Genomic DNA, 51,698 nt, shown 5'->3' on the forward strand with positions numbered 1-51,698 from the left:
AATAAGTTAATTCACAATGGGGCTCGTAATATCAATTCTAGTTATATGGATAACGAATGTAAGACAATTACTTGTACATCAATGGAAAAGACAAATTCAAGACAATTTATAATAGTAATTAAAGTAATATTAACAATATCCGTGGTTCACTTCCCAAATGAACTAAATCAAAACGCTCACAGTATCCCAACTGGTCTTGCAATTACAAATCTTTCAAAGTTTAGTCTCAGTCTAAATCTCTTCCCTGCTTTTCAAACTATCTCTAAAAGTTTAGTCCCCCTAAACCAACTACTTTCTCTCGCTTGTGCGAATCCAAACTTCTGAAGTTCTCCCAGAATCTCCAAAGTCTGCCTCTCTCTCTGTGCCAAAATTTCTCTGTGTCACTTCAATTTATACTCAACCAATACGCTCTTATCTTAAGCAAACAAACTTTAATCTCTTAAGTAAACAATGCAACTTACACTTAAATTTGTCACATTCTGTGGGAGGGCTTTGTTTGCTATGCAAACAACCAATATCAAACTATGCTCTGTCATTCAACTGCTACCAACCATTGTTGAACATTCTCCTTATCTTAAGTACACGACCTTTGGACTCTTATGTAAACAAATCCACTCCACTTTATCTCATCTTAATTAAATACACTCTTGGAACTTAAGTAAACACCAAAAGTCATTCTGACAGATTGATACATCCGCAGGAGGAGTTCCCTTTACTGAACAAACAGATTAACGTCAAAGTCCGCGGTCCTTATCGCTCTTATTTGCGCACACAAATTTGGCGCCAAGTCAATTTTGTCGCTTTTGTGATTCAGAGACTATTGGTCTCCATGGGTAAATATATCGCTAATTCATGCTTGCTAAAGCTAAGATAATGGATTGGTATGCTTTTCCCAGCATTCCGTGCAATTCCCCGTACAAAAAATAGTCAGAAACCAAAATTTCCGAAAAACCCAAAAATTTGAACTCCAGAGGTCAATTAGAGGTCAATAGTCGAAGATGAAGGGTCAACTTGGTAAAAATAACTATTGGCGCGGAAAGTCCTTCCATAGTTACACCTACCCACCAATTTTTATGACCTAACTCCTAATAGAACACGAGCAGTGACCGCGCACACTTTTCATCGACCTCCCGGATGACCACAAATTTCCAAACTTAATAACTTGCGAAGTAGTGGTCAAAACGTCTTCGGGTAAAGTTTTATAGTAACTATAGGGTGCCACCAACTTGCCTGCCAAGTTTCATGACCAACGGATCAGCCGTTGCGAGTCGTTTGCAATTTAAAAATTTTTAACGAGTCGTGGGTGCCGAAACCCGAAAAATCCGAGTTCGTCAAAATTGACCGGGGTGGTTATTTTTTGTCACTAACTGTCTCAGTTTATCATATTAAAACTATTTCAAAGTCATTCGGCCGCTCAAAAAGGCCAATTTCCGGTTTTCGGCACTCGGGTCGTCCCGAAGCACCGACTTCCGGTCGGAATCTGGGATTGAAAATATCACCAATCGAAAGCCCTTGAAAAGTTACACTAACCCTCCAAAAATCATAGGGCTACTACCAATACTCCACGAGCAATTCAAATTTTACGTTCCGCAGCACGGGCGTGCGCTAGTTCCGTGCAGGTTGGTGTAGGGTCAAAGCTGACCTCAAAATCGGATTCCCCGTACCCAAATTAGTCTATCCCCCAATTTTCAGGTCAATACGACTTCAACTTTTCGAGAAAATACTATTTCAGTTTAGGTGCTAACTACATTCCTGTGATAATTACCAATATACTTGAAAATCGCCATTTTATATCCTAAACCCTTCCCAAGATCATGCAAAAACATTAATTCATACGTGCAGGACATTAAAACTGATTAATCGCCTTATTTCTGACTGAAACATTCATATTTCACAGTAAAATACCTAAAAACCTTCAAATCACACTACTTCTGGTGTTAATAGCTGGAGGGTGGGTCGTCGGATTCGCCTGAAAATTATTCTCGCAATATAGGACCACTAGGGGTACCTTCCCATCATTGACCGTTTATTACCCCATAACTCCTTCCCATCCTTGGAGGGGTCGGACAACTTTTTATCGGTGGGTATTTGGAAAACTGATAAATTGCCTTTTTATTTACTTTAAGTCAACAAAACTCTAATAAATTTCTTCCACAACTTTCTAAGCCATTCCCATGATTATCCAATATCTTACTGCACCAGTACATGTTAGTACGCCTGGTTTCTACCGTTATTTCATCCATAAACAATCGAAATTTCTACTTAAAATATCAAAAGAAACTTCGAATAACAACTATTCCCGTGCTAATAACTTAGATCAAAAAAAGTATAACCGGCCGCGCATCCCTATTATATATGCACAATCATTAGGGGAACATCCCCACAAAATTTCAGATTCCAATGACGATTATAATTTAAGGAGTTGAGTGTACCAAGTTTGGAGTTGCCAATTATTTTGTAAATTTGAAATCACACTTTAATTTGGTTCAAATTGAAACTCCAATTCTGTTCAAAGTATCTAGTTCACTTTTAATCTTCGCTCTCTAGTTCTTTTCTAAATTCAAGTCACTCATTTCGACTTTGGCCTGATGCAAAAATTCAACTTTGCTAATTAATCAAAATAGATTGACAACTCAATATGCTTTTGTTCATCAATTTGTTTGTTTAAGATATATCACTCAACTCCCCTCTCTGGCGCCTTCGAAACAATAACCCTTCAAGAAAGAACGCTTATTTCAAACACCTTAACTTGTCAAAGTTGACCTAAATTATTTAACTTAATTAGCGCTATCTGGTTATGAAATTTCTATTCTTATTCTTATGCTTTCTACATTGGTGATCTCAAATATTGACCACAGCAGAAACAAAAAACGCAGTATTTCAAAAGCTTTCTCTGGTCTCTTAAGCTTATCAATTATGTTAATTATGGCTACACTAAGGAGATTGTCAATACCTAAACCAGGATAGTTTTTCTGTGCAGATCATCAATATTAGGACTCCATAAAATAAAGATGTGACAACACTCACTGACTACTATATTGTTCAAATTGTTTTGAGACATATCACACAGTTATCTGAAAACTGAAAAAAAAACTTCATAGAACTTTATCGGTACTTAAAAACATCTACTGCGACATCTACTGCGATATTAAAATTGCGACATCAATTGAAATACAATATGTCGCAGATTGAGTCTAAGGACTGTGAGCTGGCCGCTGAAAGATTCCAGACAAAAATAACCGAATAAACACCAAAATATGTTGATAAACACGATGAAAAAAATAAATAAAATATGGCTAGATAACAACTTATTAACTAAACAGTGAGAATTATATGCTGTATCAAAACAACATTCAATAATTAAATCTCAGGAATTACTGGGGAAGCAATTGAAAGGAGACAAATGCACTGTTCATAGATCTAAAGAAAACGCTTTGACGCCGTCAAAGAGATCATAATATTAAGGAAACTGCAGTTTGAAATGTCACAAGAAATTGTTAAAAAATATTTCTGACTGGTCATCGACCATTTCTTAGTTCTGACTGTCCATATTGCAGTTTTGATCAGTAGAGTACAGTGTGCAACATGGGTCAGTGCTAGCTTTACTTCTTTTTCTACATACTTAAAATTATCAGAGACTTACGTACCATGGCAACATTGATTGCCTATGACACCAATACTGAATCGGAATGCAGATACAAACAATGGCGACTTGACTTTTTCCTTAGAGTCAACAAAAAAATACCCTGTTGACAGTAGATTTATAATACCCTGTAGACAAAAAAATGCATTTCCTGAACCCAAAGGCTTGCGATTGAAGCTCGCAGCATCAATTGTAAACATTAAATTTTGCAATGTCAATAAAAGAAATTTCATAACTCAAAAAAAAATGTAAACTATCTTTGCACTAAAATAGAGAGAAGAGTTAACTTTAGCGGTCACATTACAGTTCATTAAAAGAAAATTAAGTGAAAACCTTTGCTGGATCAATTCTGTTTCGCCCCCCCCCCCAGTGATTTTTATGACATCCAGTTGCAAATAATATGTTGTTATATAGCACGTTACTATGTCAGAAAATAGCACGTGCGTATAGGGGATAATAAAAGATTTACACCCACTAAACTGGGGGTGCCGAAACAGAGTATATCCACTTTGTGGTATCATTTATTGACTCAAATCAGGCGAACAACCAAGATTCTAACAATGCACGAAACTTACATGCAACCCAATTTTAAATAGAGTTTCTTAGAAAGAGGTACCAGCATCAACATAACGCTAAAACTTCTTTGAGTGCTTTACTTATGACTAAAACAATCCGAGTGAAGTTTTATTTCTTTAAGCAATTGTACTCAATCTCAGTACAACGAGAATAACAAAATTGTACTCAAGTTGACAAAAACTCTTAGTTAATTTAAAAAAACTCAAATGAAAATACTTAGAAGAAATAAGAAGTCAAATTTTATGACGGTTAACAAATTAAAAAAAAAGTGGAAACATTGCGATCACAAGGAACAAAACTACCTCATCTGAAAATAACCAACAGAATTTTTTATTATATTTTTACGCGGACTAGATCTTCTATGTTCCTTAGTACTGCTAACTGGTATTATTCGACTCGGACCGTACAGACCTTTTGATGACCTAGGAAGTGTCTTTTTTTTCTGCCGTATTTATATCTTGGTTAATTACAGTTTCGCTCACAATCTATTTGGAAACAATTCATTTTAGAGTGAGCTTATGACTTTGACAACCCCAAGCACATGTGCTCTTTTTCTATAGTAAATTGCTATATAACAACAAAAGTATTCTAATTGAATTTCATAAAGAGTACTGAAAGACAAGCAGAATAGAAACAATTAATGTTTTGATTGAGGTTTTGCAAAGTTTCACGGCAATTGCAGGTTTTGCGAAGTTACGCCCATATATGACTTCTACAAATTTGATAATAAGGAATACATATTAGGCAGTTTGTCCAATTTACCGTAAAACTAATTGTACAGACACCACTTGTCCAAGAACACAAACCGCAAACAGGGACAGCGTTTTTGTATCAAAATTTGGATCTTTTCCGTTTGTGCCACACGTAATTTGCCCCCCTCCAGTTACAAAGCACGTATCATTGCATGGTCAATTCTTATGTTAAAATATGGTACGTGCGTCTGGGGGTGCAAATAATATGTACTAACTTAGCTGGGGGTAACATACGGAAAAGGTTTGAACGCTGGGGTGCAACTTGACGCATTTCAAACATATGGTTCTCGGAGTAAAAACCGAACAGAAAAACCAGATCTATCGCGACTATCACGCATCAGGGCACTGAGAATCGACCTCATCAAACGTTTATATGCCAACGAAAAAGGTACAATTGATAACTGAATTGATTTGGGATCTATTCCATTTGTGCCTCCCCCCAGCACGTTTTACTCCCCCTAGTAACCGGGCACGCGTCATTACAAAGTAAATCCTTATAAAAAATCATGGCACGGGCGTTTTTGGGGGTGCAAAAAATATGCGCCCACTAAGCTGGGGGGGGGGGGTGCACAAACGGAAAAGATCCCTTTTCCGTTTGTCCCCCCTCCCAGCTTAGTTGGCTCATATTATCTGCAAACCCTAGACGCACGTGCCATATTTTTACATAATGATTTACTGTGAAATTGCACGTGCTCTGTAACTGGGGGAGCATAACGTACTGGGGGCACAAACGGAAAAGATCCTTTGTCTCAAACAGAAATCTCTTCTGTTTCTCGCTCATTGGTTTTTTCAGGTCTTTCCCATTATAGCCTCCCCAACATGAAATTATATCCCCCTTTATGGTATATTTACCATGATTGGGGGGCTATAGGTTATCTGTCAACTAAGCTGGGGGGGGGGGCTATAATGGGAAAGACCCGTTTTTTCTTTACCATCACTAACAGATTATTAATTGTGATGTTGGTCATTACTGTTTAGACAAACTAGCACGTGCGACTGGGGAATTAAAAATGTATTTTATTTTGTCCCTCAGTGTTTTATTACAATTTTTAATTACACTTTTTGTGTTGTTATATGGCAAATTAGAGATTAAAAAAGAGCAAATACACCCAGGGGCTTAAAAGTTATATGCTTACTAAGCGGGGGGGGGGGGGGGCAGGGAGGTGACATTTTTTAAAAATATAGGGTCTTTCCCATTATAGCCCCCCCCCCCAGAAAATTATAGCCCCCCAAAAATCAAGTGAAAGCATACAATTAAATTCATCATTTATGCTTACAATTGTTGGTTACAAGTTTTTGTTTTGTTCCAGTATCGAATGCTGGAATTTTCCAATCGCCGTCATTATTTCATGGAACGGGTCCAGGTTTTTTCGAGAAACATGCTTTCTGAACAGGAACTCCGCAAGATACGAATCAACCAGATACGAAGTCAACTAAAATCAATTATAATGGGCAAGCCCATGTCATCATCCGGCGGCTCGCCTACAATGATTTCTGATTTGTGTTAAAGAAGTGGTTATAAATTTCAGTGGCTCGCCTACATCGATTTCCGATTTTGTGTTAAAGAGGTGGTTATAAATTTTCATCTGGGGGGGGCTATAGGTTACATGCCCACTAAGCTGGGGGGGGGGGCTATAATGGGAAAGACCCAAAATATATTAACGTGCTATAAAACAGCAATAATTTGTAACTGGGGAGCATAAAAACACTGGGGATTTTCGAAAAAGATCTTTTCCGTTTGTGCCCCCCCAGCTTGGTGGGCGCATATTATTTGCCCCCCCCAGCGCATGTGCCATATTTTTACATGAAGCTTTACTATGTAATGGCCGTGCTCTGTAACTGGGGGGCGCATAACGTACTGAAAGGGGGGGGGGGGGGAGGGGGGAGGGGGAGGGGGAGGGAGGGGGAACAAACGGAAAAGATCCCGAAAAAGAATAAATCTAAAGTATTTAACCTGGAACGCAGTGGGCAGCAGTTAGGACGTGATTCTGCGAAATGATTGCTCCCCCACAGTAACCAATATTGTTAAGGGATACATAGAAAGGCCTATGGGGTGCCGCGTAGCCATTTACGATTGCTCTTTCTGTCAAAAACGTCAAATTATCGGTTAAATTTTTGTCAAACGCTGTGACGTATTTCAAACTATACGTCTGTATCAAAATCAAAAGTCCGTACATTTTTTCTAGTCTAGTTTGTTTTGCCGGCTGTATTTTAATCAACACCTGTTGCGATAACAGCAGTTAAATAAATTGTCAGTGTGATAAATTTTAATGCCCGATCGACATTGGAAAAACACTTCAGCATTAGACTACGAGTTTACCACACTCTTTTACCGCCATTGTTACTAAGTAAACAGTGGAGATGAAAGAGTGGTGATAAAATTGTAGTCTAATGATGGAAAAGGTTTGATACTTGTAGTCTAAAAAAAACTTGTGCGTGGTGTGTTGTGTGTGGTGTCTGTGTTGTGTGTGTGTACGTGCGTGTATGTGTGTGTGCGTGCCTGTGCATGTGTGTGTGTGTTTGTGGTTGTGTGTGTGTGTGTGTGTTTGTGTGTGTGTGTGTGCGTGCGTGTGTGTTTGTGGTTGTGTGTGTTTGTAAGTGTGCGTGTGAACGTGTGTGTGCGTGTGTGTTTGTGGTTGTGTGTGTGTAAGTGTGTGTGTGTGTGTGTTTGTAAGTGTGTGCGTGTGTGTGCCTGCGTGTGTGTTTGTGTGCGTGCGAGTGTGCGTGGGTACGTGTGTGCGTGCGTGTTTGTTCGTCTGTGTTTGTGTTTGTGTGTGTGTGCGTGCCTGCATTTGCGTTTGTGTGTGTGTGAGCGCGTGTGTGCGTGCGTGCGTGTGTGATGTGTGGGTGGTGTGTGTGGTGTATGTGTGGTGTGTGTGAGTGTCTGTGGCGTGGGTGTAAATGGTGTGTGTTGAGTGTGGTGTTTGTGTGTGTGTGTGTGTTTATGTGTGTGTTTGTAAGTTTGTAAGTAAGCGTGTGTGTGTGTTTGTGTGCGTGTGTATGTCTGTTTTTGTGTTTGTGTTTGTGCGCTTATGTGAGTGTGTGTGCGTGTGTGCTTGGGTGCGTGTGTACTTGTTTGTGTGTGTGTGAGTGTGCATTTGTGTGTGTGTGTGTGTGTGTGTGTGGGTCTCTCTGTCTGTGTGTTTATCTGTGTGTGGGAGGGGGGGGGGGGCTTGAGGACAAAACGAAGAACATATCCGAAGAAATATCACTTGTCTTTGAAAAAGTAATTGTAAACAAAAAATCAAAATGAAGAACCAATAAGAATGTGTTCAAATTTGAAGTGATCACAACAGGTGTTGATTAAAAAAATTTCAATACGGTTGTTATCGCCCTCGAAGTTATCATAACACCTCGGCTTCACCTCGGAGATTGATAACTTCTCGGTTGCGATAAAAACCGTGTGGGATTATTCATTAATCAACACCTGTTGCGATAATAGCAATTAAATAAACTGTCAGTGTAATAAATTTTAGTGCCTAATCGACACTGGAAAATCACCTCAGCATTAAACTACGAGACTATCACACTCTTTTATTGCCACTGTTACTAAATAAACAATGGCGACAAAAGAGTGGAGATAAACTCGTACTCTAATGATGGAAACTTTTTGATAAACGTGTCTTAAAAATCTTGTGTGGCGTGTGTGTTGTGTGCGTGCGGTGTGTGTGTTGTGTGTGTGCGGTGTGTGTGGTGTGTGCGTGTGTGTGTTGTGTAAGTGGGGTTTTTGTGCGGTGTGTTTGTGCTGTGTGTGTTGTGTGCGTGTGTGTGCGCGTGTGGTTGTGTTTGTGTGCCTGTGTGTGTGCGTGTGTGTGTACGTTTGAGCGTATGTGTGTGCGTGCGTGTACGTGTGTGCATCCATTTGCGTGTGTGTTTGTGTAGGTGTGTGTAAGTGTGTTTGTGTGTGTGTGTGTGTGTGTGTGTGTGTGTGTGTGTGTGTGTGTGTGTGTGTAAGTGTGTGTGAGGGGGGGGGGGGGGCGCATTAGGACAAAACGAAGAACAGATCCGAAGAAATATTATTTACCTTTAAAAACGTAATTGTCCACAAAAAATGAAAATGAAAAACCAATAAAACTGTGTTCAATTTTGAAATGATCGCAACAGGTGTTGATTAAAAAAAATTACCACACGGTTGTTATCGCCCTCAAAGTTATCATAACACCTCGGCTTCGCCTCGGAGTTTGATAACTTCTCGGTTGCGATAACAACCGTGTGGTAATATTCATTATTTATTTGTTGCTTTGTTTATTTTTGTTTATTTGATTTAGTTTTTGTTTATTTGGTTCTAATGTGTATTATAGAGCCTGCAAGCTTGACCAAATTTTGACTTCAGTTGATTTCGACCAGATTTAGAGGCTGAAGTCAAAAGTCATCTGTAAATTCTGGTCCCACCTTGTACCTCGAGATGAAGATGTAAAATAATCTCCCCTCACTTTAGTTAAATCTTTGGATCTTTTCCGTTTGTGCCCCGCCCCCACCCCCAGTACGTTATGCGCCTCCCAGTTACAGAGCACGTATCATTACATAATTCATTATGTAAAAATATGGCACGTGCGTCTGGGGGTTGCAAATAATATGCACCCACTAAGCTGGGGGGGGGGGGCACAAACGGAAAAGATGCAACTTTTTTCCATAACAACACACTCTCCTCCAGCCTAGTGGCAACATAACGGAGTAACGGGTGCACCCTCCTCCTCCTATAATGGGGCTGGCCAGTAGACCACCTAAGTAGACGGATCTTGTCTGTTTTGCCCTGTTTTGAGCAGTGTATAATGTGAGAAATCCCACAAATCTTAGAAGTCAGAGGAAATAAGTCCCTTGGCGCGATGGCGCATGCGCCCTAGTGCAATAAGGTACGGGGGTTGAGGTTTGTGTTCTTTACCTTATTTTGAAAAACAAAGTTTACCAAAAACAGTATCTTTTCCGTTTGTGCCCCCCCCCCCCCAGTACGTTTTGCCCCCCCCCCCCCCCCCCCCCCCCCCTCGTTACAGAGCACGTGCCATTACATAGTAAATCATTATGTAAAAATATGGCACGTGCGTCTGGGGGTTTCAAATAATATGTGCCCACTAAGCTGGGGGGTGGGGCACAAAAGATCCCAAAAACAACAAGTTCTATCCTTAATTCATGTTCTGTGAGAATCCGTTGCTTTTCAACAAAGCTCTTGTCAAGTGATGACATCCCGGGTCGAGGTTTCATCGGAAAAATATGATCTATTCTGTTCCGGCCCTCAGTGTTTTTACGCCCCCAGTTACAAATTATATGTTGTTATATAGCACGTTACTATGTAAAAAATTAGCACATGTGCCTGGGGGGCGTAAAAATATAAACCCACTAAGCTGGGGGGGGGGGCAAAACAGAATAGATCCGAAAAATATTGCATGAATTGCGATGAATAGCGGCTCAAAAAGCGGTCGCATTGTTAGCCAATGAATGCGGTGAAAACGATGAACTTTTGTTAGATTTGCGTTTTCTAACTGAGAGTTTTGTAAGATCCGTACGGGGGTTCGAACATCTGACCTTCATATCAACAACCACTTTTTCCAATGCCACTTTTCACTTTCTTCTAGTATAACTCCTCTGAATTTAAATCAGATTAACTCCACTTCATGGAAAAAAACGGATCTTTTCCGTTTGTGTCCCCCCCCCCCCCGAGTACGTTATGCACCCCCAGTTACAGAGCACGTGCCATTAAATGGTAAATCACCATTTTAAAATATGGCGCGTGCGTCTGGGGAGGGGGTGCAAATAATATGCACCCACTGAGATGGGGGGGGGCACAACAGAAAAGATCCTGGAAAATTTATGCGTTCACATTTTGTTAAAATTGCATTTTTAGGGGCGAGCGACGTTTTTATTTTAATTGCTTTTACCGCTTTCATTGCTGAAAAACGCAATTTTTACAACCTTTTACCGTATTTTTGCAATTCTGGCATTTTTTAGCAATTTTTTGCGTTGACACCTCGACCCAGTACATCTAGCAAAGGCCACTAAGTTAGGGCAGCTAAGTTAAGCTTTATCCGTTACTTTAATCCACTTGATTTCGCAGAAAAATTCTGATGTTTATCAAGAATCGCGTATGGTTCGAGATGTTGAGCTATAGTTTCGAAGAAATGACTTCTACAGTGTCTTCCCCGGTTGAAGTTTCCTTGATTTCATACAAGGATCATATATGATTTCATACTGTCCATACTTGATTTCTTAGTACGATCCTTGTATGAAACCAAAGAAATCATATATGATCCTTGTATTATTACCAAGAAATCATATATGATCCTAGTACGAATACCAAGAATCATACATCTATTTTTTGAAAATCTTTAACCATTATCTTTACCCATTTATGTTTTTTGGTTTTTGTTCGGTAGGGAATCACATATATGATACCCCGGCATCACATTGTGATCCGCCAAAAGACCCTACGTACAATATCAATTGCAAGTTGGGCACAAAATAAAAATAGTAAACCCAAACAAATAACAAAATTTTGGACATACTCTGAAGCCTGTTTATACATTTAAATGCTCATTCATAAAAAAAATTAATCAAGAAAAATGCATATCACGTCAAATTTGTTTTCTGAATACGTATAAACCACAAAGTTATTCTTTTAGCGCACACAAGGAATCAAATGTGGATTGCAAATGCGGTATAATAAATTAATAAGTCCTCTGACTACATTATACGAGAATTTGTGGCACGAGTCAATGTATTATGTGTCATATATGACCTTGTATGAAATCCAAGAAATTTTTTCAACTTCAATGGAAAATCAAAATTATACAGTTTTGAGTCTTTGAATTTTTTTTGTATGATCCCTGTATGATTTCTAGGAAATCATATATGGTCCTTGTATGACTACCAAGAATTCATACAAATCATATATGACCTAGTTTGATTACTAAGAATCATATATGACCTAGTACGAAATCAAAGAAAGTTGTATGATCGTTGACCCGTTTACCTTGCTCTGAATTGAATTGCAATACAGGGATAATTTTTTTTTTTCGTATTGCTCTTGCATATCAACGTGAAAAAAATTTCTCATATTTGAGTACTGAAAGCCGTCTCAAAAATTGGTTTTCGACAGTACGTTTCATAGCATTGAAACGACTATGCGTACTATATAAGACTAAATCTAACTCGAAGTTCAAAATAATTCAAAATTCGAAATACAAGTAATTGTAACTTTTTATAAAACAACTAATTTGAATATTTGAAAATGCCGAAAGCTCAAGGAAGGAAACTTCTGGCTACGTATATCTGAACTTCTGGCATTTTAACTTCTGGCTTTCAGCACTGCACGCGAGTGTTTTGACGCTAAAGAACGACATGTAACTTGCAACGAAGGGTCACAAAACATTTAATGTACACAAGGTATCAAATAAAGCGTGCCACTTAAATGTGATTTTTAACGAAACCGCACAAATATAAATTGCTAAGTTTATGTTTAAACATAAACCTTTGCAGCCAAGAAGATACTTGAGCCCAAATGCTTGGTAAAATCCCCAAAGGGCTAAAAAGTATGTCAAAAGCAGTTTTGCACGTGAATGCATATAGGTACCAAAAATTTCAAAACTTTGATTCGATGACAGGGATCTTGAAAGTTTCATCATGCAAGCAGCATTAATACGTGCCAAGTTTATCTTGCTCTGAAATGAAATGCAATACAGGGATATTTTATTTCTTTTTGGTATTGCTCTTGCATATCAACGTGAAAAAAATTCCTCATATTTGAGTACTGAAAGCCGTCTCAAAAATTGGTTTTTGACAGTACGTTTATAGCATCAAAACGATTATGCGTACTATATAAGACCAAGTCTAACCCAAAACTCAAGATAATTCAAAATTCGAAATACAAGTAAATACAGGTAACATCAATGCTTACGCATCTAAAAGTCAGTAAAAAGGACTATATTTCTCAATTACCCAAAATCTTTCAAAAATATGATCAGTTTCTTTCCTCATATATGACTAACGGGAATAATATGACTCTTTTTAACAAATTCATCTGAAAAAGAATAAATAATTTATTTTTTTTAAAACAAATATGCTGTGAACTGCTGAGAATCTCATCTAACAGTATTTTGACAAAAAAGAAGAAAGGAAACCAATTAAGACACGGATTTCATATACGAAAATGTTAGATACGCACAACTTTTGTGTCGCTGTCAAACCTGCACTTACCAGGACTTAAGTCTCAGAGCATTTCAGCGCTGAACCAACGCATTTTAAGCGTAAGAACTTATTTTAGTTCTGAAAAATTGGATCTCCAGAATATTTAAAGTTTTTTGATGTGCAGTTTTTCTTCATTAAGATTGTTTTGATGTCATAGTGTTCTCCCACACTAAAATTTTTCTTGTATATTCTGAAAATTACTCGTATCCCAAAATTAAGTCTGAGCAGAATAATGCCATACATTTGTAGCTTATAACTGTACTATAGTAATATACATGCTATTTGTGCATAAGCTAGTTTGTAGGCAATTACCACAAAGCCCAGGTAGCTTAGTGGTTACGACTTGCTACGCATTATAAATGTTATAAGTGCCCACGCTGGAGTTCGAGTCACATATAAAGCAAACTTTGTTGGCGGGAGATAAGCTGAACATATTATTTCTCATGCAGCAAATTTTACTCAAATATCAAGACCGGATAGTTCAAAGTGACATGAAAAGAGTACTGGCCATCCTAAAAACAGAATGTCTCTAGGCTGTTTCAGCCCTGATTTGCTCTGCCACCAACTTCCGTGTAAAAACTTACGGCCTCATGCTGTAGAGCCGGTTTATGACAACAAAAAATGTCCTTTACAAACGCAAATAGATGCAGTAAGGTGAAAGAATTTTTTGTTTGTTTTCATCAACAACAATGAGAGTTACCCAAAGAGACATCACTGGGCATGTATGGCGATTCCATTGATCTTCGCATGCAAGTCTTTGAAGTTTCAGTTTCAAAAATTTAGAGCAAAGCGTGTTCCAGGCGAAAACCTAGTCTTTTAGAGAGTCAAACTTCAGAAATAATCCGTAAATTTTAACATAAACTCCGCTTAAAAAAAACTTCATAGCAAAGTCAAGATAGCGTCAGATAAAACTAAAACTAAACAAATAATTTTTACTTATTTGATAAGATAAGAGACCAGTCAATATTAAGGTTCGGTAACAATTAGACAAAAGATCAAAATCAGCGAAGTTAATAAAAATTTGCTTATATATATTTAAAAAATTTAATTTAAAAAAAATGAAAACCATTAGATATCAACTGAAAACATCCAAATGAATTACAAAACGCAGTGCCTCTGATGTTTCTCTAGGAGAGCATTAGGAACTGTCACTATTCATTTTCTATTGCGGTTACAAAAGAACAACAAATACAGACAAAAAATTCAATTAAAGCTCGTGAGAAAAAGCTGTCGAAGCCGTCAAAAGAACAACAAAAAATTCAATTAAAGCTCGTGAGAAAAAGCTGTCGAAGCCGTCAACCCATTTTTTGCCCCTCAAAAAATAATTCATTGTGTCTTCATCGATAAACGCAAAAAGGTGGTATGTGATCTTCCATTAATCAGACTAGGTGAAAACTAGACAAAAAAAAGATAAAAGGATGAAAAATTAAGAAATGCTTTTGTTTTTTTTCGAAAACATTTATTTTCAAACTCATGAAAGCCATTAGCTACAAATTGAAACAATTATATATGTATGTTTATTCGTAAAAAGGAAACGCTTGAGAATTTATATTTTCAGAAAATGTCATTACGTCTACATAAAGAACGTCAAATACAGACAAAAATCAAAAAAATAGTTTACTTTTTCTGATAAATACCCGTGTCGAAGCCAGTAAATTCATAGCGAAATTTTTGAAAACGACAGTAATTGTACACTTACCCCTTTCTCCTGACAACAATATTGACATATTTGATATGTAAATAATGAGATTAGTTAGCAAATAGACAAAAAGTACAAAATGCGAAGTTGAATTTCTTTGTTTAATTTTTGAAAACAATTGTTTTCAAAACAATGAAAGTCATCAGCAACCATTTCAAATAACAAAATAGGCTCATCAATTCCTCCATAGAAATCAATGAGACCTGTCATTTTTCAGAACATTTCATACGGCTAAACAGACAAAGTGAAAACGACAGCTGAAGACAAAAGAAACAATATATATTCTTCGAGAAAGGGGTACCGAAGCCGTTAAGATCATAATCTACGCCTATAAAACTTTTATATAATATATTGTCCCCTAATTTGAACGCCAAAATTGTAATACGGGAGCTGTCATATGTAAGATAATGTGATAAAACGAGAAAAAAAAAGTGAAAAATGGGCCAAGGCCTAAAAATAAAAAGAAATTGAAATCCAGTAGCATCAAAGCCAGAAAACATAACTTAGCGCGTTTAACAGCAAAAACGAAGAGCAGGAAAAGGTATTGTTTTTTTTGCTGACACTAAGCTACAGGATGAACAAATAAAGAGACTAATATTGGCAAAGTTCAATAAGCCATTGTTTAGTCGAAAATCAAACATTTATAAAAGTCAAAACGACCATAATTGTTCTGGTAGAGAAACTAGATAGATTAAATTGGAACTGCTTAGGAAGCCATTTGGAGCTACTAACAGTGAGTGTTGATTTGGATTGTTCTGTTCGTCAATTAACAAAGAGAAGATCGAATTTTTCTTTAAAAGAAAAAGACCCACTGACTACAATTCGAATAATTGTTTTTGGACTGTAACAATGCAATACTGGGACAAAATCAACATTATTTTTGCTCTTTGTCCATTAAAGACACTCATTTGTTTCGAATGTTGTATATCTAGATAATTTGTTGGATAAAAGATTACAATTAAATGGTGCGTTTTGGATAATCGTAAATTATAATTAGCAAAAAACGTGAAAATTTTAAATGCAGACTACTCTCAACGAACGTGGAAGTAGCCTTCGCTCTTCTTGCAGTTTAAAAAGATGGTGTTAGTTGTTAGTGGTTTTGTACTTCCGGTAAAGTTTATCAAGATGGGCTAAAATAGACTATATCGTGCAATTTTTGATGAAATATCTGAATTTTGAAAGATTTTGCCAAATTTTTAGGCAAAAAGTTAAATCAAAGTAGTCAACAATACTTTGCTGTTTTTACAATAAAATCAACAGTACTATTGTTTGCAATTTTTACATATTTTAGAAAAATTAACGAAATTTTAGGCAAAAATTCCGGAAAACGTGAATAAAATTAAGGCAAATTGGTCTAATATTCACAAAAATTTAAACCACGATAACTAACTCTGGAAAACGAAAATCAAAAATTTGAATTCCATGTTCTACGCTGGACGGGCTTTTTAATGATACCACTCATAACTATGTGCGATGAATAGATGGATCGGTCAAAATTGTCTGAACAAAAAAACCCATTTGAGTATATAAATCCTCCCCCTCAAGAGGGTCGGAACAAATATCTCAATAGAAATTAGATTTTGGTTATAGTTTACTTCAGTTGAGTTGGGCATAATGAGCAGCAATATTTTGTTCAAATACTCTCCCTCCAATCACTTGCCCAAATTATTTCATAAATTAGACTTTCTCCCCTCTCATTAGCACAAGTTTCACCTACAATATTTTTTTCGAACATACCAAAATCTGTTTTAGAGGAAAACCATGTCATGAAAACTGTCAGCAGTCTTTGTTATAAGTGACAGGCGTTTCTGTCTGCTTCGCTTTACAAAATCATGTGGACCATTATAGAGTGCTCCCTACCGGAGAACCTTTGCAACCTAAATTTTCCAAGCAAAATAAATCCTATCTTATTGCCGGAATTTTTTTGGATCAATAATCGCTTTAATAATTCAGTTTATCAATTCTCTAGCTGCACAGATGTTTTCACACACTTAATTTTCAGCTGATTAAATGCCAAGATTACTTTGATAGTTATGATTGTTTGTCAACAAAATTTAGAAGCAGTTTCAATTACTTTTAACAATTTTAACTTTTCTGACTCCAGAGAATGGCAAAACATTTTGTTATAAAATACCAATTACACAGCTGAAATTAAACAATTTAATTGTCGCAAGGATTAAAAAATTTCAAAAATCTGTTATTTTCATAATTGGATAGTGGCAAAACACGAAGTTTTAAAAATTAGGCGTGATTTACCTTAACTAGAGTAGAGACAAAAAGTTTTTATTAGTCTGCTATAATTTGATGATAATATTATTAAAAAATGTTTCGAAAAATTAATCTCTCAATTGACTCACATTCGTCTCTTTTTTGCGCCCAAACAACAATACCATATTTCCCGTATGTTTTTGTTTTTAATACATAAAAAATTAGAAATACTATTTGAAATCTTTGCTGTGACGCAGGTGAAATGTTCCTTTATCTTGTTCAGAAAAGTCAATATAGCATTAAAAATGTATCTCAGATCAGCTCAGCTTTTCGACTCCAAATTTGTGCCTAAACCACCAATATTGTTAGGATTCTTAAGGGAGAGAAAAATTATTTCAAAACATTTGTTTCTTGTGAAGTCTAAGAGTCAGTTAATAATTTAGTTTTGTCAAATTTTTTAGCCTGACAGATGTTTTCTCAATTTATACTCTATATTTGATCTTTTTTTTATCAAGATTACCGTCTTAATAATTTTCCCATTTTCGATGCAAGAATGTTCCAGAATTAAAAAGTTGCGACCCTGGAAAATAGAATTATCAACACAAAACCGGCAACTTAATTCCTATCAGTTTCGAGTCAAGAATTTATTAATTTCCTGCCAAGGAGTCAAAAAAATTTATTTTGTTTTGTCATAACTTGCTAAATGGAATTTTACACGTTTATTGTATTGTTTATAACTTCGACAACAGTTATGAAGGGCAAAAAACTTCATAAAACCAAATACAATCTTTTAAAAACAAACAGCGAGATTATACAATATTTATGCACTGTTCCAGCATCTTATGCGTCTGAGTGTCAGTCAAATTGTGCCAAAAAGTTTTCAGGGATCATTTTAACAATCTCTACTCCTCTTCAAATCCCCACCCCCTACACTGGGAATCCCTGATTCCTTCATAACTCGACTAATCTAGACCTGGAATTATGAAAAAAACCTTTTAATTCTAGGTGGTGGTGGGGTGGGGGGGGGGGGGGGGCTGGTTACATTACAAAATTCCGGCCACGCTTTTTGTCCAGCCAAATTCCAGGACGGTTTTAGTTCCAGCCAAATTTGATTACATCACTTAAAGTCCAGAAAAATTCTTTTCATACCAAGACACTCTTTTCATGCCTTATATCGGCCGAGGACGGCCTTTTAATAATTTCAGGTCTAGACTAGGGAAGTATTTATTTCGCTAATCGCTGGAATAATGACCGACATAACGGTATTTAGTCGACAAGGACAATACGCGGATATCAATTCTCTTGTATCTGTCTTGGAGGGGGCTGGGGGGGGGGGGGACGGGGGGGGGGGGGTAAGACTTTTGGCCAACTGAACTGAGAGGCCGAGAGATGAGAGTGAGCGATTAATTTATTCAAACGGAACTCAACTTTTTTTAAAGGGTTGGGAGGGAGAAAGAGGGGTAGCATTGTTAAAATAACCTGCTTTCAGATTCCCAAATTAGTTTACAGAAATTTAAATTTTATCCCAACTTTGTTTGCGATTGTTACAAAGCTGACAGGCGGTTGGAGAATTTCGAAAGCACAGATGAAATGAACAATGCTGTTTTCATTTACGCACGTAAGTTTTTGTCGATTTTCTTCGCAGAATAGATCCAATTTAATTGCAACCGTCTTGGGAGAAATCTTTCAAGTGCACTCATATTGTACCAAAATGCTAGATTGATTTTGAAAGATTTTAGATCTACTTGAAAGAATCCTGCAAGATTTTATGTTAATCTCGGAATCATTAATTCATTCCTCATGACGTTTTATTGCATTGGAGAGATACAGTATTAGTTGGCTTGGTTCAAATCGTAATGGATCTTTGCAACATACTCGAAAGCTTTGAATGAGCTTGCAACTTGTTTTGCACAATTTCAATTTGCTGGCCACCACTGGAATTGTTTCAATTTCTGAATATAGGGTCTCGTCTTGGAGCTATTGTTGATAGATTGAGAAGCAGTCATTTTTGTATTTTTCCAAGCCTCAAACAACGTCCAGAATTGTCTCCATTTACAGATTTTTTTGATGCTGTTATTGCGTTGTTGATTTTTTCTAGCTGCAGTTAATTGCTCTCGCATTTTACACGAGTGGAAAACATAAAAAAAACACTGTTAAACCATGTTAAAATTCCTTCAAGGTTCGTAACAAATCTTACATAATCTTTAATTTTACTTGAAGGATTTTTGGTAAATCACATCTATGCTGCAATATCTCACGGGATCAGCTCAATTCAAATAATTATACCAGATATTGCAGAATGCAGTATGTTCCTGTAGTTAAAACATTGAGAAATCTTTCAAAATTTCGCTTACTGTCCAAAAATATTGGTTCACGATTAAAAAAATACTTCAAACTCAAATCCTTTTACTATAAATTATATGAGACAAGTCCTTAATGAGAATATGTAATAAGTTATAAGAAACAAAAAAAAACTTCTATATTTGGAAACAATAAATTTCTGACTCATGAAAACCATCCATCATCAATGGTAATCTTTAAAAAGATTAAACATCTCCTTAAAAAGCCATTGAGGGACAATATGTCGTATAACTAAGGATGGACTCAAAGCTACCAGCGATTATCTAAATCTGATTTTAAATTTGAATGAAAATTGGGTCAAAACCTTCAAAATCAAAAACAATTCAAAAAGCATTCTTTATGTACAAAAAGTTTTTCTTTCGATTTCAACAGAACCTTTTATTTTACTGATAATGTGTCAACTTGACTAAAAAGAACCTTAATAGAAGGCTATCCACAAATTGTAAAAACTTATGCAATTCCGTAGTATCAGAGCCGCAAAACAGTTAGATAAATCAGAAAGCCGCTCCAAAAATCAAGTTTGAATTCATTAGAACTAAGATGTGACCTCGTTTTTTTTATAAAACCAACAAGCTCACATGAGTAAGATAAAAGTGTGGCACAGACAGAAAATTGATATTTTAGGAAGCAAATGTTTTCATAAGTCATAGCAACAGTGATGCCAATTGGTCCCGCAATAAATGTAAATAAACTTCAATTTTTTCAACTTCTTCGATTGAACACCAATGGCCTCGGTTTTAAAAGGACTATGTAAACGAATACAACGAAACACAAAACAAATATTGACCAGAATCCAAAACCCACCAAATTATGTTGAAAACATATTTTCAAAGCCATGAACCCTTGGCCTGGGACCTTAAAAAATCTATAAACAGACTAAGGTCGGATTCTTCAAAAAGCCGATACAACTGTTAAGTAGTGAAACTAAGTTACAAGTTCGTAAAATAAGGAACAAAAAGAGCATTCTGTTTTTGAAAACTATTAATTTCTCAATTACTAAAAACATTGGCTATAAATTTATAAATTGAAGTAATGTTATAGTTTCATTTTGAACGTCAAAAAATCGATAGAAACTTTTCATCGGTCAAAACCTCAAATACGGCTCCAAAAAGAGCAACAAATACCGGAAAAATCATTAGTTTAATTTAATTTAGCGAGAAAGCGGTGTTAAATCGTTAAAGGCTTTGTGAAAACGTTTCAATTAATACCTTATGCATAATCAGCCGCTCTTTATTTTAACGCCAGCGGGAGCTATAAGAAATATGATAATCTCAAGCGATTAAAAAACCTCGAGAAACTCGTAAATAAGGAAAAAAGAAATAAAATTTTTCATGAGAACTCGTAACATCAAAGCCATAAGACCTTTAGATATAGCCACTAACAGCTATTTTTTTGCGACAGCTATGGTAACTTGTTTCAACTGAGGTTCAGTTATAAGTGTAAAGCAAAAAATGAAAACGTTTCTTTCATGTTCAAAAATCACAGAAACTTTCTCTAAACAAATTATTTTAAAGTGAAAAAAGCAATTACGCAAACAGAGCCAATTGAATGTATTATATAGGGTCACCTATATCACATAAAAAATCCAATTGGATCTTTGATTAGAGACTAAATCATGAGGCCGTAAAATGAACAAAAAATGCGGTAAAATTAAAGATATTGCAGCTTTTGTTCAAAATTATCTTGTAGAGAATAATTTTTAATATAACGAATCAATCCATCGTTTTGACAAAACAAGACTGAATTTTTCTGTCTGTTCAACGAAAAAAGCAAATTTTCAAAATTTAAGTACATTGGAAATATTGACCGTGAAAAATTTTAACACATCAAAAATTATCCCTTTGGGGTAATTATTAGAGTTAAATTAACCAAAAGGCAGCCAAATTATTGAAATACAGAACACTCTCATGGACACTGTATGTAAAATTAGCTTTTTTGCAGTTATAATAGCAGGTTGTCTCAGCAGTTTATAGAGCTGTTATGCCGGCATATTTAAACAGATTAAGTAAAGACTTTTTTTTGTTGCCAGATTTGATAAAAAATCGCAGAACTTAGAAATAGAAATAAAGATAATGTTTTAGCTAGACAAGTCGAGTAAAACAGTTAGGCAATGACCTCTATCTTTTATGATAAAAAACAACATTACTATGGTTGCATATTTTTGGAAAAGTGACGAAAACTTAAGCAAAAGTTACGGAAAATGTGAGCAACAACAGCAGAAATAAGTCGAACATTTTCATGTTTTTAATTGCCGGTAACTATCCGGAAAACTCTGTTTCCTTTTTTATATAAGCTAGGCGAGCTTTCTAATGATACTACCCACAACTCTCTACCATGGCTATATCGATTGGACTGAACAATTTGACTGAACAGAAAGAAATGAAGTTGAGCATATGGTTCCTCACCCTTGCTAAGTTGAGGTCGAGACCACAATCAAAAGAGTGCATACCTTTTGAGATTTAAAGTTGCATAAATCATGCGCCAAGAAATCAGGGATCACTATTTTGAATATAATTTGGCTTCCACAGACCTTTCTCTTACAACAAAAACTATCGATCTTAATTTTTCTTGCACAAACTCCTTTTAAATGACTTAATTTTAATTTATATGGAAGTTTATTTCAGAGCATTCCTTAAATAAGAAAACTTAGACAATTTGGAGTCTCTTTAAAACATTTTATTTGACATATTAACTTGTTTTTAAGGTGTGTTTGAACAGTAAATATTTTAAAACTGTATTTTGGTTACAAAAATTCAAAATATTCAATAGCTTTCGTGCACACGGAAAAACTGTAACCATTTGTTCTGAAATCTGAATTTGAAGTAAACAATTGATCCTTACTTTCAACAAAGCTGTCAATAGTTGATCTGAAAAAAAATTAGAGACACAAAATGCATTGGAAATTTTTTCAAAAAAATGAATTTGAAAAAAAATCTCTTTTAATTGTTTTATAAAATGATTTTTTCTGCGGAAACAATTCAAAAAGTTTGCATTGTTGAACCTATTTGTAGAAAAAATTAGTTTTTTTACATAGAATTAAATAAATAAAAATTTTTTATATAGTGGATTCCGCAAATTTTCCGTTGGTTTTCAATTTTCTTAAAAATGTTGACTGAATAAAAATGTTAGATGTTTTTATTGACAAGAAACAATGTATTTTTTATGAGTAGGCGATGATCTTGTCTTCAAATTCATCTGGAGTCAACTATTCCAATAACACTCATCATTCATAAGTATTTATCACCTAGAAAATGTTCTAATTTAATTAAATTTATGACGTTAAGTAAAAAAAAATTGTTCGAAAAATGTACTTTGATGTACTAAATATCATTTTGTAAGGTTTATTAAGCAAAAGATTTATTAATGTTGCTGTTCTAGCTTTGCTGTATATTTGATTTATGTAAAAAGAACTTTTAATCAACTTGCCCTAGAAGATTTCAAAACAGGTTAGAAATTACCTGGCCGGTTAAGTGTTAAAACCATTCAGACCCTAGCAATATTTTGTACGACTTAGAACTTTTCTTGTATCATCAGTATTAAGAAAAATTTTAATGTGAGTTTTTTTAACATAAGTTCTGTTGCCCTACAAAATTGTACGAATAAAAATGATATCCGTCCTATTCCTGTTTGCTCACCATTTTCGGCGTAGTCTTGCTAATTCTGGCAAGAGTTTTGACAAAATCTTTAATCGAAATTGAAACAATATTAGGATAATATGAGGAAAATTTAGCTAGCATTTTTAGAACCTCAGAAATTTAGCAATAGAGAGATTTATGTTTTTAGGCAGCAAGCTCTAGCAAAAAATTTGGGTCCTATGGGCCAAGTGAAAATACTCGAATTTCTTATGAATGGAATTCCGCTCTGCTGTACTATGAAGCTATGCTACGCGACTCTGCATGAACTCATTTAGCACTTATGGCATTTATCGAAAACCGCAAAGTGGTTCCAGATATAAAGTTAGAAGTGACCTCTGTAGAGTCACGTAATAATGCTTAAAACACAAAAAGCGCATGTTTTCAAATGATGAAAGTCAACGGAAATCAACTTTGGGCCACGCAGTAGTTCTCGCATTTTTACATTTGGCGCTGTAGACTTTCGGCAATTTAAAAGGTACACGTGAGTGTTTTAACTGAGAGACAAGCATTTCATTTCATATCCAAATTTGAGGTGTCCAGAGCGGTTAGATCTCTGATCAGACCATCATCGAGCGCACAACTGTGCCTGGTGCGCTTGAATTACATGGTCTGGACAAAACCTTTGTCGAACTTTAGTCTGACCAATGGTCTTAAATATGTCTAATTATAGGCGGATTCGAGTGCACACTAGTCTGATCCAAAATGATTCCGAGCTCAATTCGTTCTGACCAGAAATTACTTCGAGCGTATGTTTTTCCTCAAAAGTTCTCATTTTTGTTTTAACCAAGAGATGTTGCCTCTTTCTAGAAGCAACAATACAGCAGCATTATGATCAGAGAGAGTCATCTAAAATTTTTAGATGCTAATCAGAACCAAGGGATCCAGTTGATAGCAAGTCTCTCTGTCCTTTCGACAAAGTTTTGATTGGCAATTACACAATTTATTTACAACCATTCGTTAAAAGAAGTTTAATACATATTAAGAAAGAGTTTCAGTTTAAAAAGAAGTATTGAAGCAGAAAGTTCTCGTTAAAACTGAGTTTCTGTTCCTGTTGTATTAAAGACTTCTTTTGCATCCGGCGCACTCAGCCATTTCAAGCACCATGGAGGGCTTCGACTGACTGAACTTGGCATTTCAAAAAGATAATGGATCGGATACATGGCTAGCCTCGTAGGAGATGGTGTGATCGGCAACTTTCATTATCACAAGGTAAGTAACAAGTACTGTTAATTAATTAAAACAAAAAAAAATAAATTTTCAGGATATTAAATGTTTGATGACGATGGTGGGACTCGAACCTCATTGTGTGGATGTCAGAATTATAACCGATATTAGTGCATTGCACTAAGTTTTGTTCTGTTTTTGGAGGTGTTTGGCGTCATAGTTTCATTGTTCTCAGTTTGGAATTGTCTGAAAAATTGAGACGGATGAAATTGGCTCATCCTGAGTCTCGAACCCACGCTCGCATTGTTAATATTGAGTAAGCTGTCAGCGCTAAGTTCCATGTTTGATGGCACATATTTTCAATACTTTTTCGATCGCAATACGAATTAACTTCCAACCAATTAAAGCAGATAGGTAGTATAAAACAAATGATCTTAATTCGTATAATATAATAGTCGTCAGTCTAAGGAGAACAAATGCAAAAATTTTCTGTTCGAAAAGTAAGGACTGAAAAAGTTAAAATGAACTTTGTTTTAATTTCATAAAGGAAAGTGAATAAAAAAAATCAAAACTGACGAAAAATAAGAAGTGCTTGATTAAAAGTGCTACGCTGACCTAACAATAAAACCACTGAAACCAAACCGCGCGCAGCACAAAGCTAGATGATGAAGTGTTTCTCTTGTTTAATTTAATTCAGTGGAGTATGAAATAGATGGTAAAAAGACTGAAATAAAGATTTCAAAAGGAAACGAAGCTTGATTAAATTTTTAATTGCCGTAATTAGCTTTTGTTTTGTTGTTTTTGGTGATCTGTTCAGCCCGAATTTACTAAGAGAGCGGCTGGCTGAATAGAATGAAAAGAATGAAGTGGATTAAAATTAAGTTGTGTCTGGCCCCGAATTGACTAAGCGAGCGGCTGGCCATACACTCATAATATTTCTGATCGGATAAAAAGACGCCTATGTGCAAAATAAAAAGTAAGAGAAGGAAATAAAAGGAAGGTGACACTTCTCGGCTTCGAACTCTTATCGGTTCAATTTGTTAGTTACGTGTATACGTAATTCTCCGCTGAGCCAATCGGCTTGGCTTCACCAATTATACTAAATCGTTTTGAGTTGGCTTTAGTTAGTAAACGCTTTGACTGATATATGAAAAAAAAACAAAATCGCATAGTGATAAATAAACAAAGTTGGAGTCGAACCGTAGCTGTAGGTATAGAGATATTCGTGTTCGTTGCTCCTCACAACTGCGCTGCTGGCTAATCATTTGTTTTATTTCGTTTGCTAGTCATTAAAATCGTGTGATGTTTTTCGCTGAGATTTCAATATAAAGTTGCACTTCCTTGTTTTCCCGTTCTTGTCTTCGTATTCCTATTTATTCAATTCCCAAGTTTTCCACTGATGTCAGTCCGGCTGCCAATTTTTCTTGGAAAACAATTTATGGCCTTGAAGTTGGGGATGCACTGGGGCTCGATCCTCATTCTGTCATTCATCAGTGTTTTGAGCTGCTACCTACGCCGGATGGCTAGTGTGCACCAGTTTGTCATTTCTTTTTTTTTAGTATTGAAGGTGATCGAGAGTACTTTTGCAATTATTAAGCGGGCACTGCCTTTTTTGTGAATTAGTTCCACTACAGACTGTGTTTTGTGTTTAATTGCCCGACTAATATACCCGTTTGCTAGTTTAATCTGAACTTCTCTAATTGTTTGCATGTTTGCGTCTTCGTGAAGTTTTTGGACCTTGTAAAATCTAGGTTTTCGTAGGCAGATCCTCAAGGCTCTATTCTGGACACATTGTATTTTATTAATGAGTGCTTGGTATTTGTCAATCCAACAGGCATTTGAGCACAAAAAAAGAGGCCGGATCCAAGATTTGTATACCAATAAAAAACTCTCTTCGTTGATGTTTACATTGCTAAGTCTTCACAGTTGAAATAACCTACTGTTTGCTCTCTTTATTAGGCTTTGGCAGTGATCGTTCCATCTGAGATGAGGAGTGAGAGTAATACCCAGAAACTTTAGCGTTTGTGTTTTTCCGACGGGTACGCCTTTTATTTTTTAAATTGAGCTCAGACTTTTCCTTAGATGGGTTTTTAAAAATCATGTACTGAGTTTTGTTAGGATTTATTTTAATTTTCAAGTGGTCACACCAGCCTATAAGGCTATTCAGTGATGATTGCAGATTGTTTTGAATTAGTTGTGTTGAGCGAGATCTGTAGTACAGGGCAAAATCGTCAGCGAACTGGGAAATCTGTGCTTTCATTTTTGGCAATCGGCTAACGTATATAAGGAAGAGAATGGGAGCAATCACGCTGCCTTGGGGCACACCGGCCGTCGGGCAGAAACTGGCGCTAACACCAGTATTTATCTTCACTTAAACGTTCCTTTGTGACAAGAATGAATATATCCACTTAATGATTGGGATCTTCAGCTCAATTGAATTCAATTTGTGGATTAACCCTAGACGCCATACGGCATCAAATGCTTTTTCAACATCCAAGCAAACTAAACCAACCATTTCAGACCATTGGAAAGCTTCACTAACGTGCTGAGTGAGTTCGATAAGATTGTCTGTGGTACAGCGATGTTTCCTGTAAGCGCTCTGAGTTTCGCCAAATATATTTAGACTTTCGCAATGTTCTAAGACAATGTTTTTCACAACAATTTCGCAAACCTTGGCCAGGCAGTTTGTAAGACTAATAGGTCGATAGTTTTCAGCCTTTGATCTGTCTTTATCTGGCTTTGGTATCATTGTTATCTGTGATTCTTTCCAATTTACTGGAACATACGAGTTGTTAATTTAACTAGAAATGAGGAGGCAGGCTAGGGCTTTTATACTCCGTGGTAACTCACTGAGCTTTTTGTAGCTGATTTTATCTGGTCCTGGGCATGACTTTCTCGATACTCTCAATATTTCATCGAATTCCTTTGTTTTAATCACAACACAAAGTTCCTCGGTGTCGACGTTTGTACTTAGAAATGCTTTGGTTTCTTTTTCGATTTTCTCGTGGTGTTCGGCAAATTCTGTTGGTACTGTTGTGTGGTCTTTCATTGTGTCTTTTAGGAGTTGTTTGAAAAGCTCGCTTTTCTCATGATCTGTGACTGCCTTCGACTCTTTATATGTTAAATCGGGATAGTCGCAAGTTTTTTGTTTTGACCCGTGGTCATTTGTTAGTTCCTTTATTGCTCTCCAAAAACCTCTGCTGCCCTTGTCTCTTGCACGTGCCAAAATTTTAGCACTTTTTTGTTCTTCTGATTGCCTGATTGATCGTTTGATTTCTTTCTGCAGATAATTTATCTCGGTTTTTAGAGACCTAAATTCATCGTTAACTGCACCTTTGAGTTCTCTTCGCTTTTTCCTTTTCAGTTTTATCAATTTTTGTGTCTCAATACTGTAAGGAAGCTTGTTTTTGTTGACATAGGAGTCTTCCAACGATTTGTGTATTATTTCAACCAGATTGCTGCTAAACTTATTTAGTTCATCCTTTCCCGGATACTGCGCAGGCCAAAGGTCCGATGATCTATACGATTTTCTAGCGTTTTCTCTGAATTGTCTGAAGTCAATTTCCAATTTCAATTCAAATTTTTTGCTTATTTTGAGGTTAAACGTTGTGATTGTGGTTCTATGGTCACTTCCCAGATCTTCTGAGACTTCGAAAATACCAAAATTCCTAAAAACTGTACTATCGCAAAAGTGTAAATCGAGCATGTTTTTACTTTTTCCGTCGAACGACTGATATATGTGGTGACCGTTGTTTAGCAGTTTAAAATGACCGTTGTCTATTAGATTCAGGAGTTTCTCACCGTTTTCAGAATCATAGGAGCAGTTTAATTCTTGGTGGGGAGAGTTGAAGTCACCACAAACAAAAACATTTGTCATACTTTCTGAGAATACTTTTTCTAGTGAGAGTGGTTTTCCAGGTGAATTGTAAACAGATATTTTCCAAAAGTCTCCAAAATACGGTAGCGTGATGTATAATTTTATTTTTTCCAGTGTTTTTCCGCTGCAATCGTTCTCTTTTTCAGCTGGTTTTGTTTGGTTTATGACGATGTTGTTCTTCATTAAAATAAGAGAGCCATGATGACTGTTGGTATAAGTTTCTGTTGCAACAACATAATTACGAAGAGGGTTGGTTTTTTGCCATTTTTTCACTTCATTCACGCAAATTATGTTTATGTCATTTTCGGCTAAGAATAAAATGAGATCGTTTATTTTGTTGTTTAGACCTCGACAGTTCCATTGCAAAATTTTGAGCTTATCCATTTTGGTTAAAGTTTTGGCTGTTTGATATGTTGTTAGGCGGCATTGAATTAACAGGGATCGCCTTTGCACTCTTAATGCTCTCATGTATTTTTTGCCATCAATTTTTTCATTGAAGATGCGTGAGGCGCTGTTAGAGACAATGTTTATTATATCACTATAGGACATGGTATTTAGAACTGTTCGTTTTTTGCTCAAGACTTCGGCTACAAGAACAGCTATTTTTTCAGTTTGTGGCGGCATTTCAACGTTGGTTTGCGTTTTCAAGTTTTTCGCTGCAGTAGAGTATTTATTCTCATTTATCTTTCTTGAAGCCTCAGCTAGCTTCTGCTGATAGGCCGGACAACCGCGATAAACTGTCGCATGAATACCGCCACAGTTAGAACACTTAGCGTTTTCTTTTTGAACAGTACATTCTTTAACACTGTGCTCCTGCGAGCAGCGAAGACATCGAGTAGCATTACTGCCTTCTTTTGCTGAGTGAGCAAATTGTTGGCATTTGAAACATTGCATTACATGGGGTGGTTCACGGCTTGCTTCACATCGGTATAGCTGCCAACCTATTTTGACACCATGTTTCTGAGCTGCACTAACATGGTTATTGGAATCCGTTAAGACTCGAATCAATTTTGTTGGTTGGCCAGTTGCTCGACTTGTTATTCGTGTAACTTTGTTGACATTCATTGCATTGTTGTTTAGGAGTTCAACTTTTAACTCATCAACACTAATGCTGTGATGGACATTTACAATTACGAAACTGGGTTTGGTTTTTGGCTTAGGAAGCGTGTTTCTGGCATTCACAGTGGCATTTGGAAAGGCTTGAGTTAGGTTTACGGTTAGCATTAGGCATTCTCTAGAAGCGAGGTCCTCAGGTTGAATTAAAAGTTGAATTAAAAAGGTATTGTTCTTCATCTCTTATGTGCTTTATTTTGACTACTGGAAAGTTCGATCTGATTGCTCTTGCAAATTGTATTTGTGATGGCCTTGGATCAATAGAAACAACAATTGGTCTAACGTTGGTGATTGGAATTTGTGCTTGTTTTCTGAACCTTTTTCTTTTACTTCGCACTTCATTGAAATCGCTTTCATCTTGTGTTGTTTCGTCAGCTGTCATTCTGGCTTCAGACAAAAGCCTTTCAGTTTGGCTCATTTTAAAACTCAGCCTCAGAGAGGCTGTGACTTCTCGAAAAATTCTCTAATAAGACTTAATTTGGCCGAGTTGTTTTCCGTTAAAATGGTTGATTAAAATAAAGTGCTAAGTTTGGTAGTGCTATGCAAGTAAAACTTCAAGAATCGGGATTTAGGTGCTTTAAGATTGAGGGCTATTGCTTAGCAGAACGACGAAGGTAAAATTTGAAACAACTTTTAAAGCGCAGAGAATAAGTGAAAATAAGCCGATTGAAAATCAGGATTTAAAAAGCAACTTTTAGTGAAAAATCTTTTTTTATAAAAGACTCACTCCCAAAGGACGTTCCTACACAAAGTGGAGTACTTGCTTGTGGCTTTCTTATCACACTTTGAGGTACTGATCCGAAAGTGACATTAATAGCGGTTTAATCATCATGGACCTTAGGCTAATTATGGAAGGTGTCCAAGTTCATCTATTGAGTCAAAAACATGCATCAATTGCATAACGAATTAGTTAAGTTTTCAGCATTTGGCTTTGTTTTCCATTTGCAATCCACTGAGGATTGGCTTTTACTTAGCTTAAAATATTTCTGAATAAATTAATTTCATTGAAATGAATATATTATAGTGATATTAAGCGATTTCTCAATATTTAAAACGTTTCTCTGGTCACACGATATTGATCGCACTTGAGTCTGGTCAGATTTGAATTCGAACACACTTGAGTCTGATCAGAAATAATTTTGAGTGCACTTGAGTCTGATGAGAGGTGGTATCGAGCGCACTTTAGATTGATCTGCAGTCTTTCGACCGCGCGATAGTCAGATAAGAGAACACTTCCGAGCTCAGTTTGAGCAATCACGGAGTTTCGAGCGCATCATATAGCCTGATCAGAGATCACTTCGGTCTGGCTCGCTCTGATCGCAGATGATTTCGGCCCGGACGTCAACCTTGGATTGCTACTTCTTGTCAAAGTATGAGCAGTTTTAGCCTTGGAAAACTAAGGTCTCTTGTATCGTCCAGGGTATATGAAAATCAAGAAATATTGACCCGGACAACTAAAAAAAAATGAAATACAGCATTTGGGATCTTATGTGCCCCCATATAGTGTTTTTATGACCCACTGGGTGAACAATTATAAGTTGTGATATAGCACGGATCTTTTCAGTTGGTGCCGCCACTACGTTATCCCCCCACCTCTGTTACAACGCCCGTGTCATTACAAAGTAGCTAATTACTGAAAACATAAACACGTGGAATTTGAGGTGGAAATAATATTCACTCGCAAAACGAGGGGGGCACAAACGAATAAGATCCGATAGAACGTTAGCATCTTTTCCGCTTGTGATACAAACCCACCCCCCAACCCAAGTACGTTATGCCTCCCCCCCCGTTACAGAGGACGTGAAATATTATAGTAAATTCTTATGGAAAAGTTTCTTATGTTCGAATCGAAGGTTTTTGAACGAAAGAAAGTATAATTATGTCAAATGTTTTAGCCGAGTTGGAGCCGAGTGAAATTGGTCCCGCAGGTATGAAAAATTAATTTCATTTAAAATCCTAAGCCTGCCAATAATTTTAGTATAAGACTGCTTAACGTATTTCTTATTTTGCTTAGTCTTTTCTCATCATATTACTCTGTTTTTTTGTAATACTTTACAGTATATTTCAAGACTGAACATGTGCAACTACTATTATCAAAATGGAAAAACGTTCAAAGACTGGAATTTGTGATCATACAAATAGTATCATAAGAAAACAATGAGTTTATTCTTTTTGTCAATTGTGTGAAGTCAATTGTTTTATCACATCACTATTTCAGTGGAATTTTTCTGCAAAAGGATTACAGCGAAAAAACTGTGAAGGCTGGGGTAGAAAGTTGACAATTTTACCCCCACACTTTTACTAACCTAAATGTTCACTGCTAACCAACATTTCTACTGGAGTAGCAAAGTCTACTATATGCTATCGAAGTACAACCGCTGAGATCAAATTACCAGAAGAAAATCAAAGGGAGGAAAAATCAGATATCTGAAAAGTTAAATTTTGAATTTTACGATTTCGAAGGAAACATTGAAAAGGAAAAAACCTGGATTAGGTGAAGCTGCATTGGGTGAAAAATGGAAATTCCAAATTTTTAGTTTTTTCCTGGTTCGAGGTTTTTGGCTGAATTTTTGCGGTGAATGCGGTGAAAAGCAATAATTCACCGAATTTCTTTCACAAATTCACCGTAAAGACTTTTGTGGCAAATTAATCTAATCTATGCGGTGAAAGCAGAGAATTCGGTGAAAAAAGATAATTCGCCGCATTTCACCGCATTTCTTATAAAAATTCACCGCGAAATTCAACGCATTTCTTACAAAATTCAACACATTAGCTCTTCAACCTTTACTCAATCTGATTTAATTTCACAAGAAATATCATAGAATTATGTGACAGTTGGCCCACTAGAATCAGAAGTTGACGGCATGCAGGAGGTAAGGAGTTCGAATCCGTGTAGGGAAGCTTTTTTTGTAAGAATACTATGAACAGGATGAAAATAAATAATTCACTGCGATTCACCACAAAAAGATCTAAGAAATACGGGTTGAATTTTTTTCACCGCATTTGACATCATTTCTTATGAAAATTCACCGCCAAACATCGACCCGGGTTGGAACCTGGGTAAATTAAATTTCCAGATTCAGAAACTGGGTAAATTTAGATTTCAGATTGGCAGAATAGGTAATTGCGAAAACGGAACCAAAAAAATTTACTGATTGGCCTCAAATTGCGAACAACACTATCAAATTTTTTTTCTTAAAAAAAGGCTTAGTAACTTTAAAAACAATTTTTTAATTGCATCGATTTTTTAGCTAAGAAAACAAACATCTGAATTTGCTTTTTTAAAAAACGAATTGAAATATGTCCTGGGAAAAACAAGAAAATGAGTTTAATTTTCAATTTAATCTGTTTTTACGTAAATTTAGATTTTATAAAAAATTGGAGTTACTTGGTAAGTTCAAATCTCTCTATTCGATCTTGGAATTCGTGAATCAGAAATCAGAAATTAGAAAACTGTAAAAGAAATAGAAGTTGTTCAAAGTAGTAAGAGAAACAATTGTTTCGAAAAAGTTTGAGGGTGAAAGCTTCCACAACTCTAATTTTTTAACTCTATTTTTGTCAAGTATTGTCACGTCAAAGACGTTTTTCTTAGTGCATGAAAATATCCATTTGATTGACGAATGGAAAAATGCATGAATCAGGAAATGAAATAAAAAACTCAAAATTTGTTTAAAAAATTGTAAAATTAATCATCTTCTGTTGGCCTGAAAGTTGTGTCGTCTTTTTTTTTCAAAAAACGCTTTTCTTATGTTCTCAATCTTATGCAAGTTTAATTTTTTTACCAAATTTTTTGCAGATATTGTCAATTTTACAATACTTGTTACCAAAATGTTGCAAAACAAATACAATCTTTTACAAAATTTGCAGTAAAAATTTTTTCAAACTTGACCGAAGATTTGCGCAGCAGTAAATGAGTGCTGTTTGTTTTCTATTCTGATCAGCTGATCATAAAATGGTTAAAAAGAAACCTCAATTTTTGTTTAGATCCATGTCAGACTGGCCAACATACTTGTCACGAAATGGCCGAGTGTTTTTTCAATGGGGGTGAATACTTCTGTATGTGCAAATGGCCGCTAGAGGGCGATGGTCACTACTGCTCAGGTCTGCTTCAAAATTTTTCGATACAATTTCTTTCTTAACTAAAAACTCTAATTATTTGCGGTGCATCTTCTGTTCGCTTATCAACTTGTCGACAGTTTTCCGCCACAAAAATTAAGATAAGGTTTGGGGTTGGGTGACATTCAAATGTATGTGAGGGGTGTTATAGGTAACCAAATCCTCTCTCAACTCAACTCAAAGTGAACTTCTTAAATATTGTCAAAGGGTTAAGGGGGGGGGGGGTGAAAACGGAAACGAGGGCGTTGGTAATAAGGAAACGATAATAAGGAAGGAAGAGATAAAAAGTGTTAGTGGGTTGAAGATAATATAAGAGTAGTTGGGACGGGCTAATGGTGAAAAATATTTCTTCAGACTTCTTTTTTCAGGTCACCCAAAAATTGCTCCTTCTGCCGCTTATGACATCAAAATTCGGAATCTGCTCCTCGAAGGTTTGTTGAAAAGTTTTAAATATTTAGTCTTGTCATATGTCGAGGTCTAAACTTGGGCTACGTTTATGTAACTATACTAGAAGTCACTGAGAACCTTTGACGTTTATCAAGAAAAGCGTAATTGTTCGCGATGTTAAGCCAGAGAATTGAAGTGACCTCTGATGAGTCTCATAACTTATACTCAAAACACGCAACTTGTACGTTCTAAAACGACGAAATTCAACAAAATTCAGCATTAGTCTCTTTATAAATCAACATCTGGCATTTTGAATCTTGGCACTGCCAACTTTCGACAATTTATAACATGATGCACGCGCGTTTTAAGTATAGGATACGTTTAGGTCACTATAATATAAGTCATTAAAAACGTACGGCAATTATCAATAATCACTTAGCGATTAAAGATGTGAAGTCAGAACTGCGAAGCGACTATTGCTGATTAAGTTTATCGATGTTTTTGAACTTTTAGTATTAAATATTATATGTCTAACAGTTCCACTAAAAATGATAAGCACACACTCACACATCAAATTACTGCAAAAAATTGTTTCTAAACGCCCGCAAGAGCCAACCCGGAAGAAATTTTAAGTCTTGATCAGTGTTTTTTAAATGGAATACGTCTTTGATTAGCAAATGACTGCTGCTAAAGGCCTATTTCTAGTCTTAAGAATCGTCAAAACTTGTCCAAGACTTGCGAAGACTTGCCAAGACTTACCCCAGACTTGTCAAGTCATAGTCACATATTGGACAAGAATTAAAAATTCTTGAGTCCAGCTTTGGTCAAGATTTGACACGTTTCCAATTAAGTCTTGGCCGAGACTTGGCATGCCTTGAATAATAGGTTACCAGTAATGCAAGTTGATTTTAGTAAGAATATCACTCGTATTTTATGCAATTCAAGAACGGCAGAATAAGTCCTCTAAACCATTTTTGCATTTTTGACCGAGCCATCTTCACAACAGAATGGGACCCGATTAATATGTGATATATATATATATATATATATATATATATATATATATATATATATATATATATATATATATATATATCACATATTAATCGGGTCCCATTCTGTTGTGAAGATGGCTCGGTCAAAAATGCAAAAATGGTTTAGAGGACTTATTCTGCCGTTCTTGAATTGCATAAAATACGAGTGATATTCTTACTAAAATCAACTTGCATTACTGGTAACCTATTATTCAAGGCATGCCAAGTCTCGGCCAAGACTTAATTGGAAACGTGTCAAATCTTGACCAAAGCTGGACTCAAGAATTTTTAAGTCTTGTCCCATTTTTTGCTGGACTCAAGAATTTTTAAGTCTTGTCCCATTTTTTGAGAAGTTCATGTGTTTTCTTGCACTTCTTTGATCAACTCGGAGATTTGTGCACGCACGCAGTTTCAAATGGTGCCCTTCCTATTTCGTTATTGTGTTAATGAATATGTACAACTATTAAAAAAAAGTGCGCAAAAATTGACTCCAGACTGATTAAAGACTTGCCGAGACTACGCCAAAGCTGACTCAAAACTTGTTGTCTTGGCCAAGACTTGACAAAGTCTTGAATCAGTCTTGAAACCGAGATTTGACAAGTCTTGAATAAAACTTGGCCAACATTTGATAACTCTTGAATCAGTCTTGGCCAAGACTGATTTAAGAGTTATCAAGTATTTGCCAAGCTTAATTCAAAACTTGTCAAGTCTTGGTCAAACTGATTCAAGGCTTGTCAAGTCTCAAAAATGACATGACACAACAATGATCCAAGATTTGCAATTTACGTGATCCTGAACTGATTGAGACTTGACGTTTAGTCCGGGTAACCGCAAAAAACTGAGTAGTTCCTAAGTTTAAAATACGATGAATAACCATCCAACCGATCAAGTTTATTGAAGACCTTCGGCTTTTTGATTTCTTATGCGTGTTAATAACGACCTTTTCTAACATCCCTTGAAGAGAAAAACCACTTTAGAATAAGTTTTCTCTAACAATTGAGAAACTCCCAGGTTGAGGTGCCATCCGGAAGTGACCTCTGATCAGACCATCACAGACCAAAAAATCCATTGATCAGACTGAACAGCGCTCGAAACAACGTTTTTGCATGGGGTGCGCTCATATATGCCTCGAATAAGACCTTGCCAGACGATAATGACCTCTGATCAGACCGGAATCAGACCATTGTCTAGATGATAGTGCAACCATGGCCCAGACCAAAACCAGGCCATTGTCTTGATGATTGTGTCATCAAAGTTGCTTCTGATCAGACTATTGTGTACTCGAAAGTCGCTCCTGATCAAACTTTTGTGCGCTCGCAATCGCCTTTGATCAGACTCAGACTCAATTCCGCTCGAAATGGTCTCGAATTGTTTTCACTATGAACGAAGATCTTTAAATTTGCTATAACATATTCGTTTCCTAAAAATTGATGTTTGAAGTAATAAATTCATCTAAGAAAAAACCAATTCTAAAAGTATTGCTATTGAGAAGAAAACCCAACCGCTGAGACAAAAATTTATTTAGTGTACCATTAGTGCATATGTCTGACTCATTGGATGAACTTAGACAGCTTTTCATAAGAAACGCCGTGGTCTACAGTTAATCAAAGTTCCCTATTAAGAGGGCAGGCATTTGCTACTAGCTGGAATTTTTTGGTTCTGATCACAGTCATCAGACTCTAGGTGTGTCTAATCAGAAGGCTACGTTTCTGTTGCCTCTTGGCAGATCCAACATCTTTCAGTAAAATTTACAAAAAAACTGAAAGAGACAAATTTGCTCAAAATTATTCTCTGATCAGAACCAATTGCGTTTAGAATATTTTGTGAGCAGACTAATGTGCGCTTGAATCCGCCTCTTATCACACCAACCCAGATAGAATTGATCTTTGATCAGACAATTGCCAGCATAATAACTGCAGCAATAAGTAAAAACAGTTCAGGAGACAAATAGTCCTCCAAAAATGCTTAAAAAGACAAGTAGTCATTCAATAATTTGTTTTGCATAAAGATGGTCTACTCACCTTCGTGGTTATCAATTGTGATCAATAGCACTGCTTGATAATATAAATAGCTAATTACTAAAGAATTAATCATGGTAGGATAAGTTTTTCTGGCAGAAAGACTCTCAAATTTTGTAAGCCTTTAATACTTTAGGTCATTTTCGAGAGCAGATTCTTAACTTCTGTTTGATCCTTAACTTCTTTCTCTTAATTACTAATCGAAAACCATCATTCAATATTCTAAAATCAAGCTTGCTACCTACTTTTGATTGACATAAACATTGAAGAACTGGAAATTTTTTTCATCCGACAGTTACTAGGAGCAAACACTGCGATAAAACTGTAATTCGAAGAAGTATTGAAGTTTTGAACCTAAAAAACTTTTACTCTGCCCATGTGATAATGCAACATTTAAAAGAAATCTGAGAATCCCTTTCTTTAAACTGTTTGTTGCAAACTATAAAAATACATAGTTTGGTAAAGTTTCATGGCGTGAAATCAAATTTTTGTGATTTCTTCAAAGCAATAAATAATAAAATAAATTTTGGATTTGTTCGCATTTGTAACAAATGTAAGTGTAATTTCTCTCTATCCTTAATGATTGTAAACGTGCATTGTCTCATTTGAAATAGTTTTTTTTGTAATCTTATAACAATTATTCATGTAACATACTACCTGTAAAATACAGTGCACGATACTTTACACGAGCCTGTAAATACTCAGGTAATTCAGTTTTTCGTTTCTATAATAATACGAAGATAGTATTATACACTATGAAATATATAAATTTTTAAGTTATGTTTAAGTTATGTTAAATCTAATTGTGTAAGGGTGAACCAATGTTCTCTTAAATTGAAGTAATTGGTGTGTAAAACTCACATGACAAAAAAAGAGCGCATTAGCTTAAAAAATAACTATATACAACACAACTGTTATACAAAACGGTTGAAGTAGCAGTACTTTTCGGCCCAGATAGCTCTCTATCTTAAAATTATTCTTCCAAGCCAGCCCTGATCAGACAGATTTGGGTCGCGCACAACAGGTAAACCGCAACCGCTCCAAAGAGTCTGGCAGCACTACTTACGGTCTGGACAGTCTGATCAGGACCCTATCCAGAGTCTACACGGTCTGATCAGGGCACTACCTAAGGTCTGGACAGCCTGAACAGAGCCCCCTCCAGAATCTGGTTAGTCTGATCATAGCGTGGTCTATTGTATGGATGGTCTGAACAAGGCTCTTTCAAGAGTCTGCACTCTCTGATCAGAACCAAGTAGTTGAGCCGAAAAACGGCCAGTCCCCCGAAAAAAGAAGAGATAATTAACCCCAAAGGAGACTGTTTGTTTGAGGAGCGCTTCTCATTTTTACTTGATGAACATCAAAGACCACCCTAAAGACCAAATTATGTCAATTTTTGTCGAGCTGAAAAATTTCCATTGTTTGGAACAATTTTTTTAAACTGAAGAACCAATATAAATAAAATGACGTATTTTTTCAGAAAATAATTCATTTTACCAATAAGTACTGCTACATCAACAGTTAAATATGTCCCTCAGGGTATCCCCAGTGAGGCACCGAAGTGGGTCTGGCACCCCCGTTTCCGAATCAAGTCGGTCTGGCACTCCCAGTGCGCGACTTAAGTCTTACTGATCAGAGCCGATTTTGGCCTGGATGAGCTGGCTTGCAGACTAAATAAAGTTAAGGTAACTTTACTTTAACGGAGTTAAGTTAATCCGTTGATAAGGTAAAGCCAAATTAAAATTTACCTTAACTTTACTTTAACTTGAGTTCGGGTAAAAATTTACGTCGTGCACCTCTCCCTGGGTATTTATCTGATTTCAAAAATATTCTTGCCGAAACGCATTTATTGCAAATTAATGAGCTGAAACGACGCTGAGGCATCAAATGAATCTCTATAATTTCCCAATTTTAACAGGTCACATAGAAGAGGAACCAGACAATGGAATTGGAAACGGAGATGAAGCAGACTTCATTCATTTTATAGGTAAATTTCACAGGTTCCAAGTTAACCTCCAAAAAGCTGAAAAATTCTGTGATCAGATTCCAGGCGCATCCGCAGCTCACCCTATTTGAGATGTGAATTCATGAAAAGACAGTGGTCAACCAAAACTGAGTATGTAGAATTTGGGTCGACTTTAATGGTCAGGGTTGACCGTAAAACAACCAGTAGTCGACAAAAGTAAAAGTTGTAATAGTTATTGCTGCTTGAAAATCGTTTAATAATCAATCTTGAACGTGCAAAATTGCATATTTTTTTCGGTTAAAACCTTTTTGACAGATTTTGGATGGGTCTAAGGCGGAACCCAAATCTCATCAGACCGTTCCCAACGAACCTGAGCAGATTCCACCGCACGCGAAATGTTTTCAGCGCAGTGCTGTGGAAACAACCTCTGATCGGCTTCAATTGGGCCTAAAAAAATTTTCAGTTATCGCTGTGCTTTCTAATGATACTCAAATGCGCTTCATGAACAGAGTAGGCTTGATTCTCTCTTAACCGTCTATTTTCGGACACAAGAGCGCTCGAAGTTCTCTCTGTTGCCATCCAGGCCTAGTTGCAATCGAAATAGTTTTATCGGAGAATTAAAAATTGTTGTTTTCAACAAATTTTTTAAATAAATTCAAATCCTTAGAGTTCTACTGATGAAAGGAAAACCCAAAACTAGTTTCCTATAATTGCCATTGGTGGATGTTTTTGATTCGGAAGCTTTAATTAGTCAATTTTCGAATAAGAAAACTTTTTTTTATTTATTGGTAATATTTACCGGCAATTGATACCAGTTCTGATTTGTCGATTCTGCTCAGAAACTTCAGATCCAGATGTCTCTCTGGTCAATGCGTTATAATTAACTCGTGACAGCAGAGACAAAAACTCGGAGTCAAAAAGTTTCAAGACAAGGATCGAAATTTTGCGCTTAGAAAGTTTTCTGATCAGATTCAACAATGCTCGAAATCTTCTTTGAGCGGAACCAAATTAGTATGAAGACAAAAACTGAAACCTTTGTTCACCGGATGAGGACAGTTTTCAATTTTTATTGCAAGCATCCCAATAGCGCTGGGTTATGTTTCGAACTTTTTTACCACATTCACTGACTCCACTGAAATTGTCATATTTTAAATGGCAAACCCCGGGAAACACCTTTTTTTGAAAGAACACAGGGGGTACGGTGCGTATTTGAAAGATACGCAGGCGAAAAATTTTACAACGCTAGAAACATGAAGGCGCCAAAACATTGAGCAAGCTAAAGTCTGGGTCTTAAGGTTTTTGGGTCTTCCTGGGTAATTTCATAGGCCAAAATGGTCTGTTTGGGTACTTGCATTAGTCATTGTGAACCAAGACGTGACCACGTAACCCTTGTTGAGAAGACCACACAAAACAACAAAAAATTTAAAGTAATCTTTGGTATGTTCGGCTCCAAACGTAAGAGAGCGTCAATAGGTTTCTTTTGTTCGGTATTGTCCGTTTTGAACAAAAGAAAGGACCGGTAGCATTGTTTTTGGATGCAAGAGAGATTCGGTATGTTCGGTTTTAGAAGTTTCTGTATGTCCGATATTTAAACGCAAGAAATTGCTTAGAAGTGAGAAAATGTCGGATCTTTTGCCACAAGAAATTTTGATTTTTCTGATTATTTAGTCATAAGTTATGATAGTGTTCTTCTTGCAGGATTTTCCAACGTTCTTCTTAGAGAAAAATTCTGAAAGATTATGCAACACTATTGAAAATTCGTCTTTAGCTTGTTCACAAAACTGATTGAACGAACATAAATTGCTTGGTTACCTTGTGAATTCAAAAATATTATCGCATTCCAGGAGATTTGACACACATTGTGATGGTTTACAAGCAAAGTTTTTGACGATTAGTTAAGTACGAAAACGAACATGCCTTTTTTTCTGTTGGATCTGCTGAACTAATCTGCCCTTAAAACCCAAAAGATAAGAGTTCATTGTATTTCTCTCTACGATACCGAATCCCTCTTACGTTTAAAAAACGACACTACCGAATCTCTCTTATGTTCACAAAACGACTATACCGAAAAATGTCTTACGTTTAAAAACGACTATACCAAATCTTTTATGTGTTCAAAAAAACAATACCGAAAATGTCTTACGTTTAAAGACGACTATACCGAACCATTCTTTTGTTAAACCCCGAACAAAACGATGACGTCGACTAAAAAATGTGTAGGAACTTTTGTGGTTCTGGCTAGAAAAAAAACGACGATACCGACGATTTCGTATGTTCAAAAAGGGAATATTAGGGCGACCTCGACTAGGGCAACCTGGTTTTGTTTATTTTGTATTTTGGCTCTCTTTCGATCTAGGTGATCTTGGTGTCTTTATTGACTTGAACGAACTGGGTTCAAGCAGTGACTTCAACAACAACAGGTGCGCTGAGCTGAAGAGAGATTCAAAAGCAACTGATGTCGGAACAGTTACTGTCCAGATGAAAAACAGACACTACATCAAAGCCGTCGGAATCAACACCAGAAATGACGACCTATCTGGTTAGTAAAGAAAAGTTAGAAATTTCTTATATTTTTTTATTATTTCCTCCACATTCTACCCATTCCCGATTGGTTCTTAAGTTTATTTACAGGGAAAACGAGTTCAATGTTATATTGGACCTGAGCCAGATTAGTCTACAGTGATAATTTTGTGTAAGGACAAGTTTTGGAAATTTGGCCTTGAAGTCGGCTTTTCCAAAAACAAATCAAGCTTTATTTCGATTTCTGAATTTGTTCCAGAATTTATCCGGCTGCCCTTCATCACAGTGTACGTCTGTGATGGGGAGTATATCTGCCGAAACTGCACTGGTGGAGCTGAAGGAATTAATCTCTTGGGAAATGAGGGGTGGAACTATGTATTGTGTGAGGAAGTTGGTTCTATTCTGAAGATAGAGGTCAACTTACCAGAAGATGATTTCGACGCTTCGGTTTCAATTTGCGAATTGAGTCTTTTTGGACTTGATGGTATGCATATACATACTTTAATATCAGTAGTACATCAAATTAATATACCGTACAAACAATTGGGGCACATAAACGGGGGGAATCCATACCCTTGCTGATTCGGACTTTTGATCAAAGTGCACCCACCATTGTACGTCAAAAGTGTACTTCCACAATTTTGATGCCCCAGTTTAGGTGCGAGATTCTAGACCACTTTGAGCAGACCATTTCCCAGACTTTGCCCTCTTATCAGACTATCGTGCGACACAAAGCCCTCTGATCAGATCATGTACGACTCGTGGGACTCAAGCATTTCCCAGACCATGAATTTTGGGTCGCACCACGCCACCAATGTGCGACCCAAATGGTCTGATCAGAGCAGTGTAGGATCACACACCTAAACCTGGGGCGTCTCAAAACAACTACACGGAGGATAAAACCTAGTGCAAACTAGTTTAAAAGCATTCATCCTACTTTCGCAAGCTTATGCTGCAGGAAGAAAATAGGATTTTTTAAATAAATGCACATCTGCGGCCTTGTGCATAAATTCTAAACATTTGTTTATTTTTATAAATCATGAATAATAAGTCGCGAGAGTTTTCTGCAAAAAAACAACATAAAGCTCGATGCAAATTATTTTTGCTTAATTTATTGGGCAAAAACTCGATTTTGACAAGGACCAAAAATATGTATTCTTTTTCATCAATAGACAAAAGTTATCTGCTGGACTAACCACAACTATCCAGCTCTGAGATAAACGCTGTGATCAAAAGTTTTGAGCAATTAAAAATGTTCACTCAAAATATTACAAAAAAAGTCATAGAAACATTGAATCGTGTTCCAACTACTACCTTTCATGAATTTGAACGATTATAAAAAATAGTCAAAAGTGATCACGAGCTTTTCCAGACATATATATATATATATATATATATATATATATATATATGCAAATTTTGCGTGCTTTATATTGCTATTACGTCATTGAATTTTTAGGGTTTTCAAACAATTCTAATTAATGTTTATCGACAAAGAGTAGAAGCGTCACTTTTGAGCACCCAAAATGCTTTACATTAGGTTCTATAATGCCTCAAAAACGCCACCCCAAAATTTAAAAACAAATAATTTCAAATAGAATTTTTTGGAAATGAAGTTGAGAAAAAGTTTGACGTCAAAGATCACATAGCCCGAAAAAGGAGCAAAGAAATTACGCTCATTGGTGTCGTAAAAAGATTTGATTAAAATTCTTTCCATTTTATAACCTAATATTTGTTGTAGTCTTTTGACCAAAAACGTTAAGTTTTACGTAAATTTAAAACGATGCGTGGCGGTGAATTGCTAAAAAGAATATTGTAATTTGAAAGGCAATGACGCACTTAATTGGAGATTCAGAACAAAAGTTGCAATTTATAGCATTGATCTCTCATGTGGCAATTTGAATTCTAAATGGCTCTGTAAGTAATAAATGGACATTTTCGAGGGATTAGTACTAAACTAAATAAAGTTTTTGGTTTGTTTTGTCCTCAAAGGCTTCAGGGTGTAAGTTTTGTGCAAAAGGGAACCTTTTTGCAGTGCAATGTCATATTAGAGGAAATACTTTGTTCGAAAAGAGTTTTTTAAACAAGCACATGTAATCTTTAAAATTCCGAATGTGTGTTGATGCCAGGTGCTAAAATGCAGGAAATTTCTATATTTTTAGTCAAAATTTACCTCCATTAAGGTTCGTTTTTTCAAAACTTCGAAATCGCAATTTTTTTATGGTACCAAAAAACACTTCGAGCGTCTGGTTTAACAGCTCAAAAACCCAACGCGGCTCTCAATAAACGCCAGAGGTTTTTAGTTACTTGAAGAATTCACCTAGCCTATGCAGAAGCTCTTGATTACTATTTGATTCATACGAGATGATCTTTTTCTGTTAAAAAGAGGTTGGCTCGACACATGAAAAGACGTATCTTTTCAATTTGTGCCCACTCCATCGAAACTTTATGCAATCGCCAGTTACAGAGCCCGTGGCATAAAATAACAAAATTTTTTGTAAAAATATGGCACATATGTCTGGGGTTGCAAATAATAATCAGGGCTCAAACGCAGAAGATTCAGAAAGATTTCTGTACTCCAATATCAAATGATTTTATCCGCATTTTAACTGTGAAATGCAAAGCCGTGCAATTTTAGTCAATTTTGATTATCTCAACTGAAACTTCTAATCTTTTTCGCGATTCCAGGTTTAAGGTAGCGTACTCAAAATTGTCTGTTTTGTGACCTAATTCGTACCAATTGTTTGATCTTAACTTTTATTTGTTATTATCTCATCCTGGACAAAAAATCAGTGCATAATTTTAGCAGTTTTTGAGCGCTAATTACGTTGGAAAAGGTACATTTTATGTAAAACGTACACTTCGATGATTTTGAAATTTGAAATGATCAACTTTTTTGAAGAGGCCTATTATCGACACAAGTTAGTTCGCGGTTAGTAATGCTCATATTATTGGACTTGTGGGCTATTTAAGCATTGAAGTCTACTTATTCCTTCCGATCGCCGAATTGACCGGTAGGGCGTTCAAGTCAGCAAAGAGGCCGCAAACCAATTATAATGATTTTTGACTAAGCATACGTATCAGCCAAATCAAGCTATCGGCATAATTTCTATTTTTTGCCTTGCCGACTAAACCCATTGTCGGACAAAAATCAAAATTATTATGGGTAATCCTAATTGTGGGCAATTTTTACTATCAATTTTTGTCTTTAGTATCACCCATTGGACGAATTATTCTCTCAATTGACAGAATTGAGTACTCTGGTTTCAACCAAACATGGACAGACACAATTGGCTACATAACAGACGGGACTGATAAAACTTCCATAGAAAACTGTTTCCAGCTCAGCTCCAAGTTATCTGGTGTGCCTGGAACTCAGTCTGTCCAGGTCTATTTCCAGATCCCAAAGAATGTCTCTCATGTTCAAATATTGGCACCCAACGTTCCAAATGGTTTGTGAAAAATTTTGTTATTGCTCAACTGAATTCGTTCAGTGCAGCATAATGATTTAATTTGCTTTGAATCAATATATTTCGAATTTGCACAGTACTGATGTGTGGATTGTGTAAAACTTTGAAGGTAATTCTAAAGATATGTGCCAACTAAGCACATCTGATGGCCCGGACCTAACGCCGAGTCAATATCAGTACTGGGCACGTCTGTTTGCAATTATTTCATCAGTACTGATTCAGAGCTATGATCATGTCACTTTTTACACTTGCCAGTCTATATGCAAGTTTTGACCAATACGTGCACGTCTAAATGAAAGAGAATTAGTAGAAATCTCATTCGTAAACGAGGTCCAGACTCAAATTGAGCTATGATTAGACTATCCAGATTCAAACGGCCTCTGATCAGACTTTCAAGACCAAAATGACCTCTGATCAGACTTTCTAGGCAAAATGACCTCTGATCAAACTTTCCAGACCAACATAACTTCTGATCAGACGGTACCCAGATTATGGTCCAGACTATTGTGCGCTTATGATTAGAATCAAATTCAGACCATTGCCCAGACTATAAACAGACTATGATCAGACCCTTCTGAGCGAACTGACCTCTGAACAGAGACTGTACTTAAACACGAACGAAACTTTAAGTATCCTTATAATATATGCTTTTCATAAAAACCGATGTCTCCAGCAGAAAATTCAATGAAGTCAATTCAAATTCCGAAATGTTTTTGTGAAATAAAAGGTTTAGAGAAACTTTTAAAGTGAAAACTTTGCAAACAATTGCTTAAGTTCGCTGGCATCATAGATGAAGTTTGACAGTTTTTTTTAAGAAACGTCTGAATCTGCACTCGCTATGTTTTTTATAGAGGGACCGACCACTGGTTACTGGTTCGACTCTTTTTTTCCTGATCGTTCTGATCGGAGGCAGGAGACTGCAAATGAGTCTCTGGTCAGAACACATTGGCTCGAGGGAGAGCCATAACCACCTACTTTTTATAAAAAAGAAAGAAAAATGCTCAGACTAACTTACGCACGACACGGCCTCTGATCAGACTCAAGTGTGCTCGAATCCGACTCTGAACGGATCTTTCACACCGAAGTGACATACAACCAGACCCTCCAGACTGAAGTGACCTCTGAGCAGACCTTCCAGAACAAATTGATCTCTGATCAGACCTAAATCAGACCATGGGTCAGACTATTTTAATTGCCGGCATGTTATTCGACTTGAAGTATCTCAAATTTTTGTTCAGTTTTTACAGATGCCCATTATGTGCTAATGAGGCCCAAAGAACATATATTATATACTCAGCTCAATGTTTTTATGGCGTCAACACTGTGTTTGCGTAAAATTATATTTAAAACATTGGGAATTTAAAAATATTTATTTTTGAATTGTTTGTCCAACTGACTTTGTCTCAGTAATTAAAGAGAACCAATTGCCACCCTAGGGAGGGAGTTAAAAGTTACTTTGGTTCAGTGTTTATAGTTGTCAGCCCATTGTTCTTGTGAACTTTAAAAAATTTTGTTATAAAAGAAAACAGGATTTTTGAGCTTTGGCCACACTTTTGTCTTTTCTATTTCAACTTAAAGCGTAGGCTCGACAGAGTAGTTGCATATTCTTTATAGTGGATCAAAATTTGTCTCAATCGCGTCTTTTGTCAAGAAATGGATTTTGGTTTTGATAATACGAGTACTCGTTATTTATTTCTAGTTTTTTGCCAGATTTGAGGTCCTTTTTTGTCTTGTCACATTTTCACAAAAGATGAAAGGTCAGATAAAACAATAAAAGCGTTAATTGGAACCGAAATTGTACGAAGTTATACGATGTTCTGTGTGAATAGATTATGGTCTTAGCGACTTCGACACCTGTTTCCAGAAAAACTAAACAGTTATCAAGTTTGCTTTTTTTGTGAAAAATTCTAGATACGGTTAAAATAGCTGCTCTACGCTTTAAGTTTTCGGTTTTTTTTGCTTTGGTTCTACGAGTTTTCATAAATTTTTTTGTCATTTTGGAGTATTTGTCAATCATTGAGTTAATTCTTTGCTCTTTTGTCACCATAGTATACTAAAAACATGCCCCATTGACTTTGAAAGCAGAACCAATTTTACATAAATAGTTTTTGTTTAGTTAAAAGCCTATGATTTTAAGCAGAGATTTTGAGCAAGATTTTAGTGAATTGTTTCATTGCTGTCAGTTTTTTCGTACTTTTGTTAGTTGTAAGACGTATTCAGTTTAATGAAAAACATCAATAGCGTCCCATGGAGTAGAAAAACAGGCCGGTTTACTGATTTCAGTGGATGGTTGACTGACTATTGGCTTTGAAGCTAATAGTTTTTTTCAAAAATTATAATTACATTTTTTTAGTAATTAACAATTTTTTCATCTTTTTGTTTTCTTTCTACCTAGTTACTCTGAGAACATGGCGCAAATATTTTCAGTGACGAACAATTTTAATTTGTTTTACTGACTTTGTGACGTTGATTTGAATTTGTTAAGTGTTTTTTTAATAAAAAATAAACATTGTGTTTTCGGAATTAGATTTTGCTATCTGATTTCGTTGTCTGTGTTGTCTTGTAGTCTTGGTAATGGCACACACCATCGGCCCTCTAAAAACCTTATTTATTTTATTTGATGGATTGAGTTTAAAGTGATATTTCTCTCCATTCACCAAATAATTTTGAATAAAAAACTAAATCTAGAAAGATGACAAATTTCTGTTTCTTCCTCATTTGGGAGACAAGTGAGTCAAAATGTGCACGAGCGGGTCGGAACAAAAGTGCAAATGCACATCACAAAGTCCCCTTGTCTATCAGGAAAATGGTAGAACCCTCCTGTTGACATATCTTAACTAAGATATATGTTAAAGAAACAATTTACTACGAGTGAATGTTTTACGTAGTCTGCCGATGAAAACTGCCATTTTGAAAAAGTCTGCTAATAGCCAACTCGCTCCATTAGAAAATTTGGCAACCCTTACAATCTGTTCCTAAACTGGTTTCCTAGCTTTCATAGTTACGCCAGAAGAATACTTCATCTCTATACCAACACAAATTGGTCATCTTTACGCTTTCTGATGCATGTCAGTATATTCTTGTCAAATAAACTTGGCTTCATCATTTTGTCGAGTTAGTGTTTTATCTTCAAATTAGAATTTAACTCAGAGCTGTCGTCAAATTCGTTTTCTATTTTTTTCCGCTTTGAATGCAATTGACTTTAAATTATTAGTGTCAACAAAGTTTATGTTAATTATTAAAATTTGCTAACGCATTTATGAGGAGACTTCACCGGCTCTTTTCTTTGCATTCCTCTGACAATATTTGTTTATGTTTGAAGATAGTTCAAACTGAAAAATTAATTTTGACAGGTTGATGGTTATTTTTCCTCTATATGTTTGGTTTTTCGTAGCAGAGTTCTCAACACAATTTTGTGGCTGACAAACAGAGGTCTGACGACTAGGTTTCAAATAGCTGCGCGTTTTGCTGAAGTTCTTCTTCACGTGAATTTAAGATTTTTCGTCCTAATTAGGAGTCCTCTAACTTGTTATTGCTATCATAGTTTAACATCGTTTAATGGAATATAGGCAATGAACTGCATTTTTCAAAATGTTATAAGTTCTTTCCTGTCATTTCAAAATGCATACGCTCATTTTTACATATAGTTTAGAAAATAAAACAAATAATTTTAACAATTTGCAATTTTAATACAAAAAATTCTAATATCTTAAAAAAATTATAAAATATTGCAAAAACAACATCTTAATTGATAAATATTTACAAATAGGTCCATAATATTCTCTGTGTGATGGTTCAGCTATGGATGTGCTCGCTAAATATTTTTAATTTTGGCGTAACAGCTGTAATTTGTATTTTATGTTGGCCGTTTAGTTTTTGGCATTAATGGCCTGCAATGGATTTTACAAGGTTGTAAAATTGGAGCTACAATCGGTGTACTTTTTAGGAGGCTAGTTCAGTAAGAAGAAAACACAACAGATGGAAGGAAAAAAATTGAGAGAATAGATCGAAAATTAAACTCTTCGAGTTTAGTATTGGCCAATCAGATTTATGCGCTCATTTATTGTACAGCGCATAACATATTCTGTCGCAATATTTTGTGTTGTGATTGACTCATAATATTCTTCTAGCTTTTATAGTTACGCCAGAAGAATACTTGATCTCTATACCAACACAAATTGGTCATCTTTATGCTTTCTGATGCATGTCGCCCCACTGTATGATATCAGTATATTCTTGTCAAATAAACTTGGCTTCATCATTTTGTCGAGTTAGTGTTTCATCTTCAAATTAGAATTTAACTCAAAGCTGTCGTCCAATTCGTTTTCTATTTTTTTCCGCTTTGATTGCAATTGACTTTAAATTATTAGTGTCAACAAAGTTTATGCTAATTAATAAAATTTGCTAACGCATTTATGAGGAGACCTTCACCGGCTCTTTTCTTTGCATTCCTCTGACAATATTTGTTTATGTTTGAAGATAGTTCAAACTGAAAAATTATTTTTGACTGGTTGATGGCTATTTTTCCTCTATATGTTTGGTTTTTCGTAGCAGAGTTCTCAACACAATTTTGTGGCTGACAAACAGAGGTCTGACGACTAGGTTTCAAATAGCTGCGCGTTTTGCTGAAGTTCTTCTTCACGTGAATTTAAGATTTTTCGTCCTAATTAGGAGTCCTCTAACTTGTTATTGCTATCATAGTTTAACATCGTTTAATGGAATATAGGCAATGAACTGCATTTTTCAAATTGTTATAAGTTCTTTCCTGTCATTTCAAAATGCATACGCTCATTTTTACATATAGTTTAGAAAATAAAACAAATAATTTTAACAATTTGCATTTTTAATACAAAAAATTCTAATATCTTAAAAAAAAATTATAAAATATTGCAAAAACAACATCTTAATTGATAAATATTTACAATTAGGTCCATAATATTCTCTGTGTGATGGTTCAGCTATGGATGTGCTCGCTAAATATTTTTCATTTTGGCGTAACAGCTGTAATTTGTAGTTGAAGTAGCATAACATATTCTGTTTGTTGAAAACTCAAAAATAAATTCTGCATTTCTGAAAACCAACGTGTAAAGTTAGCAAAAAACGACGAAGTTTTAAATACAGAGCACCCTCAACGGACGCCGAAGTAGTAATAGCCCCCTTCTGAGTCTACAAAGATTGTTTGAGTATTGTTTGGGGCTGTACTGCAGGCAAATTTAATCAAAGTGGACTAAAGTAGCTTATTTCGTGCCGTTTTTTGATGAAAAAGGCTGAATTTTGTAATATTTATCCAGAATTTTTTTTCCAAAAAATTAAATCAAAACAATCAACAATGCTTGTTTGCCTTTAAAAATATAGTCAACGACACTATTCTCAAAAATTTTATTAAATTTTAGCAAAATTGACGAAAATTTAGGCGAAAATTCCGGAAAAAGTGAATAAAAACAACGTGAATTCACTCTACTTTTCTCATAAGTTTAAACCTCGATAACTCCCTGTAGAAAACGAAAGTTTAAAAAATCTTTTTGATTCCATATTCTACGCTGGACGAGCTTTCTAATGATACCAGTCTCAACTCTCTACGATGAATATATCGATCGGCGAAAATTCACGGAACAAAAAAAAACCCATTTGATTATATAGTTCCTCCCCCCTCAAGAGGGTCGGAACAATAATTGTTTTTTTTCTAAAAAATCACTGGAATTTAATTTTTACACTTACGTATTAACGCCGGTCGAAAACAAAAGTTGATCTTGCGATAGCTTGTAAGATTTTTGCATGACGATGTTACGTGTTGCATGATTCATTCAAGATCTTGCCATATAAACTTTATGCAAGATCTTGCAAGAACTGCGTGAGACTATAAACTTTTTCTGGCAAGCTTTTTGCAACAATGACGTTGTCTTGCGAGAATAGACTTGCAATGCTATGTTTGTATTGCGAAAGAATACATTGTTTTTTGCAAGATTCTTGTCGAATCTTTGTTGAACAAGATTCTTGTTGAACGAGTAAGCTTTGTGTCCGACTAAGTGCTCTAAAAATGCATATTATCAAGTAAAAAGATGCTGAAAATTACTGACAAAAGGGAATAAAGGTAGTAAAAAAAATTGCACGGATAATACACGTTCCTAATGATTTTTAGTTGAGACCCTGGTTGGAATCGAAATCCAGCACTGCGTTGACGACGATTCTTGTTTCCACTTCGGCTCCGTTACCAGTGTGAGTCCTGCTCAGTGGATTCTAATTCCGCTCAATTCCACCTCGCGCTACTCCGAGTCTGTCAAAATAGTTAGAAGTCAGTCGGAGGAGCCCTACAGAGATGTATGGATCTGCGATATTGAGATCATTGGAAGTAAGTACTTGAAAAGAGTGAAACCATTTTCTTTTCGATAGGAGAATTCCTAAAATAATTGATGCAGATGAGCGGACCTGCACACACCACACACACACACACACACACACACACACACACACACACACACACACACACACACAATCAAACACAGACACAACACACACACACATACACACAAACACCCGCACACACACACACACACACACACACACACACACACACACACACACACACACCACACACACACACACACACACATACACACACACACACACACCCGCACACACATACACACAAACACCCGCACACGCACACACACACACACACACACACACACACACACACACACAATCAAACACAGACACAACACACACACACATACACACAAACACCCGCACACACACACACACACACACACACACACACACACACACACACACACACACACACACACACACACACACATACACACACACACACCCGCACACACATACACACAAACACCCGCACACGCACACACACACACACACACACACACACACACACACACACACACACCCGCACACGCACACACACACACAACACACACACTCACAAACACACACACACACACCCGCACACACACACACACA

At 36.0% G+C, this 51,698-nt stretch overlaps 2 protein-coding genes across 2 annotated transcripts in view; one reads left to right on the forward strand and one right to left on the reverse strand.

The window, feature by feature from the left end:
* The window catches only part of LOC142354009 (chymotrypsin-like protease CTRL-1), a 20,668-nt gene extending 11,476 nt beyond the window's left edge, over positions 1-9,192 (reverse strand). The window contains exons 1-2 of the mRNA XM_075406260.1: positions 9,097-9,192; positions 6,926-7,175 (exon numbers count right to left, since the gene is read on the reverse strand). Of these exons, the coding sequence (XP_075262375.1) occupies positions 6,926-7,148 (223 nt within the window). The 5' untranslated portion in view covers positions 7,149-7,175; positions 9,097-9,192. The remainder of the gene's footprint in view (positions 1-6,925; positions 7,176-9,096) is intronic.
* A 21,893-nt stretch (positions 9,193-31,085) lies between these two features.
* Positions 31,086-42,993, forward strand: LOC142354226 (uncharacterized). Its single transcript, XM_075406478.1, has 6 exons — positions 31,086-31,134; positions 33,691-33,753; positions 38,677-38,745; positions 41,081-41,263; positions 41,504-41,728; positions 42,986-42,993. The coding sequence occupies exons 1-6, from the start codon at positions 31,086-31,088 to the stop codon at positions 42,991-42,993; spliced, it is 597 nt and encodes a 198-aa protein (XP_075262593.1).
* Positions 42,994-51,698: the final 8,705 nt, after the last annotated feature.

This window comes from Convolutriloba macropyga, chromosome 15, assembly GCF_964194025.1.
Source record: "Convolutriloba macropyga chromosome 15, txConMacr16.3, whole genome shotgun sequence".
In the NCBI taxonomy this organism is placed as follows: Eukaryota; Metazoa; Xenacoelomorpha; order Acoela; family Convolutidae; genus Convolutriloba; species Convolutriloba macropyga.

Bases quoted from the DNA above. Each gene is read 5' to 3' on its own strand.
- LOC142354226 (XM_075406478.1), top strand. From the start codon at position 31,086: ATGTCAAATGTTTTAGCCGAGTTGGAGCCGAGTGAAATTGGTCCCGCA. The intron at 33,754-38,676 runs GTTTGTTGAAAA...CAATTTTAACAG, and splicing joins TCGGAATCTGCTCCTCGAAG to GTCACATAGAAGAGGAACCA. The intron at 41,264-41,503 runs GTTAGTAAAGAA...AATTTGTTCCAG, and splicing joins CAGAAATGACGACCTATCTG to AATTTATCCGGCTGCCCTTC.